At 36.5% G+C, this 72089-nt stretch overlaps 3 protein-coding genes and 1 long non-coding RNA gene across 5 annotated transcripts; 1 reads left to right on the top strand and 3 right to left on the bottom strand.

Annotated features, from left to right (window-relative positions):
• Positions 1 to 33713: 33713 nt before the first annotated feature.
• Positions 33714 to 34223, bottom strand: LOC131659666 (uncharacterized protein At4g02000-like). Its single transcript, XM_058928823.1, has one exon. It carries the CDS (start codon positions 34221 to 34223, stop codon positions 33714 to 33716), a length of 510 nt encoding a protein of 169 aa, XP_058784806.1.
• A 186-nt stretch (positions 34224 to 34409) lies between these two features.
• On the top strand, positions 34410 to 44701 carry LOC131593217 (F-box/WD-40 repeat-containing protein At3g52030-like). Of its 2 annotated transcripts, none has more exons than XM_058865497.1 (9): positions 34410 to 34834; positions 34923 to 35114; positions 38006 to 38060; positions 39393 to 39491; positions 42045 to 42148; positions 42583 to 42672; positions 42879 to 43018; positions 43933 to 44017; positions 44208 to 44701. In XM_058865497.1, exons 1-9 carry the CDS (start codon positions 34635 to 34637, stop codon positions 44590 to 44592), a joined length of 1350 nt encoding a protein of 449 aa, XP_058721480.1. In that variant the 5' UTR covers positions 34410 to 34634; the 3' UTR covers positions 44593 to 44701. The 2 variants fall into 2 exon arrangements, with proteins under 2 accessions (XP_058721480.1, XP_058721479.1); XM_058865496.1 differs by lacking the exons at positions 34410 to 34834; positions 34923 to 35114 and adding exons at positions 36527 to 36885; positions 36972 to 37163.
• On the bottom strand, positions 35244 to 35664 carry LOC131593218 (uncharacterized). Its single transcript, XR_009280782.1, has 3 exons — positions 35531 to 35664; positions 35410 to 35490; positions 35244 to 35289 (listed from the first exon to the last, which is right to left on the bottom strand). It is a non-coding gene; the product is annotated as an uncharacterized LOC131593218 (long non-coding RNA).
• Positions 44702 to 48879: 4178 nt separating the features above from the next.
• LOC131659667 (uncharacterized) lies at positions 48880 to 50118 on the bottom strand. Its single transcript, XM_058928824.1, has one exon. It carries the CDS (start codon positions 50116 to 50118, stop codon positions 48880 to 48882), a length of 1239 nt encoding a protein of 412 aa, XP_058784807.1.
• Positions 50119 to 72089: the final 21971 nt, after the last annotated feature.

Here is a 72089-nt window from a genome sequence, read left to right on the forward strand (position 1 = left end):
AGGCCTCATGATAATGGTGAGGGTTCCTCACAGACCCCTTCCGCCCACAAACATCATTGGGACAGTTCTTCTACTCATGTGCCTGTGCCAGTGACGGTCGATGCAGGATCTCCGATGCTACCTCCTGAGCTAAACAAGGATGGTGAGGTTTCAGAGCCTCTCTAGTATCCCCGGGGGCCTATAGATGCATCCCTATTGACAGGTATGTAGATCAGTCAGCCAGGTATATCTAGGACAGGGAGGTAAATTTTCTTTGATTTTTACTTTTTTACTTCAGTTTTTGATTAATTATTTGTAACTTTGCATATTATTAATAATCTTTTTTTTTTGGAAAATTTTAGGGTAAGGATACCCAAAAGTTCTACAACCATGGCCGGAAGATTGCTACTCTAGTGCAGCCTGACGAGCCGTAGTTCCATGATGTCCACTTAGCTTTTGGGCTGAAGGACCTCTGTCAGGTCGGGTTCCATACAATACATAATGGATGTTGATGGCCTTTGCAAAGAGGTGGCATACAGAAACTTCATCATTCTATCTTCCTCATGGTGAGGTGACCATCACTCTTTACGACGTCACATGCCTCCTGCATATATCTATCAAGGATATCCTCCTTGGTCAAAGTGGGCTGACGAAGGAGGAAGCGAGGGAGATGTTGATTGGGGAGCTCAGGGTTGATCCTGAGGACGCGCTTGAGGAGGTGGAGAAGACCCACGGAGTGCACGTGAGGATTCATTTCATGGGGCGACAGTATGAGGCCGAGCTCCTTGCGGCACAGGCTGCTGATGGTGACAAGGAAGAAGTGGATATACACAGGCAGCGGGTGTTAAGATGTTACTTCCTATACTTGTTAGGCACCCAGCTGTTTATGGACACGAGCTCATCATACACATACATCGTTTACCTGAGGTACTTATCGGATACCGCACATGTCCATGAGTACAACTAGGGAGCAGCTACACTGGCGTACATCTATCATAGACTCGGAGAGGGATCATTGTGGAAGGCTAGGACTGTGGCTGGCAGTTGTACCCTCTTAGTGGTAACAATCTTAAATCATTCTACTTTTTCTCAAAGTTTATTATATATTTGTGATAATATGTTTGATCCCCGTTCTTTTTTTTTCAAGGTTGGATATTACAACACTTCCTTGATATTATTAACGGGGAAAGGTGTCGGACTATACTGAGACCGTTCCACGTGCTAGAGCCTTCGTCCCCTCAGAGGAAACCAGGTGTCGGATCCTTACATGCGCTATCTTGACCACATGGTTGTAGAGGACGTCTAATACGACTGCTATGTTGCTCACTGATCGGGAAAATAGCAAGTGTACTATTTTTACGAAGTAGTAATAAAAGGGTAAAAACCAAGTATCGATCTTGAGGACTGCGTTGGAATATAAGTTTATAATTATTCAATTAAATAAAAAGACGACTGGGATTTTTGATTGAGTTATAATTTCTAAGAGTAAAATAAAAAGAGCGGAAAGTAAATTTAGGCTTTTTCACTAATATGAGTATATGCCAAGGCAAGGTGTATGATTTGCTCTGTAACAACCCTGAATCCTTATTTGAGATCTCTTCAACAAGTTCATTATATTCAATTACTAAATCTTTAGAGTGTTTGCCCCTAAATCCTTATTGGACAAACCTTTGGTTTTTCATCTATAAATCCTAAGTCCTTAGAGAAAACAGATAAAACCAAGCTTTTTTCTATCAAGAGTTCTTAGTTACCATAGGGTATCCCTAGTCCTAGGTGATATCTATTATGGTTCAATTGAATACAAACCTTAACAATTAAGGTCTGGCAAATTGTTAATCACATAACAATCTTTATTGGTCCGATAAAGAAAGCATTAAAAACGGTATAAAATTGAATTGAATAACATGAACATGGAATTGATCAAATTAAAATATCAAAGTCATTACAAACCAAATCAGAGACACCCCCTAGAATTGGGGGGTTTAGCTACTCATATTGTTCAAAATAAATTCAGAGATATAAAAGTTAAACATTACAGATAATTGAGGAATTTGTGATCTTTAAATTGCTCTTGCTCATGAATGATCTCCGTTCTTCAACAATCTCATACATTGCTCTCAATCAGATTTAATTTCTTCCTTGTGTAAAAGATGCCTCTTCTCTTCTCGATCCTTCACTATATATTGCAAACCCTTCTTTTTAAGTCGGAAAGTACCAAAAAGCCCTTCTGGATCACTTTTTGAGTAAAAAACATAAAAACATGAAAATCAGCGTAACAAGCCAACACGGGTCGTGTTAGGCAACACGGGTACTCCTGTTGGTCCTCTGGATCACTTGGTTTACTTTGCGCATCAAGTAGCAGCAACACGGGTCGTGTTGGGTAACACGGGTGCCCTTGTTGCACCACTGTTCCTTTATTTTTGTTTTCTTGATTGCCTGCCTAGCAACACGGGTCGTGTTTCTCAACACGGGCGCCCGTGTTGCACCACTGATTATTTATTTTCTTCATTCTTCTCGCTCCTTCCTTCTGACACCTCTTGCAATGTGTAGAATGAACCATCTCCTAGATCTGAGGCATCATTAAACAACCAAACCAAAGCATAAAATGGGAAAATAAACTCGAAAACTAATAAAAGGATAAAACTTGCAAACGCACACATAATTACTTAAACAGATTAAAAAAACTACACTATGACATTAAGCAGTGCAAAATACCTGGATTATCATCAAGAAAGTGACAAAAACATAGTGAGAATCGTGAGCGATCACTCACCGTGAGACGGTTCCGTTTGATGAGATTGCACTATATTATGGATGCTTGGCTTCCAGCTCGACCATCATTGTTCATTATCTTCCAAAGCGCGTCATGCGGCAGTTTGGCTACCAGCAGACGACACCTTGCCACCCGTCTGTCTCCGCTCCTATCACCATGATCTGTCGGCAGCTAGATGAGGTCTATGTAAACTGGGAGCATCACATGGTTCCTGCCGAGGCTCGAGCGACCACACCAGAGAGACTGGAGTTGCGTCGACTGGTATATCACATGGTACTACAGGTTGTCACATCCATATATGATCCCCACTGCACCAGGATCACCATCCAGACCAACCATGAGGAGATTTTGCAGACTCATCAGTCTCAGATGGACCACACTGACGATGTTCTTCCTTGGTGTCGTGAGATAGCTGACATGGCGCAGGAAGGCATTGCCGATGATTTCTTCCTTGAGGGGTCCGATGGCAGGAGTGTGGTGGATAGTATCATTAGGCTGACAGAGGAGACATTTTTGTACCGTAGAAACCGTGTCAGTACAGGTGGGACACTTGATGGTAGAGTTATAGTAGCCGGTAGAGGCGTAGAGACGGTGGCGGGGCCAGAGGCAGATGAGAGGTGCATGATGATGTCTGACACACACAGTAGTGATGCCTGTGATTTTTTTATATCTATATTTTGATTTCATTTATGTATGTTACTTTGATTATGTATTCAACAATTTATGTATTCAATATTATGCCCGACGATTTATACGATGTATTTTTTTGGTGTACTATTTACTATTGTCTTTAAATTGCATTACTTTAATTTACTATAATTTGATTTTTCATAGATGCTATAAAAATTGAGTTTTGGAGTGAAATGCATATGATTTAAAAATATAGGAGAATGTTCCGTAGGTACATCTATGGAATACTTTGTTTTTAACACGTTCCGTAGATTTACCTACGGAAAAATTGCCGAGCTAAAATAATTTGAATTTACCCAACATTTATTATGGTTTTAACGCTTCCGTAGATGTACCTATGGAAAAAATTAAATTTTTTTTATAAAAAAAGTTCTTCCAGAAATGCATTTATGAAAGTTGGGAATATTATTGAAATTTCACCAAATGTCTAAGATATACTAGGAATGTATTGAGATATTCTCTTAAAATATGTTTTGTATAATGTAACGGGTGAAATTACCGTGCATAGATAAAAATCTATGCACCGTGCATAGATTAATATGGACCCTTGGATCATTGGATCAAATTCTAAATATCAATTGTTATTACTCAATACTCACCACTCAATACTCAATACTTAATACTCAATACTCAATACTGGATTAAAAACATGATCCAATGGCTTAGATAGGCTTATGCATGGTGCATAGGAAAAGTTCTTATGCATATTAGCCAAAGCCTAATGTAACTAGTGGGAAACACGTGCGTCCGCACGGGTTCCGGGGTAGACCGCATATATGTCACCAGTTTATCATGAGAATTCAAACAAATTAGAAAATATCAAAATATTATTGAAAAAAATTGTAGAAGTTTTTAAAAAATTCTATTAGTTGAAAATCGGTAGAAAAATAATTTTATATAAAATTCCAAATGAGTATTAAAGAATTAAGTATAATGTTGTATTTATTAAATTTGGGGCTATGGTTTAAAATATAAAAAAAATGAAAACTCAGTAGTACAAAAATATAATAATTCGTGCGTTCGCAAATATTTTGGCATGATTATTCTTGCGTTCACATGGTACTGGTGTGTTACTTGTGCGTGTGCACGGATTTTGGTATAATTACATGTGCGTTCACATGGTAATGGTGTGTTACCGGTGCGTGCATTCGCACGGATTTTGGTATGATTGCTCGTGCGTTCACTGATACTGGTGGAGACTGTAGAATTGTCACCAGATTGATTTTGAAATTCAAATAAAATAGAAAATATTTAAATTTAATTGTAAAAATGGAAAAATTAAAATAGTAGTTAAAGATAAATATAAGAAAAAAAATTTAAACAACAATTTAACAACAAAAAAAAATAATTGTGCAAAATAGATTTAAAAAATGTATTTATTAACATTGGTTACCCGTTTAATCGCACAGTACTGGTGTGTTACTCGTACGATCACACGGTACTGGTGTGTTACCCGTGCGTTCACATGAATTTTGACCTGATTAGACGTTCGTTTATATAGGTACTGATATGGTACGCACATTTGTTTCCGCACTAATGTATGATTATGTTTTTAATTTATGTATCGATGATGGCTTGATTGATTAAGTATTAAATTAAGTTCTAATAGTAGTATCAAAATGGATTTTGGTTTATAAGATTTTCTAATGAACTCTTAATTTATTTATTTTATATTTGCGATTTTGATTGGTAAAATATTGTTTATCCATAACTTATTAATATCCTTGTTAAACTACAAATGCATGTCGCTTGAAAATAGATAATCAAATAGAGTAGAAAACAACTTCACTCTCCAGGATAAGTCATTATGATCTAAAAAAACATAGGGCAAAACAACTACAAATGCATGTTGTGTTTCTAAGACCCGACTGTCATTTTGATATAGCTTTTTTCCATCTAAAATTTTGGTGCAAGGGGATGGTGTACCCGTCCATGACAAGAAAAATAAAACATGAAGAAAAAATCACAATACAGCAAAAAATAAGTTGGCAAATATGGAGACTGCCTAACTTTTATGATTGATAAATTTGGATTTAGTTGCAACTATTACTTGCATAACACATTCTATAAGAAATAAATGAATATGATAATTGTTTAGGGTTGACCCACTTCATTGTTGTGAATCAAAGTAGAAAAAAAGAGTAAGCTGCACCAATTATCATCTTAACCTCCCTTCTGTGGGAAAATGCTTTATAGCTTCACGCTTAGTGGACTCGTGCTTCTTTGCTAATGTCAAGATGCAAGAGAATCTCAAATGATAACTTATATTAGTCATTTCCAAAAGCAAAACAAATTAACAAATAAACAAAATCAAAAACGAAATTCAGTGTTTAGAAGATTTTAGTAACGTTACGTTACTTGGCCACCAACGACGGCAACAGTGAAAGAAAGAAAACTAACAACATAGGTCTTCATCCTTTGAAAAATTGCTCTGCTGGTGAGCACTGCACTTATAATGACACTCAGACCAACAAATTGCCATGCTGTAACATGCTGTAACATGACGGAACTTCAACTTGCTATTCTGGTTAATAAGTCCAACAGAATCTCTCAACATCCACAACAAAGATAGGAATAAAAGTATAGGAAAAAAACTATGCCAAAATAACCAAACTAAAACATACAGTTCCCACCTACAACAGAGTAAGTTGTGTAGAGGGTGTAGTGGCTTCAGTTTGCAGTGTCTGAACCTTGTGTTGTAGCCATGAAATGTATCGCATCTTGCATTTTTTCGAACGCGCAGATGATTGCCTATTAGCCAAAATCCTGAAATAACCATAAACATAAATTCAAGTTAGATTAACAATCTTTTTATCATTATTAACCTCTTGGCACGCTTCAGATCATCCATTGCAATCTCTAGAAGCTTTTCATTCGTCATTGTTATCGTTTATTTTGTATCTAAATTATTAAAATCCCTAAGTATGATGAAACAGAAAACCATCACTACAAACAAAAGAACTTTTCGAAAATATATTACATAAATACAATTAATTTTGAAACCTTTTTCCACAGTTTGTACATAAATATTCCTGCATAGTGTTTTTGTTCTCCAATTTATGTCTAGCCTCAACAACTCTACAACAATATAGACATATGCTCGGTTAGCCTAGAGTATGTACAAAGACATTGAAATCAACATTCAAGGAACCCTAAAACAACGTAAACAGGGTATGTACAAAGAAACTAAAACAGCGTAAAAACGTATCCAAAAACTCATTCTCTTACCCACATATCAAAACCCCAAACTCTAACTACAAACCCTAACTACAAAATCTAACGCTAAAAAACAAGGAAAATGCTAACTACTGCGCTTTGGGCACTTTTTAAAGTGGTAAGTTTTTTTAAAAATGCGTGCATTCAATTTTCAATGCATTGAAAATTGAAATCATAACTTTAATAAAAAATATTTTATTTATTTAGTAAGCTTAAAGAGTGCTCTGAAGACACTCGTCAGCGAGAGAAAAAAAAAATTATGCTGTTAGCAGCCACATTTTTTTTGAATTTTTCTTTACCACATCCCTATGGGGGTCACCCCCAGCGAAATCCCCCATTTGCCCCTGCTTCGGAGATGCATCTCCAAAGTAATTTTTTTTCATATTTTTTTAGGTTTCAGAAATGCATTTCCGAATTCACCAAAAAATTGGTGTTTTCGGAGATGCATGAAAATTAAAAAAAAAACGTTATTTTTTACAATCAGGTAATATTTCGGAAGTTCATTTCCGAAAATAATTCTGCATATGCAATTTTCCCTCCTTCACTATTTCATCATTTTTCTCCCAAACTCCTCCAAACCCTCTCCAAAACTCAATCAATCCCAATCCATTTTTCGTCTCAAAATCAAGTTTCAAACTGTTGATCACGTTAAAGGGAGCATAGTAAGCTACAGTTTGAGGTAAACATCTCTCATTTCATCCCCTATTTAACTACATTGATTGAACAAATTTCTACTGAAAACTGCGATGGTTCGAAAGTACATTTCCGAAATAAGTTACCTAACAAATTTCGGAAATGTACTTCTGAAATAAGCCCTGGCAGTAAAAAAACATTTTTGGCCAATTTTGCTAATTTTTGCATATGTTAGGTATGGTGCATCCAGACAACATTGTCGACGATGACGTAGTAGTTCCGGAAGTTGTCAACGTCAATAACGATTCGGTTATCGACGTTAAATTTATGATCAATGCGGTTGATGTGCGACAATAATTTACAAATGATCGGAGCTTCGGTAGTCGTGAACAATTGCTTGATTGGGTTCGAAACGAAGCTAGTAAACTTGGATTCGGAATTGTTATTTTAAGGTCCGACAATGGAAATAGTAGACGGAAAGCTTTTGTCGTTTTGAATTGCGAGCGGGGTGGGAGTTATGTACAAACAAACCGGGTGTTAAAACACGAAGACACGGAATCGAGAAAGTGTGGGTGTCCGTTTAAGTTGCGCGCGACTCGGAGGGTTGTTGATTTGTGGCGTTTAACCGTAATTTATGGAATTCATAATCATGCCTTGGATGCCAAGTTACACGGACATCCAATGGCGTGTCGTTTGTCCCGCGAAGAGAAGAATGTGATTTCGGATTTAACGATAGTCAAAGTGGCGCCTCGCAACATACTTGCCAATTTGAAGCGTAAAAAACCTGATAGCGTGTCAAATATCAAGCAAGTTTACAATGAAAGACACAATCTTAAAGTCTTGAAAATAGGCCTCGGTCGGAAATGCAACAACTTTTGAAACTATTAGACGATAACCAATACGTGTCAAGCTTCCGTACGTCCGAGGACAAAGTTACGGTGCGTGACATTTTTTGGACTCATCCCGAAAGCATCAAATTGTTCAACACATTTCCAATCGTTCTTGTGATGGATTCGACTTACAAGACCAACAAGTATAGGCTTCCTCTTCTAGAGATTGTCGGTGTGACCTCGACGGACAAGACATATTCGATCGGGTTTGCTTTTTTGGAGTGTGAAAAAGAAGATAACTTTACATAGGCTTTAGGAATATGCAAGTCTTTGTTGGTTGATAAAAAGGTTATGCCAAATGTCATTGTTACCGACCGGGACCAAGCTTTGATGAATGCGGTCGATACCGTCTTCCCGACATCGACCATATTACTTTGCCAGTATCACATAACTTGCAACGTGAGAAGTAAGCTCAAACCCGCGGTTGGGACAAAAGATAGGCCAGATGAAAACGGTAAAGTTATCAAAGCCGGTGTTGTGGTGGATAGGATTATGGCCGCATGGAGGGAGATTTTGAAGGATAGAAAAACACTTAGAAAGGGGGGGTTTGAATAAGTGTAGTCTTAAAAACTTGAACGATAAAAATAAATTGCACAGTTATTTTTATCCTGGTTCGTTGTTAACTAAACTACTCCAGTCCACCCCCGCGGAGTGATTTACCTCACCTGAGGATTTAATCCACTAATCGTAACAGATTACAATGGTTTTCCACTTAGCCCACGACTAAGTCTTCTAGAGTATCCTGATCACAACCTGATCACTCTAGGAACAAATGCTTAGACACAAGCTAAGACTTTCTTAGAGTATCCTGACCACCACGTGATCACTCTAATTACAACTGCTTAGACACAAGCTAAGACTTCCTAGAGTATCCTGATCAACACTTGATCACTCTAGTTACTTACAAATTAATGTAATCAATTAAGAGTATTACAAATGCTTCTGAAAAGCTATAATCACAACAGTGATATTTATCTTAACGTTTAAGCTTAATCTCACTAATATATTACAACAGCAATGTAGTGAGCTTTGATGAAGATGAAGTTTCTGAGGTTTGAGTTTGAACAGCGTTTCAGCAAGTTAATTGTTAGCAAATCGTCAACCTTGCTTCTCATCAGAACTTCATATATATAGGCGTTTGAGAAGATGACCGTTGGGCGCATTTAATGCTTTGCGTATTCTGTACAGCATTGCATTTAATGTTTCACGCTTTTGTCAACTACCTCGAGCCTTGTTCACGCTGTGTCTACTGACGTTGCCTTTAATAGCTTCCAACGTTCCTTTTGTCAGTCAGCGTAGCCTGCCACCTGTAATTTCTTCTGATCTGATGTTTGTGAATAAAATATTTGAATATCATCAGAGTCAAACAGCTTGGTGCATAGCATCTTCTTGTCTTCTGACCTTGAAGTGCTTCTGAGCGTGATACCATGAGAACTTCAGTGCTTCTGCTTCTGATCTCAAGTTCTTCTGATGCTTCCATAGACCCATGTTCTGATTCTGCCTTGACCATCTTCTGATGTCTTGCCAGACCATGTTCTGATGTTGCATGCTGAACCTTCTGAGACAAAGCTTCTGAGCGCTGATTTGTGCATACTCTTTATATATTTCCTGAAATGGAAATTGCAATGTATTAGAGTACCACATTATCTCACACAAAATTCATATCCTTGTTATCATCAAAACTAAGAATATTGATCAGAACAAATCTTGTTCTAACAATCTCCCCCTTTTTGATGATGACAAAAACATATATAAATGATATGAATTTGCGATCAGAAAGAGCAGACGGCTAAAGACAAATTACACAGCTATAGCATAAGCATGTGAATATGTCTCCCCCTGATATTAACAATCTCCCCCTGAGATGAATAATCTCCCCCTGAAATTAATACTAGAAGAATTTTAATAATAAAAGACTTCCCTGATTATTTCGGTAGAGACGTTCACAGTGCTTGATCTTCAGAACATTCATGACTTCTGATTTCTGCTTCCATAGGACAGCTTCAGAACATTGAATTTCTTTAGATCCTCAGAACATTCACAGTTTCTGACTTCTGCTTCCATCGGACAGCTTCAGAACTTGAATTTCTTTGATCTTCAGAACATTCACAGCTTCTGACTTCTGCTTCCATCGGACAGCTTCAGAACTTGAATTTCTTTGATCTTCAGAACATTCACAGCTTCTGATTCATGCTTCCATTTAGGACAGCTTCAGAACTTGAGTTTTCTGGATCTTTTAGAACATTCACAGCTTCTGATTTCTGCTTCCCTCGGATAGCTTCAGAGCTTTGAATTTCTTCTTACATCACTTCATGCTAGATTGTATCAGAACATTGTTGAATGTACCAGAGCATCATCAGAGCATCTCTACATCCTGAAATGTTACAGAACAAAACTAAACGACAAAAGTCAGCATGAATGAGTTAGAACATAAAATGTGTATCAGAACACAAAATATGTATCAGAGCCATATAAGCCATATAGAATATATCAGATCCAATAGACAATGTATCAGAGCAAATAGACAATGATTTGGATCATATTCTATTATCAGAATTTCTGATCATTCTTCCTTCTTGCTTCTGATTCTGAAGCTTCCTAGCACTCAGCTTGCTTCAAGAATCCAAGAGCTATTTCTGATCATTCTTCCTTCTTGCTTCTGATTCTGAAGCTTCCTAGCACTCAGCTTGCTTCAAGAATCCAAGAGCTATTTCTGATCATTCTTCCTTCTTGCTTCTGATTCTGAAGCTTCCTAGTACTCAGCTTGCTTCAAGAATCCAAGAGCTTGATTCATTTTGTTGCTTCTTATGTTGATCTTGAATCTTTGATTCCTGCAACAACACAACTTAAAAACATAGAACTTTGCAAGTTCTGTTAGTAAATGTGGAGCCTTTTTACTCGGTAACTGATAATATTAATCAGATCATTTATCATATATTTTCTCCCCCTTTTTGTCATATCATCAAAAAACAGAAAAGATTCAGATACAAACAAAAAGAAACACACGGAGAAAAAAGGATGATTTCATTGAAGTTCAAACAACAGGTACAGAAGTACACGAAGAGAAGGAAGACAAGATGCACAAAAACAGGTGCAGCAAAAGCAAAAAAGCAAAAAACAACATAGACTCAATCTAAGACGGCCCTAGCCTTGACAGGATCTTAGCCAGCATCTCTTGAACCACATTGTTGTATCCATCTTGCCTCTCCATGAAAGCTCTAAACTCAGCATTGACTGAGCTTTGCTCATCCTATTTCTTCTGAATATCTTCCAGAGTCCTTGCAAGACGAGAAGATTCATCAGAAGAAGCTTCACCGCTTCTAACCACAGGAATAGCATTGTGATCTGTAGCTTCCATAGATAGATCATTTGCAGGGATTTCCTCAACAGGAACTGATTCAGCAACATGATCTTCTACATCTGCTTCTTGCATAGAAGCATCTCCATATTCTGCAGCAGGAATTTCCGAATCTCCATTCTCAAGTGCCTGAAGAATGGCAGCAAGATTCCTGGGAGCAGAAGGACCTTCAACTTCTGGTGGGTCAACAACTTCTGGAATGACCAAGCTTGGGTCTTTCTCAGAAGGGTTTTCCCTTAGAAAGTCAAAGAGGGTCTTGAAATCTCCAAGAAGAACAGGATAATCAGGAATCTAGATAACAATATCCCTGCATGGATTAGCTTCTAATGCAGCAGCCAGCCTTGCTTGTTCCAATTCATCCAAAAAGGGCTTCTCTTCCAAAAGATGTCTTCCTCTAAGACGAACAAACCAGAAGTCTTCATAGCTTCTCAGAATTCCACGAGGCCGTGGGGCAGCTTCTATACAGGTTTCCTGAAGTTCTAAAAACAGAGCATCTGATTCTCTGCGTAAGATCCTCCAGAAGTTCCGCATAGCAACATCATTCAAGCCATAACTTTCAGCAATTCTGAGAGTATCAAAGATACTTCTGAGATTCCTCTTTACTTTTTCAAAAATTTCACCAATAGGGTAGATGGGGTGGGATTTTAATTGGATTTTTGAAAAGGCAGGGTTGGGGATGAAGTACGGTTGAGGTTCTTTATTCAACCTATATAAGAAGATTCTGCTTCAGTATCAGAATCTAACACTACCACTTCAGCTTCAGGACGAGGCTTGGGAGTGTAGTTGCAATCACGGAGCAGCTGTTCATGTGATGCAGAGGTTGGAAGAATAGAGTCACTATGGTTATTTAGAGAGGTAGAAGGAATAGGTTCAAAGGTGGCATGGGGAGGAGGTTGAGAGATGGAGATATTTGTGTGTGGTGGAAAGAAAGTTTGAATTGGTGGTATATCTAGAACATGATCAACAGCAGCTTGGTCAGAAACAAAGTTAGTTGAGGCTGAAGGAGAAGGGATGGAGGCATCTGGAATTGGTGAAAGAGGAGGAGAATTTGGTTTGGTTGTGGGAGAAGATGGAGGTGTAAGAACACGGACAAATACAGGTGATTCTGATGTGGTTTTTTCTGGTTCAGGGGTAGGGGCAACCGCTATTGGTGTAACTTCTGAAAAATCAGCAGGAGCAGAATCAGGTTCAGAAATGCATATACCTTTGGATGCTCTCTGAAAAGCTTCGACCACAGCCTCAGTCCTCTTTTGTTTCTTATTCTTAGGCTCTTCAACAATCTTTGCTTTGCCTTTAGATATCTCTTTCCTTCTGACATTTGCCAGACTTTCTTGTTGATTCACAGCCTCTTGAGCAGCATTTTCTTCATCTGACTCTTGAAGAATCATCTTCCTTTTTCTGGTTTTCTTCTTCTCAACAGCTTCAACAATCTCAGCATTGTTGATTGACTTCTTCTTCTTTTTCTCAGCTTCCTTCCTTTTCTTCTCAAAATCAACAGACACAGCCTTAGCAACCTTTGCAATGACCTCTTCAGAAGGATGATCAAACTTTCTTTTAGTCCTTTCCTCCTTCTTGCGATTTACTATGATTGGAGCACCCTTCTCTTGATCTTTGAGACTTTTATTTTCTTCTTGAGACTTCAGATACCTAGTTCTGACTTCAGGTACCTCACTGTTGAAGAAGGTTTCAAATTCAGCTAGAACTGGTGCTCTCCTGATTCTTGTTCCCGCAAGAGGTTGGGGAGTCTTACTGATAGCCTTAATCACTTTCATCTTCTTTAAGGTGAAGGCATTCAGACAGGCCCCAGTTGTGACAACAAGGTTCTTGATAGTGCCTTCAGTTTCCAGTTGCTCAACAATCTTGGAATGAACCAGAAGATTGGTGATAATTCTGCCAAACGGAATGGTGGTACAATTTTTCTCTCTGAAGGCATTTCTGGACTCCTTCACAGCCTTCCACATGTGGTTGAAGATAATGTAAATGGCATCAACCTCCTTCTTGGTGACAATGCAATGCAGAATGTATCTGTTAATGCATTGTTAATGCTCTGTTCTGTATTATTGTCTTATTGGCATCCATGCTTGGCTAAAACATAATAGCAGCTGAATGTAATGTATTGTACTCTTGCAAATATTAAAAAGAACAAAACAGGTACTGAAACAAGATGTTACAAGGAATGTCATGACATTGGCCATGACATCGCGCCTGCAGAACTGAGGAAGGAAGATTCAGTTTTAATTTAAAAAATACAGAATATTATGTAATCCTATGTGGCGTAGCTTTAAAGGTCAAAGAATCAAGTCAGAATATTGAAGAATCAAATCTAAGATTGAAGTTTTCAGCAGTTACTAATTTAGGAGATAAATTAGGTAACTTATGATTATAAGGCCTTGTTTATAGCAGAAGAAAGCTGCTGATTTGTAACAGCATGGAGTGCTGCGATTTTAAGCCCAAGTCCAACTAGGATCAGGTTATATATAGGAATCTTTGTAGCCTTAAAAATCTAACGATCATAATGTAGTCATTAGGGTTTGTTGTTTAAGTGAACCACCCAGGTTGTGGGATGGTCACTGATTTGTGCCTCGAAGCCTGTAGGTAAGAGGTTTACTTTAGTCACTCAGAAGCTGTGAAGCAATGAGTGAAGATTGTGCTCTTGGAACTACTCCATTATGTATATTTAAATTGCTGGTGATTAAGCTGTCGATGCAGTGGCTGAATTGCTGACTGCTAGACATCATTGCTATGATTGGGAGTGGAATGGAGATATTCCATATCTAGGGAGAACCTAGGTAGAGGGGTCATTGGGTAGTGATTAAGTGAGGAGTTGTAAACTGGGAGTTTAGCTCTGAATTGATACTACTAATAGTGGACTTCATCCCTGGCTTGGTATGCCCCCAGAGTAGGTTGATTGAACCGAACTGGGTGAACAATCCTGTTGTGTTGTTTATGTTTCTGCATTGTTTATTTGTAAGTTCAGTTTGGATGTCATAACATCGTGCACGACATCCGTGTGTGACTTAATGACTGTGCTAACACAGAATCTCTGCTAAGCAGATTTGTTAATGTTAACTGAACTGATATGGGATCCCAACACTTCCAGACTTCTGGATGTTAGATGTAATAAATAATTGAGGGATCTGTATGTACTGCCTCAGCCAAGCTGATGACAGACCAGATGTCACAACATCGTATATGACATCTGGGGTCTGTCTTACCAGAATTTCAATTGGTATCAGAGCAGGCATCCTGTCTGTTTCCGGATGAGATCCATGGGAGATACTTTCTGGTTGTTGGAGGTAGTTGATTGTTTGAACATTCATGGTCATATTGAATGGTCCCTAGAAGTGGAGGATGGACCTATGTGTGGAAGACTGGACCAAACTGACCAAAACAGGTGTTGTCTCTTGGCAAGGGAAGATGGTGTTACTGGTTTCAAGGATATCCAAATGATTCATGCGGGAGTGAAGAATTTGGGGTGTTTTATTCAGCATATAGCAAGGTACAGAGAAGAAGATTGTCAAAACCTTCATGCGGGAGTGAAGTTAATGATAAGGTATTCTTTGTGCTTATCTGTTTCTTTCTGGTCAAAATATTGGTTAGGTCTTGTTGTGTTGCTTGAAGAAGAAGCAAGCATATTGTTGGATTGTTCAGCTGCAATTCTTGGATGTCATGCTTACAACTGGTTCTGGGAGTAAGCATTGTGTAATCTCTGTTGATATATGGCTATTTTCTGCTGCATAGCATCTGATGCATAATCCTATCTTTGAAAGAAGATCTCTAGGGTTATATGGTTTTCAACAGAATTTGTAGCAGATTGTTTTCAACTTTAGTACAAGTGTCAAAGATACTTGAGATTTTTTTTTCAAGTCCACTCATAAAGGCATGGTTATTGAGGTTGAAGAGGTTCATATGATCAGTGTTCCTCATGTTCATCTGCAAAGTTGTTTGATAATCCTCAAGATTGTCAAGAATTGTGTGTTCCAAGAAGAAGGAACTGATGGCATACTGGTATGCAGCTACCAGTTGAAGAACAGATGTTCTGGTGCTAAACTTATGTAGTGTGAGTACATTTGTTTGGAACCTACTCCTGATCTGGAAGAGGAGACATCTGCTTTTTGTGTTGATTGGTCAGAATACAATCAACTGAACCTTCCATCCCAAATGTCAGTTTATTTCAGGCATAAGCTTATGGGAGTTGGAAGTAGAGCTCAGTACAAGTGAAAGGATTCATTCAGGCTTTCTTTTCAAGACCTCTATGAAAATTCAAGATGAGCTTATATCTGGTATGTTCTTTTGGTCAAAGGAACCAGATGTGTGAATTGTTTTCTTAATCATAGAACAGTTAGTGGTGAAAACTGAATACTGTGTATTGTGCATAGTGAAATATGGTTTTGAATATTGTGTGATGATTCAAGGGAGTCAGATTACTGTGTGGAATCTGAGGTATTTTCAGGAGTTATGCCATAAGTGAATCTGTTCCAGAAACCTTGTTGAGCGAATCTCTTCATGGAGTACAGAATGTGGCATCCATTATCTCAAATTCAGAAGAGAAGTCTGAAGAAAAGTTTATTGAGATATGAGATATATTATCCCTTAATCATGACTGATGTGTAGCTAAGTTGATGGTGTTGGTCGTGCCTTCCTTGTCTTTCCCCAAGTGTCATACAGGAGATGTTGAAGGAGAAATCCAAAGAGTCTAAATGAATGATGTCATAACAGATGTTGTAACATCATTGTCAAGAAGAATGCTTTCATGTATGAAGAAGAGATCATTTAGAAGGACTTGGTGTGAGCAGCAAATTCTATCTAAGTGACTAATAGGTTCCTTGACGGGAGACTTAGTACTTATTGGATGTACAACCTGAATACAGATTCATATACTCTGTGGGGAGCTAAGTATGTGTATGATGTGTCCATGGTCTGATTTGAACTATGCATCAACCATAGTTCTGTGTTATCTTCAATTAAGCATTAAAGAAAGGCAATGGTTGGTTGGTGAGTTGATTCAAGAAGAAGAAGATGTATGTGATGCTTTGTTTTGTATGTTACATCACAACACTTGAAGACTCCAGGAAAGACTAGGTTCAGATCTATCTGTTAAAGACATGTTCAAGAGCTATTTAGATTTTTTTTCTATTTTCAAGGTACGTGAAGTAGCAGTCTGGATCCTGTGTAGCAAGCAAACAAAGGATTCCAAATTTGGAAAGTGTGGCAGTTCCAAATGAAGAATGCTTCAGGTTAAGGACAATTATTCAAAACATCCTTATGTTGTAATTCTCAGGGGAAGTATGAAGTATGACAAGACATCAATCAAAGTAGGTGATGGTAACATGTTCTGGCAATTCGTGCTTACTTTCATGATGAAGACTTCAGTAGTAAGTATGACTATGAAGACAGAAGTCTGGTGAGATGATCAACATAGCTGTAGATAACAAGGATTCTTCTTGGAGAGTATGTTAATCATTATGAGAAACATCATATCAAGGAAGATCTCAAATTATCTTGGCAGACCATGATCAGAGTGCAACTTGGTAGGATTATGATCAACAAGTGGAAGAAGTGACAGTTCTTTATGTTGAGTCTGTGGCAACCTTTCTATGGAAGCATCAAGTGTCAAAGAGTTATTTGTTGATTATTTCAGGTGGAGATAAGGTGGTAGACTTGAATCTGTTGAAGAAAGAGAAGTGGAATTAGTTGAATGCACTGAACTGTTCAACTGTATCTTAATGTTATACAAGATGTTATCACATCTGATGTGAGTTATTTTGTAATAGTGAAGTGTGTCAGATAGTTGTTGGGCATAGGGTGCGCTCGTGAAGATATGAAGATGAGTCTTATATTTTCCATTACAAGTTTTCCTGTATGAAGCACAAATTATCACAGATAGGGGGAGTGTCTTCTTATTTCAAGATATACTTCTAGAAAATTGTCTTGGTCTGTTTTACTCTATCATCATAATGAAGGTGGTCCAAGTTAGCAGGAGTTCTTTCAACTTAGTTAGAGGAAGTTTCTTGTGAAAAGGTTTAACAAGATGTATCATTACAGTCAGTGTTTCTGGGAATGGTTGAATCTAACCATGTGCTTCTGGTATCCACAAATCTTGATCTGGTCTAGTAGCTGCATGTCAACAAGTGTTAGAAGGGTCTTCACAGTTGCAGTATACAGTCTCAAGGAGATCAGAACAACAGAGGTCTATGACTAGTAGGTCAGTAAAGGAGTAGGAGGTCTATTATGTGGTCCATAGGATGCTGTGTTAATGTCTCTTAAAGAATCTTAAGCTATGTGCTTGTGAGGTGAAAGAGGGACAATGTCTGACCGGATGTCATGACATAGCTAAAGACATTGATTCTGCAGAGTCAAACAAGGAAAAACTGTTTTGGAAAGAGTAATTGCTTTGAGAACTGTTTCCTAATTAATAGCTTGACCATTGAACAAGACCAAAGACTATCGTTACTTCCTATGATCCTCCTATGGCTATAAATTAGCATCTTCACAGCAGGCTTCAGATGTCAAATTTCTTAAAGATGTGTTTCGTGTGTGTTTGTGTTGGGTGCGTCCAGATTTGGTATTGCGATGGGTTCCTCTACCAAAATCTGTTCAGAATAACACAGGGTGGGGAAATCATGGATCTCCACCAAAGGTGTTACAGAAATAACAATGAACATGCATCCTCTTGTTCAGTCTTCGAGAAGGGAGACGTTTTAGTTGTGATTTGTGATCTGAGTTATGAACACAATTGTGATTTGTGTTCTGAGTTACAAGGGCTAGTTCTTGAAGAACTACAGTGGCAAGAATTGGTTCCCGTATCTTCTTCCTCATGTGCAGGGGGAGTTACAGGTTCTTCCATTGCATATTATGACATTGGATACATCTTTGTCATATTATGGCTAAAAAGGGGGAGAGAGGCTGACGCTGATTTTGCTACTGTCAAAAGAAACAAAGGAAGATTTGAAGACAGAAGTAGAAGCAGACTGAAGATGTTATGATGTGGTTCAGCCTAGGTATCCTGAAAATTGAAGCAGCTGCTCTTGGAGTTAATTTTAATCTGTATTTTTTTATGTTTAGTTTTAGCCACAATAAGACAAAGGGGGAGATTGTTAATGCATTGTTAATGCTCTGTTCTGTATTATTGTCTTATTGGCATCCATGCTTGGCTAAAACATAATAGCAGCTGAATGTAATGTATTGTACTCTTGCAAATATTAAAAAGAACAAAACAGGTACTGAAACAAGATGTTACAAGGAATGTCATGACATTGGCCATGACATCGCGCCTGCAGAACTGAGGAAGGAAGATTCAATTTTAATTTAAAAAATACAGAATATTATGTAATCCTATGTGGCGTAGCTTTAAAGGTCAAAGAATCAAGTCAGAATATTGAAGAATCAAATCTAAGATTGAAGTTTTCAGCAGTTACTAATTTAGGAGATAAATTAGGTAACTTATGATTATAAGGCCTTGTTTATAGCAGAAGAAAGCTGCTGATTTGTAACAGCATGGAGTGCTGCGATTTTAAGCCCAAGTCCAACTAGGATCAGGTTATATATAGGAATCTTTGTAGCCTTAAAAATCTAACGATCATAATGTAGTCATTAGGGTTTGTTGTTTAAGTGAACCACCCAGGTTGTGGGATGGTCACTGATTTGTGCCTCGAAGCCTGTAGGTAAGAGGTTTACTTTAGTCACTCAGAAGCTGTGAAGCAATGAGTGAAGATTGTGCTCTTGGAACTACTCCATTATGTATATTTAAATTGCTGGTGATTAAGCTGTCGATGCAGTGGCTGAATTGCTGACTGCTAGACATCATTGCTATGATTGGGAGTGGAATGGAGATATTCCATATCTAAGGAGAACCTAGGTAGAGGGGTCATTGGGTAGTGATTAAGTGAGGAGTTGTAAACTGGGAGTTTAGCTCTGAATTGATACTACTAATAGTGGACTTCATCCCTGGCTTGGTATGCCCCCAGAGTAGGTTGATTGAACCGAACTGGGTGAACAATCCTGTTGTGTTGTTTATGTTTCTGCATTGTTTATTTGTAAGTTCAGTTTGGATGTCATAACATCGTGCACGACATCAGTGTGTGACTTAATGACTGTGCTAACACAGAATCTCTGCTAAGCAGATTTGTTAATGTTAACTGAACTGATATGGGATCCCAACACTTCCAGACTTCTGGATGTTAGATGTAATAAATAATTGAGGGATCTGTATGTACTGCCTCAGCCAAGCTGATGACAGACCAGATGTCACAACATCGTATATGACATCTGGGGTCTGTCTTACCAGAATTTCAGTATCTCTGCTCATTGTTGATGAAATCAGAGGCATGTGTCCCTTTCCTGTGATAGAAACACCCAAGAAGAATCTTGGTCCAGATTTTGAAGAGATCTCTCAAGTCCTTGACACTTTTTGTTTCATTAACGTCCGGATAGAGAGTAGACAAAACATCTCCCCAATTTGCCCTTTGATCAATTTCAAAAGCCCCTTCAGGGTTTTTCAGATCAAACATCACTCTTAAGATGTTTTCAGTTACAACCACAAACTTTCCATGGACGAAGGATAATATTGATTTTGGAGCAACCACTGCATGTATCCAGAATTCCTTGACAAGATCTGGGTAGACAGGACCACAGAACTCAGCAAACAACGAAGTTCATCCTTGAAAAATGATATCTTCTTTGAGGTGAAATTCATGTTCTTCAAGATTATCAAAATCAACCATAAGTTCACATAGAACTTCTAGTTTGTCTTTTGGAATGGAGCATGCAACAACAGGAGTGAGTTCCTGATTTACTTCATTTTGAATATGGAGAAGAGTAGATGAATCAACATTTTGTGAAGAAGAGCCAGCCATTTAAGCAGAATGAACAAATGTGATGAACAAGAAAAAAAAATGGGTTTTCGGTTAGGGTTCAAAAGAGAGTATGCAAGAAGAAAGAGAGACAGGGAGCGAAAAAGGATATATGATACGATTTGAAAAGAATATAGAGAGACGGATTTGAAATAGAGAATAAAAAAATGAACAGTTCCAGAATCAAAAGAAATCAATTTCATTAAATGATGAGAGACGTTAGGTGAGAGAACGTGGTAAACGAAATGATTTAATACAGTTACCTAGGTCGGCGTCTTTTCAACTGCACGCTTTGTACAAACCGTACAAACACGTGTTTACCATTAGATAATAGATGACAGCTGTAAAAAATTTGAATAGTCTTTACGCCTGCTGATTTTGATCACTGCTTCTGATTTGATCAACTTTCTCTTCTGGAATCACTTCTTCTAAAGTGTGCTAATGTAAATCTGAATGATCTTCTGATTCATTACTTCTGATATACACAACTTCTGGAGATTTGCTTCTCGGTTCTGCAGCTTCTGATAGGACAGACTTTATCTGCAAAGCTCTTAAGCTGCTTTGGTTCTTCAGAACCAAGTTTATCATCAAATCAGGTATTGATTGATTCTTCTACAATCAATGTTTCAATATTGTATATTCTGTAGTTTTTAGAGCATTCAGAATAACCAAGAATGAAACACTATTGCTTTAGAAACAACCTAAATAGATGGTTCCAAAACTAACAAACTTGCTCTTCTGAACTCCTTCAACCTTAACTTCTCCAGAAGATTTAAGTAGCAGGACTTGAAAAGCAGTCCTTCTTCCCTTCAAGTGTTGAGAACATCTTGAGTCCAGATGACATGACATGTTGAATGTTGTCTTCTTTGTCACCAAGAGAATCTGCAATAGAAATAGTCTTTTCTTTTGGTACCCACATTTTCTTGGGTCCTTTCTTGTTAGTTCTCCTCAAGTTCTGATTGAACTTGGGTTTAGCAAAATATTTAGCAGGAGGAACAGTATGATACTTCTTATTCTTAGTTCCATGATATTTCTTAGGTTGTGTCACATGCTTCTTGGTGTGTGTTATGTGAAAACTTTGTGCATGTGATGTGTGCTTAATATCATGGGAGTGGCCAAATTTAAATTGGTTATACAGAGGCTTGTATGATATTTTCATATCATCCACAGATTCAAGCTTGTATGGGATTTCACCCTCATAACCAATGCCAACTCTCTTATTCCCAGACACAGCATATATCATAGAAGCTAGCTGACTTCTGCCAATACTTCTAGATAAGAACTTCCTGAAACTTAAATCATATTCTTTCAGAATATGATTCAGACTGGGAGTGGATTTTTATGAATCAGAAGGAGATCCAACATTATTGGATAATTTTAAAACTTTTTCTTTTAATTCAGAATTTTCCAACTCAAGCTTCTTAGTTTCAAATTCAAATTGCTTTTTCAGCTTTTTGTATTTGATACTAAGATGAGCTTTTAATTCAAGAAGCTCTGTTAGACTGGAAACTAACTCTTCTCTAGATAGTTCAGAAAATACCTCTTCAGAATCTGATTCTGATGTAGATTCTGATCCATCATCTTCTGTCGCCATCAGCGCAAAGTTTGCCTGCTCTCCTTCAGAGTCTGATCCTGATTCTGATTCAGAATCATCCCATGTTGCCATAAGACCTTTCTTCTTATGAAACTTCTTCTTGGGATTCTCCTTCTGAAGTTTCGGACACTCATTCTTGTAATGTCCAGGCTCATTGCACTCATAGCAGACAGCCTTCTTCTTGTCAGATCTTCTGTCACCAGAAGATTCTCCTCGTTCAAATTTCTTTGAACTTCTGAAGCCTCTGAACTTCCTTTGCTTGCTCTTCCAGAGTTGGTTTACCCTTCTGGAGATCATGGACAATTCATCTTCTTCTTCAGATTCTGATTCTTCAGGATCTTCTTCTCTAGCCTGAAAAGCGTTAGTGCATTTTTTAACATTAGATTTTAAAGCAATAGACTTACCTTTCTTCTGAGGTTCATTAGCGTCAAGTTCAATCTCATGACTCCTCAGGGCACTGATCAGCTCTTCCAAAGAAACTTCATTCAGATTCTTCGCAATCTTGAATGCAGTCACCATTGGGCCCCATCTTCTGGGCAAACTTCTGATGATCTTCTTTACATGATCAGCCTTGGTGTAGCCTTTGTCGAGAACTCTCAATCCAGCAGTCAGAGTTTGAAATCTTGAAAACATCTTTTCAATGTCTTCATCATCCTCCATCTTGAAGGCTTCATACTTCTGGATTAGTGCAAGAGCTTTGGTCTCCTTGACTTGAGCATTTCCTTCATGAGTCATCTTCAAGGACTCATATATGTCATGGGCCGTTTCCCTGTTAGATATCTTCTCATACTCAGCATGAGAGATAGCATTCAGCAAAATAGTCCTGCATTTGTGATGATTCTTGAAATCTTTCTTTTGATCATCATTCATTTCGCTTCTCGTGAGCCTTACACCAGTAACTTTAACAGGATGTTTGTAACCATCCAACAGAAGATCCCATAGATCAGCATCCAGACCAAGAAAGTAACTTTCTAATTTATCTTTCCAATACTCAAAGTTTTCACCATCGAATATTGGTGGTCTGGTGTAACCATTGTTACCATTACCATTGTAGTATTGCTCAGCTGAGCCAGATGTAGATGTTTGAGTTTCACCAGCCATCTTTTACTGAAGCGTTTTTCTCTTCCTGAATCTTTTCTAAACACGGTTAATTGCTTGCACCTTAGAACCGGCGCTCTGATGCCAATTAAAGGATTGAAAAACACTTAGAAAGGGGGGGTTTGAATAAGTGTAGTCTTAAAAACTTGAACGATAAAAATAAATTGCACAGTTATTTTTATCCTGGTTCGTTGTTAACTAAACTACTCCAGTCCACCCCCGCGGAGTGATTTACCTCACCTGAGGATTTAATCCACTAATCGTAACAGATTACAATGGTTTTCCACTTAGCCCACGACTAAGTCTTCTAGAGTATCCTGATCACAATCTGATCACTCTAGGAACAAATGCTTAGACACAAGCTAAGACTTTCTTAGAGTATCCTGACCACCACGTGATCACTCTAATTACAACTGCTTAGACACAAGCTAAGACTTCCTAGAGTATCCTGATCAACACTTGATCACTCTAGTTACTTACAAATTAATATAATCAATTAAGAGTATTACAAATGCTTCTGAAAAGCTATAATCACAACAGTGATATTTCTCTTAACGTTTAAGCTTAATCTCACTAATATATTACAACAACAATGTAGTGAGCTTTGATGAAGATGAAGTTTCTGAGCTTTGAGTTTGAACAGCGTTTCAGCAAGTTAATTGTTAGCAAATCGTCAACCTTGCTTCTCATCAGAACTTCATATATATAGGCGTTTGAGAAGATGACCGTTGGGCGCATTTAATGCTTTGCGTATTCCGTACAGCATTGCATTTAATGTTTCACGCTTTTGTCAACTACCTCGAGCCTTGTTCACGCTGTGTCTACTGACGTTGCCTTTAATAGCTTCCAACGTTCCTTTTGTCAGTCAGCGTAGCCTGCCACCTGTACTTTCTTCTGATCTGATGTTTGTGAATAAAATATTTGAATATCATCAGAGTCAAACAGCTTGGTGCATAACATCTTCTTGTCTTCTGACCTTGAAGTGCTTCTGAGCGTGATACCATGAGAACTTCAGTGCTTCTGCTTCTGATCTCAAGTTCTTCTGATGCTTCCATAGACCCATGTTCTGATTCTGCCTTGACCATCTTCTGATGTCTTGCCAGACCATGTTCTGATGTTGCATGCTGAACCTTCTGAGACAAAGCTTCTGAGCGCTGATTTGTGCATACTCTTTATATATTTCCTGAAATGGAAATTGCAATGTATTAGAGTACCACATTATCTCACACAAAATTCATATCCTTGTTATCATCAAAACTAAGAATATTGATCAGAACAGATCTTGTTCTAACAGATTTTAGATGCACACTCCGAAAAGGTGTATACCGAGAAAGTAGTACACTTTAGGTCTCTGTGCGTTTCCATTAAGACTTTTTGTCATTATGTCGAATCCACCATCCTTGACAAAGTAAAGGAAAAAGTTGTATGTGCTTGGACAGATAGAGTAAGACATCTTGGTTGCACCACGACTAACCGAGTTGAATCCGCACATGCGGTCTTGAAGAGGTGGTTAGGTGATAGCAAGGGAGATTTGTGTCGGGGATGGGACACCGTAAACCAAAATGCTCCAAAATCAACACAATGAAATTCAAACATCGTTCGGTCGAAGCAAGACAGTTATGGAACATCGGTTTAAGGGCCAAATTCTATTCTCCCAATTGATTTACAACATATCCCGTTCGGGTTTGAATTTTATGTTTCATGAAGCGAAGCGGGCGGAGACAACGGGTCCGGATAGTTCCAAATGTGGGTGCACCATTAGAAAGACATACGGCCTTCCATGTGCTTGTATACTTTAAAAAAAAATGAAGTTGAATTCACCGATACGCATGGATGAGGTAATTGACCATTGGAAGAAGCTTCGTTTTGATGATTTTGACCCGCCGAAAGAAAATGATTCCAAAATCACCATCTCTGACGAGTTGGAAGTGATAATGGATAAGTTTGCTAAAGCGGACGACACAATGAAAATGCACATAAAGGAACAATTACGAAAAATTGCATTTCCGGAGACCACCAATTTGAAACCGCCATCTCAACCGGTTAAAACGAAAGGTGCACCGAAAAAGTCCAAAAATACACAAGAAGACACATCAACAAAACGATCTCCTTCCTACTTTGAACATGTTGATGCATCATTCCCGAATTCACCGACACCAAAGTCCAAGTGTAGTGGTAACAAAGGCGACCGTATTTCGAAGCCACCTCACACACCGCCGATCAAAAAATCACCCATTATCTACATTGATGAGATGCCACTTTTTATGCACAAATATATCGAGAACATAGTTGATGTTGGAGGCGACGATAATTGTGGATATCGGCCGTTGCGGGTTTGCTCGGTAAAGGGGAAGATAATCACACTTTAATTTGACGGGAACTTCTTTCAGAGTTGACTTCGGATCGGGACATCTACGCCCGACTATATGAAAATCAAGAAAACTTTGAGAAAGTTCATGATTCACTTGTTACATCACTTACCGGTATCGCTCCGGTTTCGAAGTGGATGTCATTCCCCGATATGGGCCATTTAATAGCAAGTGCATATGATCGGGTGTGTGTCGATTTGACGAGATTTGGACTATGTGAGACATTCTTTCCACTTCATAGTCGACCGCCATTGGATGCGTCGAGCCGCATCATATGCATCGGGTATCTAAGATCGCGGCACTTCGTGCAAGTCTTTTTGAAACCAGGGTGTCCTATACCAGCTACTTCTTGTCAATAGACGGCACATCATTCAAATGAGGCGGAGACTTGGCCGGATCCCTTCGTTTCAAGAATGGCGGAGTTTGAAGAAATGATGAGCCAAGAGCGTGCGCAAAATAGAGAGCGGTCGAAGAACATACCTATTTTAGATTTAGGCGCCACCGATTGGTTCGGCGAATTTTAGTTTTTACCGGGCCGTTTTTTGTTTGTAATGACCGGTGCGTGTCTTTTTTGTATGTATTGTCGTTTACCATGTAAAATAGGACCGATTCAATACATATATAATATACGTATTGTTCTGGACCAGCCCAATACAATTAATTGGGCCATTCCCGCCTTTGGCCCAACACACTTCAGATCACGCGTGGAGGTTTCCATTCGATCAGACCGGGCAAACTTGCCAAGTAACTGACCACGAGGACCACTCGTGCTCGGCAAACAATCAGTCCATGCGTCTCCTAAATATCCGCCCCAGAAGGAGGAGTCCAATCCGCTCAAAAACACCTTATAAATAGCCTTCTACATACAAAGCGAAAGGTAACCTTTTTCTTACCCCCAAAAACTCTCTTATTTTGTTGTACCCTGTGGAATACATACTTACTTTGGCATCAGAGTGCCTTGCAGGTACAACACCTTTTTCCCTCTCAACTGCTCGGAACTTCAAGCCTTCATCGTTGTCGGCCATCTGATCTGCTCGGTAAGATCAAGTATGTTTTATGTTGTCATTGCCTATTTTATGCCTATTTTGATGCTATTGGTATTGTTAACACAAAACAGAATGCAATGCACAAAATGCAAAATTCATCTCTGTTTCTGCATAATTCGAAAATGAATTTCCGAAATATACATGTTTTCAGACCAGTTTCGGAAGTTCATTTTCGAAACTTCTACTGAATGCAGGATAAGGTTTATTGGGCCATTATGGCTCCAATAAGTCTATAAATACAACACACTCTTCTTCATACTCTTCACACCACAAAACACAAATGACACAAACCTACCCCCACCTAGCATTCGTCTACTTCACTAGCGGCTACCCGATGCCGTTTCAATTCCGCTTCTCGCGCGACACGCCGTTTGCGGACTTGATAACGTGTCTCAACACGCTATTGCAATATCCGGAAAATCGAAAGGTTGTCAAGTTCGAGTACCGTTCGCCATCGCTTAACGACGACGAAGACGTTGAGTTCACACCTTTTGAGACCAAGAACGACAAAGATTTAGCGGTTTTGTGGACAACTTTCGATCGATTTTCTTCAAAGGGTTCGATCGAGTTGGATGCGAAACTTCAAAGATCGGGGGCCGACGTTATCAAAATGTTGACTCATCCTCACCTACCCGTGTTTAACAATATGTAACTTTAATCTTATGTAACGTAATCGATGTAATCTTCAACCGTTAAATAAATCGAATCATTGTTGTTTGTTATTTTTTTCTGTCCAGACCTTATTTCGGAAGTACATTTCCGAATTCTTCCAAGGGGGGTGCATTCGGAGATGTACTTCCGAATTCACTCATTTTCTGGAAAAAAAACATTATTTTGGATGTACATTTTCGAAATCAGTTTATTTCATTAAAAAAATATGTTTTCGGAAATACATTTCTGAAACCGAGAGTACTTTGAAGATTTCACCAGAGGTGACCAAGAAAATAAGGAGGTGGGTAAAGAATTTCTTTTTCTTATGCAAAGCGGCCACATATTTTAGTTGCATTTTTTTTTACAGCAACAAACTTAACGACTTTCATTCCTTAAACAATGATCAATACAAAGAGGTACCATATTAAAGAAACTACGCCTAGACCAAGAATTGGCCGCCTTAGCTAAAGTATGGGCAACCGAATTCGCTTGGCGCTTAATGAACTTTACCTCAAAGTTCGGAAAAAGAAGCAACAAGTTCTGAATAGATCTAATAATAAGGCTAAATTCAGAGTTACCTACAGTTGTAGTATGAACAGCCTTAGTTACAATTTGACAATCACTTTCAAAAATAACATGGGATAAATGAAGGGAGATGGCATTCTGAACGGCTTCCTTCAAAGCGGTGGCTTCGGCTTCAATGACGGAAAGAGAACCCATATCCCAAGCCACCCCTCCTGTGATAAATCTCCCCAAATGGTCCCTAAAGCACCAACCTCTATTGGTAGAACCACAAACCTTATTGAAAGCTGCGTCAACATTGCACTTCACTTGATTAACCGTAGGCGGAATCCAACCCTCTGAACTATTAGTAGTAACGATAGGCTCATGCTTCTCTCTGGCTAGAAACCAATCGTACCAATTGTGATAGGCTTGTAAACCAATCCGCATAGCATCTTCACGAGTATCTTGCCACACCACATTATTCCTACTTCTCCAAAGAGTCTCAAGCAAAACCGCAAATCTACCTGCATCCCTACGGTCCTCACGACTACAAACATCCAAAATAAGGGATTTAGCATCATGAAAAGTATGTAAACGGGGTTCAATTAAGGATGAAAAACCTGCTGCCCGCCAACTTTGACTAGTAGAAAAGCACCCGAAAAAAACATGCCATTCATCTTCATCTTCTAATTCACACCAAGGGCACAAGATCGGGCATTGGACATGATGTTGTTGGAGTTTTGAACGGGTCGGGAGGCAATCCCTACATATCCTCCATAACAAATGCTTAGCTCTAGGTGGTGCTAAAATACTCCAAAGATGGTTCCAATTACCTTCAATACCATAGTGAGTATTGTTTTGCATCCTTCGCCATAATCTATATCCTGATTTCACACTATATTCACCATTTTTCTCCTCTTGCCAAATCATCCTATCTACTTCCACATCCTCCACCAAAGGAGTTCTAAGAATAGTTTCGGCATCCCTCCTATCGAAAACTTGATACACCTTCCCCACATCCCATTGTTTTTCTTCGGGTCGCATAAGATCTTTGACAAAAAGATCATACACATCTTGCTTCTGGGGACCATTAAACCACCAACTTCCCTTCTCTCGGAGCCACGGTTCCTGCATAACCTTAATGCTACTCCCATCTCCAATACTCCACCTACTACCCAACTTAAGCACATCCTTTGCCTTCCACAAACTCCTCCACACATAACTTGGATTATTTCCAATCTTGGAATCAAGAAAAGAGGATCGAGGGAAGTACCTTGCTTTGAAGATTCTAGCCACAAGAGAGGTAGGTCTCGTCACGAAATTCCACCCTTGTTTTGCAATCATAGCCATATTAAACGCTTTGAAATCCCTAAATCCCATACCTCCTTCACTCTTTAAGCAGGTCATCCTCTCCCATGACATCCACCTGATACCTTTGTTATTACGACCACCCCCGGCCCCCACCAAAAAGAATTCAGCATTTTTTTCAATATCTTTCACTACGCCATCTGGGATCAAATAAAGACTCATCATGTAGGCCGGGATCGATCGAAGTACTGATTTAATCATAATTTCCTTCCCTGCTTTAGATAACGATCTACCACTCCAAGAATTAATTCTTTTCCAAACCCTGTCTTTGAGAAAAGAGAACGTCGCCTTCTTACTTCTACCAATCATAGACGGTAAGCCTAAGTAGGTTCCTGTGCCCAACACGTGCCTCACCCCCATTACTTTGGCCAAATCCTCCTGTGCTGGTACACTAATGTTACGGCTAAAGTAAACTTCAGACTTTGAAAGATTAATCTCCTAACAAGACGCCGCTGCATAAGTATTAAGGATCTCCATAAGATTAGTAACCTCCACAAGATTTGCCATGCAAAATAAAAAACAGTCGTCAGCAAAAAGAAAGTGGGACACACTTGGTGCCCCCCTGCAGATATGTGCCCCATGAATATCACCACGCGAGACGGCTCCTCTAATAAGAGCAGAAAGCCCTTCAGAGACGAGAATGAAAAGATAAGGCGACAAGGGATCTCCTTGTTGTTAGAACAAGATTTGTTCTGATCAATATTCTTAGTTTTGATGATAACAAGGATATGAATTTTGTGTGAGATAATGTGGTACTCTAATACATTGCAATTTCCCTTTCAGGAAATATATAAAGAGTATGCACAAATCAGCGCTCAGAAGCTTTGTCTCAGAAGGTTCAGCATGCAACATCAGAACATGGTCTGGCAAGACATCAGAAGATGGTTAAGGCAGAATCAGAACATGGGTCTATGGAAGCATCAGAAGAACTTGAGATTAGAAGCAGAAGCACTGAAGTTCTCATGGTATCACGCTCAGAAGCACTTCAAGGTCAGAAGACAAGAAGATGCTATGCACCAAGCTGTTCGACTCTGATGATATTCAAACGTTGTATACATAAACATCAGATCAGAAGAAAGTACAGGTGGCAGGCTACGCTGACTGACAAAAGGAATGTTGGAAGCTATTAAAGGCAACGTCAGTAGACACAGCGTGAACAAGGCTCGAGGTAGTTGACAAAAGCGTGAAACATTAAATGCAATGCTGTACAGAATACGCAAAGCATTAAATGCTCCCAACGGTCATCTTCTCAAGTGCCTATAAATATGAAGTTCTGATGAGAAGCAAGGTTACCAACTCTTAACCAAATCTGCTGATAATTAACTTGCTGAAACGCTGTTCAAATCAAAGCTCAGAAACTTCATCTTCATCAAAGCTCACTACATTGCTGTTGTAATATATTAGTGAGATTAAGCTTAAACTTTAAGAGAAATATCACTGTTGTGATTATAGCTTTTCAGAAGCATTTGTAATACTCTTAGAATTGATTACATTAATTTGTAAGTAACTAGAGTGATCAAGTGTTGATCAGGATACTCTAGGAAGTCTTAGCTTGTGTCTAAGCAGTTGTATTTAGAGTGATCACGTGGTGGTCAGGATACTCTAAGAAAGTCTTAGCTTGTGTCTAAGCATTTGTTCCTGGAGTGATCAAGTTGTGATCAGGATACTCTAGAAGACTTAGTCGTGGGCTAAGTGGAAAACCATTGTAATCTGTTGCGATTAGTGGATTAAATCCTCAGGTGAGGTAAATCACTCCGTGGGGGTGGACTGGAGTAGTTTAGTTAACAACGAACCAGGATAAAAATAACTGTGCAAATTGTTTTTATCGTTTGAGTTTTTAAGACTACACTTATTCAAACCCCCCCTTTCTAAGTGTTTTTCTATCCTTCACTTGTCTCAGTCCTCTTCCTGGAATAATGGGTCCAACTCTATCAGAGTTAACAAGAACAGAATAATGAACCGAAGTCACACACATCATTAACCAATGAATCCATTTCTCATGAAATCCCATACAGAGAAGGATGCCTCGAAGAAAGCCCCAATCAACTCTATCATATGCTTTACTGATATCAATTTTTAGAGCTAAATGAGCTATGTTACCACTGGTCTTCTTCTTAAGAGCATGGATGATTTCTGTAGCCACCATAGCGTTGTCCAGGATAGATCGCCCTTCGACAAAAGCCGATTGTTCCTCCGACACACACTTGTCTAAAACGAGTTTCAAACGGTTTGCCAAAACTTTAGCAACTATCTTGTAGACTACGCTGCAGAGAGAGATGGGACGGAGTTCCTTCATGTCTTTAGGCTTTGCATATTTGGGAATAAGACAAATATTCGTTTCATTTAGCTCCGCCGGGAAAAAACCCCTATCCAACCAATTGACTGCTGCCAGCAAGATGTCATCACCACATAAATCCCAAAAATTCTGATAGAAAGCTGGATTGAAACCATCAGGACCTGGAGATTTATTTGGATGCATTTGTAGGAGAGCCTCATACAATTCTTCTTTGGAAATTTGGGATATCAATCTGTTATTATCACCCTGCGATATTACCGGTTGTATACAATTCAACACCGGATCATAAATTCCATGCTTGACTTCAAACAACTTCTCAAAGTAAGACTTGGCAACTTGACATAATCCATCCTGTCCATTAATCTCATTACCAACATCATCTAATAACATGTCAATATTCTTGAACTTCTTTCGCACCGTGGCGGACCTGTGAAAAAATTTTGAGTTCGAATCGTCGTGCCGTAACCAATGCATTTTAGAACGTTGCTTCCAAAAAATGTCCTCCCGAATCAGAATCTTATTATACTCCCGTTGTGCATCGAGAAAAGCTCTTGCGGTTGCTGTATCATTAACCAGACGGGCAACTTCCATGGCTGCCATGAACACTGTTAGATTCTTGTGTTTCTGCATATAAGTAACTTTGTTCCATTGCGAAAGTTCCGTTGCACAGTTGCGTATACGCTGCAGTACTCCCCCATTTTCATCCAAGTTCCAACCTTTCCTCACCACTCCCCCCAATTCCTCCTCTTCTAACCAAGCATTTTCAAATTTGAAAGAGTAGCTAGAACGCCGACTCCGTCGAACCGACTCACATTGCAGAATGATGGGACTGTGGTCAGAATGAGAAGTTAATAAATTCGTAAGTTTGGCATCCGGACAAGTGTCCAGCCACTCCTGAGTTGCGAGTGCACGACCCAACCGTTCTTCAATCACACGCTCGGTACCTCGACTCTTGATCCAGGTGAACGGGTGCCCCTCCAGAGGAATATCCTTAAGGTTGCAGTCACTAATCGCTTCACGAAAGCCCGCACATAACCAATTCGGATGTTGATGAATGCCTACTTTATCTTCTTGAGAAAGTAAATCATTGAAATCACTAATTACACACCAAGGACCATTTGACATACGGCTGAGCTCACGTAACATATTCCATGCTTCTCTTCTACGACTACGCTCCGGATAACCATAGTAACAAGTAAGTCTCCATTCGCCTTTCGAATCGTCTTGGATCACTAAGTTAACAAAATTCCTAGAAAAGTTCATAACACTTGCATTCTTCCATAACACCGCCACACCTCCGCTCCTTCCGATAACATCAATAGCTAAACAAGAGTCAAAGTTCAAGAGCACACGAACACTCTCAAGCTTCTGTTTTTTCGACAATGTTTCGGAGAGAAACAAGACATCTGGATAATGCTTTTGAGCTAGTTGTCGCAGATTCGGAACTGCTCTCGGGTTGCTCAGGCCCCGGCAATTCCAGCTGAGGATCTTCATTGGTCCCGGCAGTCCTGACCGCCAGGACCTGCCGATAAAAAAGACTGTGTTGCTACTGCGATACCTTCATCAATACCGGCAACTATTTCCCTTCGCCTTTTGCGCTCAATTTGTCCTTCAAAACATTCATCCGTAGCTTCTCCAGAGTGGGGCTGTTTGGTATTATTGTGTTTTGGAACTGTTGGGAGTCTTGAGTTAAGAGAATTTTTCTGGTTTTTTTGGCTACTGGTAGCATGGGTGAAACTGGTGTGAGTTTTAAATTTGTGGGGTCTGGGGGTTAAAGACCCAGTTTTAATTTTTTCTGCTTTTGGCTGGGTTTCACGCAAACAGGGTTGGGTGAAGATAGGAGTATGGTTTTGCATGTTAAGTAAAAGTGGGCTTGTGATTGGTTGGGCTAGGGTATTATTATTTGACTTGTTTTGTTGCAAAAGTGGGTTCTGGTGGGCCAGCCAAGCTGGTACGACGGGGTCAAGTGTAGGTAGTTTAGAGACATCAACATTAAACTCTAATGATTGACTTGCTTTTTTGTCTCCACAGATTCCTTCCATAATAAATGGCGCTTTTGACTGGCTGGGCAAATCCACATAAATGCTATTGATTGGCAATGATTGGGAGGTGAGATTATGTGCCAAATTGACTATCATGTCCCTTTTGCCAAGATCCGCACAGCCACTCACAGCAAGCTCACGTGGGCCCTCTTCTGTGACATTAACTCCTCCACCTTCCACAGTCTGCGCCTGAGGCTCACTCTCCGTAGCACTGTTTGGAGAATTCTGTATGCCATCACCACTATCTCCTTCCTCTTTCAGCCACCTTGAGCTTGAGTTACTAGCATATCTCCTATTATCCACTCTAATCTCATTAGACCATCCCTTAACACCATTATCATCCTCCATTGCAAATCAGACTTCACACCTCTGTTCCGAATGTCCCAATATTCCACAAACAAAGCAGAACAGACTCAGATTTTCATATTTAAAAATAACTGTGCACCACTCGCCGCCTTTGTTTTTCACCCTAGTATTTTTCTTTAAAGGTTGTCGGATATCAAATTTGACTCTCAGTCGCATATACTGCCTCCAGAAGCTCGAATTATTGTTCTTGTCATACTCCACAAATGTACCGATGTAGTTTGCTATTGTTTTCCCGACTTTCTCCAACATCAAACCCGCCAGAAGATTATGGATCTGTACCCAAAATTTGACATGAAAAAGCGGGATATTCTCAAGTTGTACTTCGATTTGCACTCTCTCAATAATCAGTAAGTGATTACCGAAAGACCACGGACCTCCCTTCAATGCTACCTCCATATCTAACCTATGAGAGAATTGAAACAAAAATAGCCCTTCCAGTGCTTTCTTGATGGTGACCCCCTTGACTGAGCGCCACATATCTGCCACTCTCTTCTTCATCGACATAACATGGATCGGTTTATCATATAAGAACCTTCCTACAAGACATAGCCGTAAATCACTCGCGGCTTCCCCATCTTCCGTCACATCGAAGCAAAACCCTCCTTCATCATCATCCTCTTACAAGGATAAATTGTTAAAATTGGGACTTTCCATACTCTGTAGTTAACGATAGATTGGACCAAAATTCCAGGAAAAGTAAGAGATCAAGACTTTCCATACTCTGTACTTAAAATCAGCCACATAATTTTCTTGACTAAATTATGTAATATTATTAGAACTGATTGTACACCCAATATGTTGCTGGAGTAAGAGTAATTGCCGTGGGGTGGGGCCACTCCGAAATCCAGAACCTTCCAACAGCCGCCAGTCGCGGCGGTGGCTGGCTACTCTCAGTTAACTCCAAAAACAATGACTAAACCGCAACCAATCTTCACGGTGGAGACAGGAAACACACCTCCTACTCCGGCCATTACTTCCACCGACCAAAGAAAAAAACATCGCGAAACTTCAACCACAATCCTTTCCCTCGACGGCGACATCCTCTGTACCATCTTCGCTTTCCTCAACATGTTCGACCTCGTTCGCTGCTCTCTCGTTTGCAAATTCTGGTATATTTCCCCTTTCGTTTTCTCTTCTGTTTGCAATTTGAACAGAACAATCCCTAATTGCTGAAACTCAGTTTTTTTTTTGGTGAAGGAATGCAATCCTTGAGTCTCGATCGCTGCGAGAGTTTTATGAGAAGAAGTTGCTGAAGGATTCTTCGAGTTCATCTGGATTTACTAAAAAGTCCCTGAGAGTGATTTTAGGGGAAGTAGCAATGGAGCAGCATAGGTTGGCGCTTCAGTGTGGTGCATTTCATGTTGATCAGTGGAAGGGTCATTCAACCGCGTAATTAACTCTTTTAATTCAGTAATAACATTGTTTTCATCTGCAAATCCTAATTCAACTGACAAAAATCGATATTGTTAAGTTGAACGTCATCACCAGAGTTCGATCCCTGATACTCACAGATGTGTGTTTGAGTTTGGCTGAAATCACCTAATGTAGAAAGGAATTCATGTGCCTTCATTTTAAACACATCAGGTCTGTTAGTAGAAAGCCTGAAACAGCAATAGAATAAAAAATTAATGACAAGTTCTAAACTGTAGATGTTACAACACAAAGGATGTGGAACACAAATAACCTGACAAACATCTTCAGCATGCCTAGTATATGACAATGATAGAAAATCAATTTTGTTTTTTACTCCCCAAGTGCTTATAACCTGCAACGGAAAAAATATGCAAGTGAAAAGTAGAAATTACCTCCTTGTCTTTCTCAGTGAGGGTAGGAAAATCAATATGAATTTGAGATGCATGCAAGGTAAAGAATGCCCCAGCTAATGTTGCTGAATTTTTAATGGTACAAACAACATCCTGCCCTGTAACTTCAGCTACCTGCATAGTGGTTTCAAGTAGAACTTGTCAGGCATGAAGAACTTGTCAGAGAGTAAAAACTTAATTTTAAATCAGTATTATTCAGATCTACAGAGTAAAAACATAATTTCTTAGCAAACCCTAAATTGTTTGTTCAAAAACTCAAAAACAAATCACTGATATGTGAAGAAGACAACAAATCCTAAAACCAAAACATCAAAAGATACATACAATCATCGAAGAAAATGAATTCTAGAACCGAAACATCAAAAGATACAAGAACTCCTTAAATTTCTGATAAAAGAGAAAGATAAAGACTTAAGGGGAAAAGAGAGAGCTACCATTGATTGCCACCGCCAGAGGAGATTGAAAGAGTGAAAACGGTGACGGAAGAATGAAGATGGATAGAGATCCACAGTCTCTCTCTTTCTACAACGTGAATGTGATGAAGGAAGAAGGAAGAAGAGTGTGGAGGTTACCAGATCTGATGAGAGTGGGAAAGTATTGGATTTTCTAGGGTTGAGGGAGAGAAAGGGAAACGGGAAGAGAGGAAGAGAGAGACAAGTACGGTGCTTTCAAAATTCAAAATGAATGGAGGAAATTGTTTGTCCGGTTAAAAGCCTAAAATGTGAAATCCAATGGATATTAAGAAACAACCAATGTGAATATGAAAAGGGGTGCCACTTGGAGGAATGGATAAATGTGATTGGTGGGAATAAAACTTTGATTTAGCACATTACAATAAAGGGCTGTAATTAATTTTTTCATTAAGGGTAATTTAGAGTATTTGGTGGTATGTTTTATTCTTAGTTAGGTAGTTGATGCGGCCACATATTTAAAAAATCAATTATTCACTAAAAAAACAATTAAAATCAGCTACATAATTTTCTTGACTAACTTATGTAATATTATTAGAACTGATTGTACACCCGGTATGTCGCCGGAGTAGAAAGTACTCGCCGTGGGGTGGGGCCACTCCGAAATCCAGAACCTTCCAACAGCTGCCTCACAGTCCCGCCGGTGCTACTCCGTTAACTCCAAACAATGACCAAACCGCAACCAAACTTCACGGCGGCGACAGGAAACACACCTCCTACTCCGGCCATTACTTCCACCGACCAAAGAAAAAAACGCCGCGAAACTCAAACCACAATACTTTCCCTCGACGGCGACATCCTCTGTACCATCTTCGCTTTCCTCAACATGTTCGACCTCGTTCGCTGCTCTCTCGTTTGCAAATTCTGGTATATTTCCCCTTTCGTTTTCTCTTCTGTTTGCAATTTGAATAAAACAATCCCTAATTGCTGAAACTCAGTTTTTTTTTTTGAAGGAATGCAATCCTTGAGTCTCGATCGTTGCGAGAGTTTTACGAGAAGAAGTTGCTGAAGGATTCTTCGAGTTCATCTGGATTTACTAAAAAGTCCTTGAGAGTGATTTTAGGGGAGGTGGCTATGGAGCAGCATAGATTGGCGCTTCAGTGTGGTGCATTTCATGTTGATCAGTGGAAGGGTCATTCAACCGCGTAATTAACTCTTTTAATTCAGTAATAACATTGTTTTCATCTGCAAATCCTAACTCAACTGACAAAAATCGATATTGTTAAGTTGAACGTCATCACCAAAGTTTGATCCCTGATACTCACAGATGTTTGTTTGAGTTTCCAGTTGTTATTACCAGTGGAAAAAAAAACATTGGTTTTCAACCATCACTTGCTTTACTTTAGAATGAGTGGTGTCTGTTACTAAAAGAATTATGTATATGTGTGCCCGTAGCCGTATGTATATGTGTCTGGTTAGGAAGATAGATAAATAGACAGACAGATAGATAAATGCTTTGAGCATTTAGACAGAAGACCTATAGATTATGTAGTGAGGAGAGTAGACCGAATGGAGAGACGGCAAATAATTCGAGGAACGGGAAGACCTAGAAATAGAAAGATTATTAGAGAATTTATTAAGAAAGATCTCGAGATTAATGATTTGGATAGAAACATGGTCCTTGATAGAACATTATGGCGAGAGTTGATCCATGTAACCGACACAGACCTGTGTCCTAGGAATTGTTGGTTTTATTGTGTGGAAATGTGGATGTCAAATTTTGAAGCTATGATGAGTGTCGTCTCATGTTCATCTCAGATCATTTTTGAAGTTTTAATGAAATGACTGTTACTAGATTATATATGTAAAAACTGTAATGTGTTAGCACTCTGATGTATGAAATAATGCTGGATCTATAGTTCAATACTCTGATTGTTTTATCACTTGCTCATTTTTTTTTGTACTTATGTGTGATAACAGATAAGTATAGACCTTATAAACATTTTGGGGTTGTATATTGATGTTCCACCTTTGCCTTTCAATTTAGGGTTTCTCAATGCCGAATGAAAATGGGTACGGTTGTTACTGGTGTGGGAGATAAGGTGTGTACAGTAATCTTATATCTACTTTATTTTTAATTTCTCATTCTTAGAGACATCCTTACATGAGCAGCTGGCATAAACAAGATGTTAGTTTTATTGTCAATCAAATCTATATGGTAGATTAGGAAATGCTTTGTGGTTCTCTGGCTAAATTTGAATGATCTATTTTCAACTCTCACTCAAAGACATGCTTATCATGTACCGAGTATGATTAATAAGTTTATGACTTGGTAGTCGTGAAGCATAAACAACACATCTTTATGCATATACTGTACTCCTCTTCACAAGACGATATTTAGTGATCTTGCAGTGTCTGAGTAATCTGTATTCTGTAGGAAGCAGTAAATTAAGAATTGTATATGTTTAAACAAAAATACAACCTTAGAGAGTAATCAAAATAGTTAATTATTCACCAATTCCATATAGGAATCTGACAATTTTGAAGTATCTAGTTTTTTGTTGTTGTAAGTATTACAAAAGATAAGATATGATTGAACTTTAAATTCATTTGAACTATTGGGATTCTTTCTACATGTTGATTTGAGTGGATTCATTGCTAATAGTTAAAATGATGAAGATGCATTGTTACAGGAATAAAGAATTTAACAAATATAGTTTATAACATCATTGAGTGGATTGGGGTCATGTTTAGCTCCTTCTTGAGTCCTATTAGTTTAGATTATGATGGAATGTTGGATAGCTGGAAGGAAGTTTCTCATTCAGAGAGACCGCATCAATCTGGTTAAGGCTTGTTTTTCTGGTATTTGAATGCACTGTCTTTCCCTGTGTATGATTATTATAAGAGCGGTTCATCAAATTTGAAAGATCACTTGACATATCTTGTTGTTGGGAATTGCTGCAGTCTAGGAGGGATTCTTTGGTTAGATAGCTTAACTTTAAGTTTAAGCTTAGAAAGAAGGGAGAATCAGCTTTATCTGACATTAATCGTTGGGATCTTGCAACTATTTATTTTGGTTGAACATAGAAAGGAAAAATGATTCACAGGGTCAAAACCTCATTGCTAAGGATTTAAAGCACTTTCTTGCAGTTCTTGTTTCTATTGCTTTTTCTTTGGAGGCAGCAGAAAACTTCATCAATAGATTCTTTAAATATCTAATATGGATTTTTATTCTGTTTTTGGAAGTGTGCCCGTTCTCTATATATTAATATTTCTAAATAGAGCATTTTTGTCATTGAAAACAGTGTGAATTCCTGATATATTGTTATCATATCTACCTTTTATTGCTCTTTTATTTATATTGTTTTTCATGCGGCATTGTTTCTAACTTGATTAGCTGTGTTGTACTAACTATTGCCTTGGCATTATGGTAGGTTATTCGTCTCTGGTCATTAGATTGCTATAAATGTGAAGAAGAATACTTTGTACCTGATACGCTACCTCTAGTTGACTTTGATTTTGACGAGAGCAAGGTTAGTGACTGAATGAATGTTTTATGGATTTAATCTTGTCCAGTAAAAGTATAAGGAATTTGACAATTGACACTATAGTAAACTGTAAGATACCTCCTATTTAAAATATAGTGAAAAGCTTTTATTAGGAATGAAAAACCTTAAATAGTTTGATTAATTAATTCACATTCTAAAAAAAGTTAATAAGTGGAAGTGTAAAAGTTTGGCTCTTGGTTTCAATTGATGATATCCCTAGCAGTTAAGGTCAAATGTCCTCCATATAAACACGCCACTGTGGCCTATGGCGGTCATTCCTTCACGAAGTGGCTATGGAAGTTGTAAAAAAATTTGCCACCCCATTCCACCATTTAACAACGCTTATCCCTAGAGATACCTCATACGTAGACACACGTATGTATGTATCAGGTGTCAAGTGTAACACCCTTCTAATACCCCGCATAAATATTAAACAATAATCAGAGTGAAACATGAAAAGGGCATTACAACTTCCATATAATTAAAATATTACTTATGTCATGCCATAAAAAGGAACGTTAAACACAAATATCATTCAGATTGTCATGTCAACACAGCGGAATTATATTAAACATCTGAACAATGCAACATCCAAAGTCATAGGCTTAAAACACCACCATAATAAAATACTGAAGTAAAAAGAGTTCCACAAATAACTCTAAACAACGCCCCCAGTGTTACACGACCAGAGCATGACACAGACCCAACTGACTCTAACGAACTACTTGACGAGCTAATCCTCACCAAGTACAAGAGCTACTCCTCAATCTGAAAAATAACAACAGTAAGGGTGAGTCTCATTCACATTTAACTAATGTTATAAGATATAGATAATAAAATATCATTTCACAAGCCATTCACCCAATCACGGTTACGATCAGATTCAAACCATACAATCAATAAGCAAACAACCAATCAACACATATTATAACATTGGACAATCTTCCATTCATGTTATAATAGCACAACAGCCTAATGCAATGCAACTACATGCATGTGGTACCAAATCTGGGATAACCCACTCACCGATCCACCATCATCAAGGATACGGTAACACCCACTCACTAATTCCGCACAATGGGAATTAGCTACCACTGATCCACCATCGTCAAGGACCAGCCACATAATGATTATGAATGCATGCATCAACCATAACATGCTCATCACCCACATAAATCGACTAAATGTCACAATCATCAATTACTATAATAAATAGCCACACATAATCATGCTATTCTTCAACCATAATAAAACACGTATTTTATACCAACAATACATGTATAACAAACATCGGTTACAACCACAACAACATACAGGTAAAACATTCGTTAGCGTACCTATAAGCGTAAGCCACCACAACCAATTAAAATCGAGTCACAACTCAAAACACCATTTTATTATATAAATTATTTGATTAGCTTTACCGTGCTCAAAACGGCACTAAAATCCGACTTACGGTTTGAAAGATATGGGTTTTAGAAAATAAAATAATTTTTCAAAAAGCTTCAGTGGTAACCGGTTACTGAAACCAGGGTAACCGGTTACTGACTTTCAAAAACGACCATCACGCTGTTTTTTGTATGGGTAATCGGTTACTGCCCTTTCGGTAACCGATTACCGACTCCCAAAATGTCATCCCTGCTGTTTTTTACTATGAGTAATCGATTACCCACCCTTTGGTAACCGATCACTTCGAGTCTGCAACCCAAAATCACCATTTTACAGCACCTGTACCAATTCCAAACCACACCAAAACGCACCATAATGTATTGCAACATCAAACAGCATCAACAAACACAATTTGGCATGTTTATAACTCATTTCAAACACCCAAACACTACCATACAACATCAATACAAACAATTCAACAAATCTTCCAAAACCTAACATCCTAAAACCTAACCATAACCCAATTGAATCCAACAACATGTTCAATCTATCCTACTATCTATAATCCCATAAAAGAAGTTAAACGGAAGAGTCCCCCCTTACCTGAAGGATGATTCTTCGTTCTTCCTCGCGTCGCACTTCTTCACTTCTCTGCTCTTTCACGTTCAAACTTCTCTTCTCCCTTTTGGTTCTCTTCTCCCAATTCCTTCTTTTTTTCTTATTTTATGAAATAAACTTATCATTAGTAATGGGCTTCACAACTGACACCCCCCCCCCCCCCCCCCCCTTCTGCTAAAAGCGACACTGGCCCATTAGCCTCATTATTCCATTTTTCTCAGTTACTCAAATAATTTCTAATATTTAATCCAAAATTAATTAAATTAAATAAAGAATTCTATGGGGTGTTACATCAAGCTTAACATACTTACACTTTCAACAACTTGTTGTAAAATGAAAAGTTAATTTTGTATAAATATGGAATCTAACTGTGTTGTTAATCAGCTGTAGGCTGATGTTAATCTGGTGTATGTTTTCATCTGTGCTGTCAATTCCGTAGGAATTGTTGTCAGTTCAAGTTTGTTAAAGTTCCTAACTTGCTGAAGTTTTGCATGCTTTATGGTTTAAATCTCTTTAAATATTCATTTGCAGATTGTTGGTCTAATTGGAAGTCGTTTGTGCATATGGAGGCGGAATGGGAAAAGAAGTGTATTTCCTTCTCTTGAAGGAAAATTCATAACAGGTTCATGCATGCGGTAAACTAAAACAATGCTCTTTCTTCGGGTTTATTTCACATTCTGTTTCATTAGGAAGTCAGAATCTTGTATACTTAGCTGGCATGAAGTTAAAAGTTTATCTATATTGAGTTTCATAAGGCAGTCTATTGCTCTGAACTTCACTTGTGAAATACAGCCTTCTTGATTTTTCTGTTCTGTTCTATTCGTGTTACTTTTCTATAATTACTATTAAAAAGATTAATATTTGCAATAACTACAACACAAATGTCTAAATTCTTACTTGAATTTTAGTGATACTATTACATTATAGCACTAATATTTTAATAATTTTTGTAAGATCACATGACCTGTGTGAAGATCGTGTATTTTACAATCTTACACTCCACTCCTACTCCTACATAGGATCTTGATTTTGACCTGACTTTTATTTTCTCCATTTTATGCGCTGGCAGTTACTTTGATCCAGAAGCTATGGTTGGATGTGATGATGGGGCTGTTCGTGTTTTTGACATGTACAGTAGGAGATGTTCTCAAATAATAAGGTATCTCTCCGTTTTTTCTGTTTTATTTAGGTTAAAAAGTGATCTCCTGTAACTAGGCATTAGGTTTATTATGAAAAAAAAAACACAAATCGCATATTGTGTAAATCATTAATCTCATTTTTATTGGTGGATTCATTTGTATTGCTTGAGGAATAACTGAAACATGTCGTCCAACATTTATAATGGTTAAAAAATGTTATCTGCAGAATGCATTCTGCACCTATAACTTGTTTATGTTTAAGTGAAGATCAACTGATACTAAGTGGCTCCACTTCAGGGAATATAACAATATCAGATCCTTCTTCTGTTCAGAAAGTAGCAAGACTTAGATCAAGTGATTTTAGAGGTAATGGTTTATCCCTTTTAGTTGATAGCGTGGTTAGCATGATTGCATTCAAGATATCCGACATAATCATAGGAATAAAATTAAATATCCTTTTTTTTTTTCATTAGCATCACCCATTCCTTTCTGCTTAACATGCACGACCCTTGCTTTGTTTTTGTTGCTTTAGTGTTTTCTGCCCCTCTTTCATTATTAATATATGTAATTATTTATTGCTTTTTGGACATGAACGGGTTTTTGGTTTGCGAAAAATAGTGTTTCTCAAATCTCCATCTTCTAATCACCTGGAGTGAAAAGATCTATGTTCTGAACCATGTTTTGGAGGAGTTTATTTGAGAGGGAATTTTGTTTGTGAAGAAGAGAGAAGATTCAATTCTCAGTTTTGATAGAAATCCGTCTTGGTTTTCTATGTGAGTTTGGTTTGGTTAGTTTGTGATCTGAATCACTTTTCTTTAGCAGTCAATCAAACTAGAACTTATAATAACACACCAGTTTAATATGATAGTTCAAATATTGTTCTAAATGGTTTGGTAAAGTGTGATTCAGTTTGGTTTAAAACGGTTTGTTAATCACCCCTAATGATGAGAACTACGCAAACTGTTACAGGTTTGACCACACGGGGTAATGTTTGTGTAGTCAAACCTGAGATGCTTTATTATAATGGAGCCATGTTTATACTGGCTCAAATTCGAAGTTAGTTTATAATTTCACCAGTGCTAGGTTAATCAGTGTGAAGTTCATACGCCTATATTTTCTTTGGTGTACTGTTTGATTAAGTAATATTTATTGCATGTTTGAAATATTATTTTGGCATGATATATAGTTCCATTATCAGTTTGACGAATACAGGAAATTAAGCACTACAGATTCTGATACAGCAAGTAAAAATCTTTTTTAATGTTTTGTTTTCCTTACAGGGATAAAGACGTTGTGTTTAAAACCCTCGTCTCAACTACTGTTTGCCGGATCAGCTGTTGGATATACGTATTGTTGGGACATGAGGTATGCTTGCAATAATGTATTAAAGGCTATTGCTTGGGTGCATCAACATTAGGAATTTATAAACAAATTAAGAATGTAATAAAGCATGTCGACTGCTATTGATATTACAAATTCTCGATGTTGCAAAGAATTGCTGTCGACTGCAATTGATGCGGCCACACCTAATCTTGCTTTTTTTTTAATCATGCAGGACAAGGAAACTGTTGTGGGAGAAACGAGTGAGTCCTAATGTCGTTTACTCTCTACAGCACATGCAAAATGACAAATCAACATTGGCTGTTGGAGGAATAGATGGTATCTTAAGATTTGTAAATCAAAATGATGGCAATATTGTTTCCAGTTGTATTATGGAGAATAAATTGTGTGCAACATATCAAAGTCATTCGGGCAGTATCCGAAGAGCGAGGGGAAAGAGGTTGCCTGAGGACACCTACTTAAATATTGATGCCATTCCGACGAATTCTCGGCCTTCGATTACATGCCTTGCTGTTGGAATGAAGAAGATTGTTACCACACATAATGCCAGAGACATCAGATTGTGGAAATTGAAAGACAAAAATATCTGTACACTGTAAAATTAAGAATTTATGAGCTACTATTTATTTGTTTACTCTTTGTGTGGGATTATCTACATTGTAACAAAAACAGCCACTCTTATATAAATCAGTATATGCATTTTTGTTAGTTTATAACTGTTGTTTAGAGTCAAGTTTAGTAGCGTAAATCAATAAAATAAAATAAAATTGAACTCTGCACAAATTCTAATATTTTTTGATTTGGATATATGTGAAAACCATTCGGATTAGATTTCCATAATTGACTGTGACCACATACATAAATTTTGCATGTTGTAATTTTGCATTTTGGCGTTGTTTTCCTTGGTAGCTGTTTGAGTGGATTCATCTTATTGTTTTTATATATTTATTAGCCTTCTAAAAAGAAATGTAATAAATACTGTTGCTATATGATATACTTTTTGTCGTATTACTCTTGTTGTTTCATTATACTATTGATTGATATGTAGGTTTAATATTAGACTCTTTTTCCATTATTTCTATTGGCTACTCTCTTTACTTCAAGTAGTTACTTTTGCATATATAATAAAAAAAAATATCTGGTAAGTGGCTTTAGGTGATTTAGTGTTTGTGTCAGATTAGTAACAAACTCGTGCGTCCGCACGGGTTCTGGTACAGGACACGCATTTGTTTTAGATGTATATTTTTTAATAGAAAAATGTCTGGTACCCGTTAAAAAATAATAATTGAATGTATAGAAAAATATCTTGTACCCGTGAAAAAATAATAAATGAATGTATAGAAAAGTATCTGGTACCCGTGAAAAAATAATAATTGAATGTATAGAAAAATGTCTAGTACCTGTAAAAAAAAATTAATTGAATGTATAGAAAAATATCTGGTACCCGTAAAAACATTTAGATCAATAAATTTTTTTAATACAAAATATAATTTTATTATAAAATATGTTAATAATAGAAGATAAAAAAATTAATTAAAAAATAGAAGTTAAAAAAATTATGAATGAAAAAATATGAGAAAAATTAAAGAAAAACCTTATGAATATAAAAAAGAAAATAATATTTAAAAATAAGAATAAAAGATAGGAAGATATATTAACTCATTAGTTAGGAGTAGAAGAATATTATTTGAATTTGAAATTTATGAAGAAAGAGAAAATTGAGATAAAATATTTGTGTTTCCAAGGAAAGATTTAAAATATTGGATACTATATTATAGGAACAAATCTGTGCGTTCGCACGGGTTCCGGTACGGGGCGCGCATTTGTTTTAGATATATATTTTTTAATAGGAAAGTATCTGGTTATCCGTGAAAAAGTATTAATTAAATATATAATTAATAAAAAAATATTTTGATCAGTAACTTCATGTCCCGTTAATAATCAATATTTTGATAAATAATTTCATGTTCCCATCTAAAAATATTATTTTGATCAATAACTTCATGTCCTTGTGTACCTTAAAAAATGTTTTGATCAGTAACTTCATGTCCTGTGTTAATAATCAATATTTTGATCAGTAATTTCATGTCCCGTTAATAATCAATATTTTGATCAATAACTTCATGTTTCCGTGTACAAAAGATTTAGTAAAATATAATCTTATTTTTTAATCACATTTTATACACTAAAACAAACTTAAAATATATTATTAATTTCATCTTAGAAGCATAAATTTTCTTATATATTATTTTCTTTTTAAAATTTAAAATTGTAAAAAATATTTATTAAAAATGGTCTCTTATAAAATCATTTACTTAAATGAGAATGTTAGCTAAGTTTATCATGTCACAAAAGTTATTGACCTTAAAATCACTTTCTACCAAACTCATTAAATGACTATTATGTTAGTGAAAGATAATTTTTTTTTAAATAATCAAATTGATCAAATTAATTGATATTTATTAACTGCTATAAAATAATAAAACATATAATTTGTTATATAATTATGAATAATAATTACAAATTTCAAAACATAGAAAATTGTAACACATTTTAATAAGTATAAATTTTTCCCTATCTTATCAGTTATAACTTTGTGTGAGATAATTTAAAAGAAGAAAGAGTCTTATTTTTGTTGGTCTTACGCAACATTATTTCTTTTTACAATTTCAAACAATAAATATTTAATCTAAAAAAAAAGAAAAAAATATTTAATATAAATTAATAACTACTATTTTGAAAAACTATTTTTGCTTTAAAATTGTTATTGTATATGTTTTTCTATAAAATAATAATTTTGCTTTAACTTTGAAAGTTGATTTTTTTTACAAATACTTCATATCTAAAAACATTGAGAAACCTGAATTCAAAATAAACAATGAGAGAGATGGTTGAAAAAAAATTGACATGACAAAAGAAGAGTTGCTGGAAAGCATTTCTTTTATGGAAGCAGTGTTTTTTACTATATTTACTGACACACGTAAAGAAAGTATAAATAGTAAAAGCTTTATGTTTAGAACAATGCATTTGTTATAAAAAGCATAAAAACTCTACGTTCCGTTTGAAACAATGTGTTTTGTTATAAAAAGCATAAAAACTCTTTGGTTGAAATAGAGCCAAATGTGTGGATTGGTTGTGACATAGTTTAGTTGGTCTTTGGTTGAAATAGAATCAAATGTGTGGATTGGTTGGGACATAGTTTAGTTGGACAAAATTTTCCCTCAATTCATTCATATGCAGACATATAAGCAAAGTTATTTTAGTGATTCTCTGATAATTGAATTTTCTTATATTAGGAGATGCCTAATATGTGGTATGATTACAAATTATTACTATATTTTAATGATTCTTAAATATTAGATATTAGATGTACATTTTTTAATATATTTTTTTAATTAAAATTAATAATCATTATTTGAGAAATAAATAATCGACATTAAAATGTATCAAAAAAACTCAGAAACAAATTTGAAAGCGCAAAAAAAAAAATTAAATATGTTGCAACTTTCAATAGATTTATTACATAACACAACAGAGGGAAAAAAGATGAAGCATAAGCTATTGTAAGGTGAATAGGATAAGTAGTTTTTGTATTATATCTACAATACTATGAACATACATAAGATGGGCAAAGTAAGACTGAAATGAATTTATGAACCAAATATCCAAAACAACTACACATACATATAACATAATATCTTTAAGAAATTTATTACATATATTAAAATATTATTATGAAGATAAAAAATTTAAAGATATGATATAAAAGCTATATTATAGACTTTCGTTGCTATAAGTAGGTTTAAGAAGATTATGGAGTCTCATGAAGAAATTAATGATAGAAGAAGGGTATTTGAATTTGTTTGCAGAATAATTAAAGGGTAGGAGAGAGAAGAGGATAAATGAAATAATCAAAATCAAAATTTTCAAACCATTTAAAAAACAACAACAAAAAAATATTATTTTAGAAAGAAAAAAAGTTTAAAAAATAAATAAAAATGAAATCTAAAAAATTGAAATTTTTTAACCAATAAAAAATAGGATGAAATCTAAAACCAATGTCATGATTACCTATTATTACATATTTATCCTACACTTTCTATCCAACAATTTACCAAATTATTTATTAACCAATATCATTATTATCTTTTATTTATAACAAAAACAATTATGTATACATTTGTCTTATAATATTTAATATTTCTATTAAAAAAATTTATGTAAGTAAAAAACACAATATTTTTTGTTTGTAACTTAAGTAGAAGATTTTTTTATATATTAAAATATTTAAATCAGTCATAATAATTGTTTATTATTTAATAATATATGATATTTTATTCATCAATAATCAAATCACAAAATTTTATTAGTTAATTGAAAACAATAGTCCACCATAAATCTCCATAAAGAGTAGTGAACAATAGTAATAAATAATGAACAACACAATTAATAATAATAATAATGAACAATGGAATAATTAATGTAATATTTAATTGATTCAAAACGTAAAATATATAAATTATATGTAGTACTTTAATTTTTTAAAAATATAATATATGAAAAGGTATCTTTATTATATATAATTCATAAGTAGTTTTCTCCCTTTTTGAAATTGTAAATATTTGTTGTAAACATATAATTATTATTAAATTTATCTTTTAATTATATGAATATGTTGTATTTGTCCCTTTAAGCCATCAAATAAAGAAAATGAAATGATCATAATTAAGTGACCATTAAAAGAATAAATCAAGTTAGATATTAGGAAGAAGATTATGGAGTCTCATGAAGAAATTTTTTTTTGGAAATGAAAGGATATTTTATTGCCAAAAAACAGTTACATACACGCCGATCTCAACGATCCAAGCCACCAATCAACTAGCACCTTAAACTATGCTAAGAGTCTTGACATTTACATGTCCCCCTAGCTTCCGTGTCATAGTACAACGCCCCACAGCATTTGTTTTGATCATCTCCATAAGATTATCATTGGAACTATTAGAGAAAATAATTTCGTTTCTCCTTCGCCATATCTCGTATACCGTTTCAGCTATTAGTATCTTTAGAATTTGGTTTCTCCATCCTTTCTTTTTTGTTTCAGTGATGAGCCAATCTTTTTCACTCCTCCAACCAGCTGGTTGTCTATAGATTCCCAGCCAAGCTAAAAGCTCCCTCCAGATTCTTACAGTGGTATCACATGCAAAAAATAAGTGTTCAAGGGTCTCATTTTCCTTGCACCAGCAACAGCATTTATCATCCACCTTAATACTAAATCTTACCAGTCTATCCTTGGTTGCAATTCTTCCATGGAGTGTCATCCGTAACATAAACCGTGCCCGGGGTCTAGCTCCATTATGATACAAAACATTCTTCCAGTTTACATCAGTTTGACAGCCACGCAATTCACAATACATTCTGGCTGTAATGTACTTCTTGTCTTGCACTGCAGTGGTCCAATACGCCGTCTGACACACTTTGTCTCGACATTGCATAAGCTTTTTAAGCATCCAAGAACAACTCGGTTTTACCTGCCAGTTATATACCGATTGCCCCTTAATGTAGTAAGCATTCATCCATTTAATCCACATCTTATCCTCTTTTGCTTGAATGTTCCACAACAATTTACTAATCGTTGCTACATTCCATTCTACTAAGGATGTGGTGTTCATTCCGCCAGCCGCTTTAGAGTAACAGATAGTGTCCCATGCAATAGGTGATTTTCTGTTAATATTGTCAGTTCCAGACCACAGGAAGGTGCGGCAGATAGCTTCAATTCTATGGAGTACTTTCTTTGGAATCGGGAAAACATGCATCCAATATGCTGTGATTGCAAATAACACACTCTTTATTAATTGCAGTCTTCCAGCAGAGCTAAGCAGTCTCGCTGTCCAATGACGGATCCTTCCCAAAATTTTCTCTATAAGCGGTTCATATTGGAAAGCAGCTAGTTTACGACTAGTCATCGGGACCCCTAGATACTTGAAAGGGAGGTTGCCTTCAGAAAACTTTGTGATCTCAAGTATTTGTTGCTGTACGTTAATAGGTACTCCTCCAAAGTAGACTTTACATTTGGTGGGATTGGCTCTCAGTCCCGTTCCTGCAGAAAAATTATGAAATTTTGTCATCATGCTTTGTATAGATGTCTTGTCTCCCCGAGCAAACAGAATTAAGTCGTCTGCGAAACAGATGTTGGTAATATTCAGTTTTTTGCACTTTGGGTGGTATTTGAACCCGGGCTGTTGTTGTAGCTTAGCCAAACAACGGTGTGTGAATACAAGATTACACTCAAAGATGTTTTTGACTCATGGCAAACTCAATAAGCATTCAAACAACAAAGCGGGAGTAGAAAACTCAAAGAAAAGCAAGCATTGATCACTCATGATAGAACAGGTTGATCTATTATGCATATAGGTCGACTCAACACAAGCAAAACAAGAAGAATGCAGAAAAGCAGCAGCTAGGTCGACCTACCATCAACCCAGGTCAACCTAAAATGGAGAAAAATCCATATACTTCTGCTAGGTCGACTCACACATCATCTAGGTCGACCTAAATTGATGAAATTCACATATCAGTCTGCTAGGTCGACCTACACAACAACTAGGTCGACCTAATCTGAGAAAATGTCCCCAGAATGCATTTGAAGAGGATTCTGGTCGACCTACTCCTTTAACAGGTCGACCTAACTGGGAGCAAAATTCTGCAAGTTCTGCTAGGTCGACCTAAGCACTAAAAGAGGTCGACCTAACTGATCAAGAAAGTCAAAAATTCTGTTTCTCTCATCCCCAACTGTTAAGCTATCATATATATTGTCCAAGGTTCATTATTACAAAGCAACACCAACGACTGAAAGATACACAAAGGCTTCTCATCTTCGTTCTTCGTCATCTCCAACACAATTACACATAATCATTCTTGCGTTGAGGGTTAGTGATCGAGTTCGATAACGTCCATGGAACGGAATTGAAGATTCCTAGTGGGTGAAGATTTGTGGGGTTTTTGGTGAATAAAATCTGCGGGTTTTGTCCTCCAAGATAGGTGTTTCTTGGGGGTTTTTATCAAGAGGTTTCATCGAGGATCCGGCTGAGTGTGAATATTGAAGAACAAGGGTTCGAGGGAATTGAAGACACTGCAGAAAGGGATCAAAGTGAAGCTCTTGGATAACCTTGATCTGACTCAAGATTAAGGGGGAAGAAGATTCAAAGGATCGACATAATTGGTTTATGGTTTATCGCTTTGTTATCTTCTTTGTATATACTACTTTCAACATTAATGAAAGATTACCCAATTTCAGTTTGGAATTGGGGGCAGACGTAGTCGTAGCGAGGACGATCGACGAACTGCCTAAACAAATATCGTGTTCTTGTCGCTTTTACTTTTTCATTTACGTTCTGTTCATATTTGGTTATAATAGCAAATTGATCAACGATTCGAGTGTTAAGATTGTGAATTAAGAACTTATATAAACATCACAATCCATCACATATTGAATCACCGTCAATTTGATCATTATCACCAAGTGTTTGTATATTTGTTTCTATCACTTTTACTGCATTGCAAACATTGTCCATCATACAAGAAGTTAATCTGATTTTCAATAAGAGCAACGCTTTGATTCTGCAACGTATACTCTTATCACTTACATCAAGTTTTTGACTGGTTTTAAACACATATACAATCGTTTCGATAGTGGTTCGGAATAGACGCGAGTCGATTCAGAATCACTTCCGCTGAAAAGTCGTTTAACTCCGTAAAACTGTGAACGATCTATTCACCCCCTCTAGATCCTAAAGCCAGCGTCTAACAAGTGGCATCAAGAGCTCTGGTTTATTCCGTGCTACGTGAAACACTTATTGGAAAGATGGCTTCCGGACCTAAAGGGGCTCACAATAGAGCTCCAGTTTTCAACGGTGAAAACTATGGCTATTGGAAGGATTGTATGTGTGTCCATATCAATGCAATTGATAGGAACATCTGGACAGCTATTGTCAATGGTCCCTTTCAGATCACCATGACAAATGCAGCTGGTGCAGTTGTTCCAAAACCAGAAAATACTTGGGATGCTGAAGATGAAAAGAGATATGCATACGATTGGAAAGCGAGAAACATTCTAATCTCAGCTCTAGGAGTTGATGAATACTATCGCGTTTCCCATTGTAGATCAGCTAAAGCTATGTGGGACACATTGCAAGTTGCCCACGAGGGAACGGATGATGTCAAACTAGCTAGGATCAATACGTTAACTCAAGAGTTCGAACTCTTCCACATGGAAGATGGTGAATCCATCGAAAACATGCAGAAGAGATTCGTTCACCTGAAAAATCGGTTAAACTCTCTTGATAGACCTGTTTCCAATGCAGTTGCTACTAACAAAATCTTAAGATGCTTGAACAGGGAATGGCAACCCAAGGTTACAGCAATAAAGGAAGCAAATGATCTAAACACCTTAGACATTACCACTCTCTTTGGCAAACTAGAGGAACATGAACAACACCTTAAATGCCTTAACATGCATGAGAAAAGGGCAAAGAAAGAAAAGAACATGGAGAAAGAGGTAGAGAAGAAGTCAATAGCTCTAAAAGCTTCAAGCTCCAAGACCTCAAGACAAGAGCCAAAGGATAGTGATACAAGTGATGACGAAGACTCCGATGATGAGGAAATGGGACTGTTTGTGCGAAGATACAATAAATATCTAAAGAAAAATGGAGCAAAACATTCTGACAAAGGCTTGATCAACTATAGAAAGCAATCAAACAAGTTCAAACAAGATGACGACAACAAAGGAAAAATCAAAGGCCTTTGCTTCAATTGTGGGAAAGCCGGTCACTACAAACCGGATTGTCCATACCTTAAGAAAGAAAAGGACAAGAACCAAAGCAAAGGTCATAACAAATCTAAAAGAGCCTACATAGCATGGGAAAGTGATTCATCTAGTGAAAGCTCATCAAGCGATGAAGAAGAATCAGCAAACCTATGTTTCATGGCTCATCAACACAAGAAAAAGAAAGCTGTAAGTCATCTTAAACCTGAACTCGTAGATAAGGTATCTCATTCTCAACTAAAACTTGCTTTTGAAGAATTACATAGAGATGCAATTAAAGCTTTCAAACTTTTGGCCTCAAATAAGAAAATATTTTCATATCTTGAATCAAAAGTTGAGAAAACCGAAAAGGATATGGAAGCTTTAAAACAATCTATGCTAGACATTCAAAAGGATAAAGTTGAAATAGATCCTACATCATGGTTTGGTTGTGAGACATGTCACATTTGGCAAAAAGAAGTAAGAGATCTAAAAGCCAAGTTAGACAAGGCTCTACAACCAAAAGTGACTTTTGCCGTTGATCCAAATAAGTTCAAAAGATCGTATACTCCTTTATATAGCAAATATACTTTTGTACCAAAAGTATCAACTAGCAAAACAGCATATTCTCATCATATTACCTGTCATTATTGTTGCAAAAAAGGTCATACCATTGAAAAATGCAAATTTAGGAGAATTTTAGTTCCTAAAGGAGTATTTCAATGGTTGCCTAAGTGCAACAATGTCTGTACTCACCATCTAGGACCCAATGAAGATTGGGGACCTTCCATTCTAAACTAATTTTTGCAGGAAAAGTGTCTTGACATCGCCGAAAGGTGGTGGTTCCTTGACAGCTGGTGCTCAAGACACATAAAGGAAGACATATCACTCTTAGTATGTCATCTATAAAGACAGATTGAAGAACCATACTTGGCAAAGGAAATGTAGGTGACCTGGCCATCACAAATGTATAGGATACATCACAAATACAAGTTAATCCGAAAAACACATAGGACGCATTACTTGATGAGCAATTGGCAAATTGCTTTGCAAGAAAATTAAACCTATTCTAAGCAGAATAATGTTTGAGACTCTGTCTCACATCCGGGAGTACATCAAGTAATCAAGACTAGATGAGTTTTTCGCAAAAATCAAGCAATCATGTTATGAAACATTCTATCAAGACAATTCATCATCAAATCTAGGAGTATGACACACTAACAAGAGGACTCTACACAATGATGACAAAACACCTACATATTGAGAAAGCGGTAACATGTTTATTGTTCACTTCCAAAAAAATTATTGATGCTATAATATGCTATCAATTAACGTGCTTATAGTGACTTCATATATGTTTATCTATATATCTCAATTACATATGTGTTTATCATCTCCACTCATAACATATCATAATTTGGGCATACAAGCAAGCAACTAAAGCATAAATCCATCATACAGCAACATCTTTAAGTCATTTCAAACATTTTGAAGCAATTTAGGTCGACCTACCCTGTATCTGAGTCGACCTACAGAAGAAAAATTTCAGCAGAAACTAAAAGTGTCCAGTTATGTCGACCTACCCACTCTTTAGGTCGACCTAAATTGGTTATTTTTTTCTCACTACTTCTGTTAGGTCGACCCAGCCTTCATGTAGGTCGACCCACTGCTGAAAAGTTCCCAAATTGGGTCTGTTAGGTCGACCCGACCCATCCCCATACATAACCATTCTTCATTCTTTCCATCTTCATTCATTCTCACTTCATTGTGTACGGCCAACCCTAATTCCTCAAAGTTCAAAAAGTGTCAAAAATCATCTCTCTCACAAATCATCAACAACCATGCCTCCAAAATCAAGAAAGGGAAAGGAAGTTGCGTCTGGATCATCCTCACAACCGGTAAGTGCTGTAGCCCTTGTTCACCCTGATTGCAGAGAAAATTTTGAAAAATGGCAAATGAAAAGGAAGGTAGTGAAACAATATATCTTTAATCAACATGTTGCTAAGAATATGCATATTCCTGATGTTGTTAGTCTTATTAAGCATCAGAACGTTCACCCCCTTTTGGAATGTGCCACACCGTACTGTGAGAACACTGTTAGGGCCTTCTATGCAGGGTTCACAAGAGAGGAAGGCTGTAATTTTAGGTTTAAGATGGGGTCAAGATCTCATATTGTTGACAAACGTGCATGGATTAGTATCTTTGGTCTTACACTCTTGGGAGACGAAGTTCGTATAGAAGACGGTGACCTTACATTCTATTTTTTATTTTAATTTCTTTGTTAAATTAATTAAAATAGTTTTTAAAAATCCAAAAAATACACAAAAAATATTTTTAGACTTCTAAAATAATATATTATTTTCTGAAATAAAAATATTTTATTTTTCTTCAAAATCTCAATATTTTGCATAATTAATTAGTATATATTTATATATTTGCTTTTTAATTATTCTAACCAATCAAAAAATCCTAAAAAAAATTGTTCTTTGTGTTAAATATTGTTTATATATTATAAACTAATTTTGTACATATTTTGAATAATTTTCTCTTTAAGTTTTAATTATTGGTATAATTACTTGTATAATTATGTTTTAATTAGCTTAAATCAATTTCAAATCAATTCCAAAAATTCCAAAAAAAATTAGTTTTGTTTTAAAATTAATTAACAAATATTTTGTACATATTTTAAACTTAATTTCTAGGTTTAAATCTATTTTCATCTTTTTTTCTTCATTTTAATTTAATTAATCATGCATTAATTATAATTAAAATCAATCATAAAAAAATCCAAAAAACATGCCTTTTATTTTCCTTGCAATTTAAATTCCTAGATAAATGTATAGGATGTCAAATTCATGTAAATAGGCTAGTTTACATTTCCTGCACAATCGATGTAATAGCGTAGATTTACTTTCCGCATTTTAATTTCCAGCAAATATAAACTGCGTGTATGTCAAAGATAAAATTGAACCGTTAGATCACTAACTTCAAAGATAAAATATCTGAATCCAATCACAATCACACTTGCACCTTTTAAGGTAATCCCTTCTCATTCTTTTCAAAATCAAAGTCAAAATCCTACTGTTTTGAGTACAAAATCGAACCTTGCGTTTATATCCGGTGAAAGGATAGATTTTTAAAGGAAAAAGGATAAAGACCTTACAACTCAGGGTAGACCTCCTAGTTTGCTTGCTCAAATCAAAACAAACAAAATTCTCATACACTGTTGTTTTTCAAAACAAAACTTTCAAAAAAGACAATACTTTGTATACATCCAAACACGGATTATTACAAAGTTAACGTTCTTTTCAAAACATCTTTCGAAAGATAAACAAGCATTTTGTATACATCCACACACGGATCATTACAAAATTCAATTTACAAAAGTATTTGAAACCACATATGAGCATTCTAAAGCAATTGACAAGTGATCGAAAAACAAGTGAGCTAAGCAAACTTAAGAGCCCATGGATAACCATGGATACAAAGGGTGCTAACACCTTCCCTTTGTATAACCTACCCCCTTACCCAGAATTTCTTAAAGGTCTTTTTTCTGTTTCTTTTATAAACCTTTCCTTAATTGGATAAAATAAAAGGTCGGTGGCGACTCTGTGAATTTTCAAAAATGCGAAAGCATTAAGCGATAAAAAAGAGTCAGTTCACGTATCTCTCCAGAACAGAGGTATGGCCCGAATTAAAAAACGGAGGTCCACAGCACTGCTTGAACTTGCTGCACTCAATCGCTGACTTAGGTTTCCCAATTGAGCTTTAGACGATGGCGTTCTCACTAGCGTCATTGTCGGAGGTGTAGTAGTCACCACTTTTTTTGGCCGACCACGTCCACGTCCCATTTGCCTTAGCAACGAATTAAGGTTCAACTTGTTGAATCTCCCCCAAATTGGTCTAGGACCAACTTAGTACAAGATTCGATGCTGAACCACCGTCGCTGAAAACGTAAATGAAACCACTCTCAGTCGCCGGAAATCGCCAGAGAGAGAGAGTCTTAATCCTACGTAATTGATGATAGAAGAAGGGTATTTGAATTTGTTTGCAGAATAATTAAAGGGTGGGAGAGAGAAGAGGATAAATGAAATGATTTGATAGCAGAAGAGTGGTTGAAAGTCACAGTATGACATTGGGAAGGAGAAAAGAAAAGATGATGAAAATCTATAGGTGATTAGACAAATGAATAGATTTAAAAAGATTTGATCTGTAGAAAACAAAAATAGAAATAATATAATAAAAATAAAGGCAATAAATATGGTAAATAAAAACTAATCAAAATCAAAATTTTCAAACCATTTTAAAAACAACAACAAAAAAATATTATTTTAGAAAGAAAAAAGTTTTAAAAATAATTAAAAAATGAAATTTAAAAAATTGAAATTTTTTAACCAATATTTTGGAAGAAATCTAAAACCAAAAAATTTAAAATATTCTCATCCAAGATCTCTCTGACAACCCAAATTTCTTGCTAATACACACATAAACTAATCATGTATTTTCCACAAAAAAAAAAACTAATCTATATATCCCATTGTAATATTGTTATAAAAAATAAAATATTATCAATAAGAACAGACTAATGATCTTTTCTGGCATTACTTCGTTATTTCACCTCCCCATAACTAAGTCTCAAAATCCTCCTTGAGACGTTCCTCATCCGTGTCCCACGATATTCCTCCCATGAAGAGCTTGCCGAGATCCGATTCCTTCTGTTCAATTACCAATCACAACCAACCATCAATCACTAAATTCAATATCAAGATTCAACAAACACTCACTTTAACTCATAATTCTCATTCAGTTTAAACACTCACATTGTAATTCTGTTAAAACAATTCATGGTTACTACACATAGTGTGTCAGTCTTATCAAGTATAGAGGTAAGCCTAACATAACTCATGATATAGAGTCATATACTGAAATCATAATGGAGTTGTTTCTCTACCAATAATAGCTTTGGTAAGCTTATTTTTCAAAAGAAAAACTGACAAACATGTGACTGATATATATTCTTAGTAAATTTGATAGAGAAAACCTTACCGTTTTAAGAGTGGAGCAATCTGTCTACAGTGTGCAAGTACTTCCTCAAAACCATGACATACTTTATTTTTATGATAAAAACTGAAATCAACAAAACATAAAACATATCAATATTACAGAGTTAGAAAAAGATACTCATTATCACCAAACACAAAACATGGTATCAAATTATCTTCATCAAAAGGAGATGGTGCACGACAGAAGTCTACAATCTGGTCATAAGTAACTATCTCCATTCATGTAATCCAAATTACACACTATTTATTTTATCTGATAGATCGGAACATTCACAGCCAAAAAAATGAAACAACCATAAAAACGAAAACTGGAAAAGCAATTCAAATCTGATAGATCAGAACATTCCGTTTAGAAACCCAGAGATCAAAACTAAAGAACCTGTAAAACAAAACAAAAAAGTGAAGTTAAAAATCAAATCGATCTTCTTTGATATCACAGATCTGAAAAACATCACTGATCTTTTTCACATATAGATCAAAACATTCACTAATCAATAAACACCATAACTATAAAAAACCAGTAAAAATCACATCTTTCTCATGGAAGTAACACTATTTATTTTATCTGATAGATTGGAACATTCACAGCCAAAAAAATGAAACAACCATAAAAACGAAAACTGGAAAAGCAATTCAAATCTGATAGATCGAAACATTCCTTTTAGAAACCCAGAGATCAAAACTAAAGAACCTGTAAAACAAAACAAAAAAGTGAAGTTAAAAATCAAATCGATCTTCTTTGATATCACAGATCTGAAAAACATCACTGATCTTTTTCACATATAGATCGAAATATTCACTAATCAATAAACACCATAACTATAAAAAACCAGTAAAAATCACATCTTTCTCATGGAAGTAACACTAATAGATTGGAACATTTGTGCCGTTGATGTCGCAATCTTGAACCGCCACCTTCCACAACTCCGTTGATGTCGCAAACTCGCTCGAAAGGTCTGGCCATGAGAGAGACGGATGAAGATTTTTTGTGGAAGTAAAAAAATGAGCTGATTTGAAAAGGGTTTAGTTTGAGGAAGGAAAAGAAAAGGAGTTAGGCTGGAAGAAAAAATAAGAAATGAGTTCTGTTTGAAAAAAAACAGAGCGGATTTAGGGTTTAGTTTGAAAAGGGTTCTGTGTAAGAAAGAATAAGAAATAAGAAAGAATAAGAATGTAGGAAGAAATAAGAAAACTGAATTTTGGAAGCTGAGACGTGAGGCAGGCCACGTGGATAGGCTAAATGGCAAGAAGGGCATATTTGGTATTTCCAGACCATTTAACTTTCTTACATTGTAGATTACGGAGAATTTATTGCCACGTCATTCAAGAAGGCGGTTCTACCGAATTATATCCGTAAAATACTGAATTTTTTTTGAAATTTTCAATATCATATCGGAAATTTCATATAAATATTAGTAATTTTATTGGATTTACTAATTTATCGTGCTTGATGCTACATATCGAAAATTTAAAATTTTTGGTACTGGATATTTCAAATTTCTGGTGTAAAGCAGCATTTAAAATTAATACCAGAAATTTGAATTATCCGGTGTATGAAAAATAACGGATAGGTATATGAAAAAATACCGGATATTTCAAATTTTTGGTGTGATTTCTGTTCGTGAAATTTCAGGGACGGGGATATTTCAAATTTTCGACATTGGTTTTCTACCGGAAGTTCGTGAAATTTCTGGGACGGAGAAATGAATTTTGTAAAATTACCAGAATTTTAAAAATCTCCGGTAAATCGCACCGGAAATTTTGAAATTTCAGGTAAATGGATACAGGAATTTTGTAAAATTAAAAAAATTCCGGTATTGGCCAAAAAAAGGTATCAGAAAATTAATTTTTGATGATTTTCGTAACAATAAATTTTTTTAGAAAAGGTAAATTTTTTGAGTAAATAGCATCGGGGACATTTTGAAAATAATGTAAAATGAGGGGTGGCTTCAGGCTTGTATAACTTGGGGGTTGACAAGATAAATTCTCGAGATTATGTTAACTTACGGAGAAATCAACCTGCCCCCCTAAAATTAAATCTGGCATTCCTCATTTTTTTTCTTCGTATTGACAAAATTATCTGTGTTAATATTTACCGTTAATATTTATCTTAAAAAATTTACATTTGTTAATTTGTTTTTACAAAGAACATGCACTAAAAACGAAATTTCCAGTATTCGTTTCACGTTCATACCGGAAATTGTGTAAATTTCCAAATTCGGTATTGTGTTGAAAATTAAAGAAACATACTAACAATTTTTGAAATTTCCGAATAGTAACAAAATATACCGGAAATTTCAGAATTTTTTGGTATACCGAAAATTTTACAAATACTAAAAATTTCTGATATTGCTGTGGATAAAGTTCTATTTAGAGGATTCCTTGTGTGGATAAAGTTTTATTTAGAGGATTCCTTGAACCAACTGTCATTCAAAAGATTATTTCAACGCTTATAAAATCCCGTCGTTGAAGTAGATTGTGATGTCCTTGGCGTTGGATACTCGTAGTACACACATGACATTAGGGTTCAAAACCTTTTATCGTTCACTGCTCTAGTTTGTTCTTTCTCTATAAAATACCTAAGGAAGATGTCGTTTAGTGTGAATAAAATAAAAAAGCTTGGGAGAAGTTTTCATAGGTCAAAATATAAAATCAGCTTTTTAAAATTTGACTAAAAAGGTAAAATCGGGTCAAAGAGTAAAATCTAACGATTTTACATGATTTCACTAATTTTAGAGAGATTTAAATTGTTTTAAATCATCCAAGGATACGATTTTACATACAAATGTTTTTACTTGCGATTTAACATGAAATTCCTCCTAAAAACGTGAAATCTATAGAGTTTAGATTTTAAATCGAGATTTTAACAACCTTGGATGCTAATGTTCTAGAATGAACACCGGGATAATCATCGATGTTGGTGATGCCGACTTCAAGTCTTGGAGTGCCCCTTCTCTAAATAGTGAATGCTGGTGATGCGGACTACAAACCTTGTGTCGTAAACTAATTTTGTCCGAAAATTTTCATTTTTTTCAACCAGTTTTACTTTCTTTTGTCTAGAATAACGATACAGTTTAACAGACACACAGGTTGAAGCTGTAACACCCTTCTAAACCCCGCGGAAATTAACATTAAAATCAGAGTAAAACATGAAGAAGAGTATTACAACGCCAACAAAATAAACAATATTCATGTCATGCCACAAAGGAACGATAAACCAAAAATTATTCAGGTAGCATGTTAACACAGCGGAATATTCTTAACAACTGAATAATCAAACATCTGGAGTCGAAGACTCATAATTCAACCATAAACCATAACCAAAACAGAAGTTTATCAGCCAATTCTAAAATAACGTTCCCGGTGTTACACGACCAGAGCATGACACTGACCCAACTGACTCTAACGAACTACTTGACGAGCTAATCCTCACCAAGTACACAAGCTACTCCTCAATCTGAAAAATAACAACAGTAAGGGTGAGTTTCATTCGCATTAACAAATGTTATAGGTATATAAACAATACAACTTCATCCATACATTATTCACCCAAATCAATTATATTCAGATAATATAGCAACATTCATACCAAAATACACACAAATCATAACATTGGACAACTTCCATTCATGTTACAATTATACACAACAGCCTAATGCAATGCAACTAAATGCATGTGGTACCAAACATGGGATAACCCATCTCACCGATCCACCACCATAAAGATTCGGCTACTTCTCTCACCAATTCCACACAATGGGAATTAGCTACCGCTGTCCCACCACCATAAGGGATACAACCCACAACATGATTATGAAATGCATGCATCACATACCGCATGCTAATCATCAATACCAAACAACTGAACAGTCATAATCATCAACCAATGCAATAACAATATAATCCACCACAACCAATTAAATCAAGTGTTTAAATTAAATTCGAGTCACAACTCAAACACTGTTTTATTGCATATCTCACTGAATTAGTCTCACTATGTTCGAAACGGCACGTCAAACAGACTAACAGTTAAAAAGTTATACACCGTTAAACTTTAACAAAAATCCCAAACAGCACAGCACGCGGCGCCAACATCCACACGCGGCGCGAAACGAGGAAAAAGTTACGCCTTCGCGGCGCCAACACCTACACGCGGCGCGACGCGAGGAAAAAGTTACGCCTTCGCGGCGCCAACACAGGTACGCGGCGCGACCTGTGCGTATCAACACATCCTGACATTCTGCCCACCTGTTCGCGGCGCCACCCTGTGCACGCGGCGCGAACCGGTGATTTCAGAAACCCCAACCTGCAGAAAACAGTATTCTATGCCTCCCAAATACTCTCAATCATACCAGTACGAATTTCAGAAAAATAAACCACACATACGACATAAATTGCGCGTTTACACATACTTCTAATCATGTTTAACATCATTATTCATCCCCAATCATCATTCACAACCTAAATTGAATCAAGGTTCTATAAACCCCAAAACCCCAAACCCGACATATAATCCAATTCGAAATCCTAACATACAAATTCCATCGAATCATTCATACAACCCATAATAGAGGTTAATGAGAAGAATCCCCCCTTACCTCGATGTCGAATTCTTGGATGCTCTTTCTCTTCGCACTTGCTCTTCTCCCAATTTCACGTTCAATCTTCTCTTCTCCCTTTTGGTTCTTTTTCACCAAAATACTCCTCTTTTCCATTTTTTATGAAAATATAACTTTATTTTAGAAAAAGGGCTTTGCAACTGATACACCCCCCCAACTGCTACTTACAACACTGGCCCATTAGCCTTATTTCACCCCTATTCTCAAATAATTCCATTTAATTCTAATATTTAATAAAAAAATTAATTAAATTAAATAAAGAATTTTATGGGGTGTTACAACCCTCCCCCACTAGAAAAGTTTTCGTCCTCGAAAACATACCTTAGGCAAAGAGTTCTGGGTAGGAGTCCTTCATCTGGCTCTCCAATTCCCATGTAACATTTCCACCGGCTGGTCCTCCCCAAGCTACTCTGACCAACGCTATCTCCTTGCCACGCAATTGTTTCACCTTCCGATCTTCAATCCTCGTAGGCAAAGCTTCAACTGTCAGATTATCCTTTACCTGTACATCATCCACTTGGATAACATGTGACGGATCAGCAATGTACTTCCTCAACTGCGACACATGGAATACATCATGCAGATTCGCAAGTGTCGGTGGTAACGCAATGCGATACGCCACCTCTCCCACTCTTTCTGAAATCTGAAACGGACCAATAAAACGCGGAGTTAATTTCCTTGACTTTAGAGCTCGTCCGATACCAGTCATAGGTGTAACTCTCATAAACACGTGATCTCCTTCTTGAAACTCAAGAGTTCTCCGTCTCTTGTCATGATAACTCTTCTGACGACTCTGAGAAGCCTTCATCTTCTCCTGAATCATCTTAATCTTTTCTGTCGTTTCTTGAACAATCTCTGGTCCAATCACCGCACTTTCGCCAGATTCATACCAACATAAAGGCGTTCTACATCTCCGACCATACAAAGCTTCAAACGGAGCCATACCAATGCTCGAGTGAAAACTATTATTGTAGGTAAATTCGATCAAGGGTAGATAACTATCCCAAGTACCACCTCTTTCCAACACACAAGCACGCAATAAATCCTCTAGCGATTGGATAGTTCTTTCTGTCTGTCCGTTCGTCTGCGGATGATAAGCAGAACTCAATCTCAGCTTAGTACCCAAAGCCTTCTGCAACCCTTCCCAAAATTTGGATGTAAACCTTGGATCTCTATCTGACACGATACTCGAAGGAATACCATGTAAACTCACTATCTTCTCAATGTACAATTGAGCCAGCTTCTCCATTGAGTAATCCATTCTCATCGGTATAAAGTGAGCAGACTTAGTCAACCTATCCACTATGACCCAAATGGCTTCATAGTTCTTCACCGTTCTCGGCAATCCAGAAACAAAATCCATAGATATACTATCCCACTTCCATTCCGGAATAAATAACGGTTGCATAGCTCCATATGGTTTCTGATGCTCAACCTTCGACTTCTGACAAGTTAAACAAGCATAGACGAATTCAGCTATTTCTTTCTTCATTCCAGGCCACCAAAACAGCTTCTTCAAATCATGATACATCTTGGTCGCACCAGGATGTATACTCAATCCACTACGATGTCCTTCTTCGAGAATACTCTTCCTCAATTCAGAAACATTAGGAACACAAACACGATTACCAAACCTTATAATACCATTCTCGTCGATTCTGAATTCACCTCCCTTGCCTTGGTTAATTAGAGTCAATTTATCCACTAACTCTACATCAACCTTCTGACCCTCTCGAATCTCTTCCAGAATGCCACTAGTCAACTTCAGCATGCCCAACTTAACACTGACAGGAGTGTCTTCGCATACTAAACTCTAATCTCGTAATTGTTCAATTAAATCCAATTCTCTCGCCATAAGCATAGACATATGCAAGGACTTCCTACTCAAAGCATCGGCAACCACGTTTGCTTTACCCGGATGGTAATTCAGCCCAAAATCATAATCCTTGAGGAACTCTAACCATCTCCTTTACCTCATATTCAGCTCTTTTTGATCAAATAGATACTTCAGGCTCTTGTGGTCACTAAACACTTCAAACCTCGAACCATACAGATAGTGTCTCCACAATTTCAACACAAATACCACTGCTGCCAACTCTAAGTCATGAGTCGGATAGTTTCTCTCATGTACTTTGAGTTGCCTCGACGCATACGCGACTACCTGTTGATTCTGCATTAGTACACCTCCTAATCCCAACAATGAAGCATCGCAATATACAACAAAAGATTCCGCCGGATTCGGCAAAATCAAGATCGGTGCACTAGTCAATCTCCTTTTCAATTCTTGAAATCCTTCTTCACATTTCGAATCCCAGATGAATGCTTGACCCTTCCTAGTCAACTTAGTTAACGGTAACGCTAACTTCGAGAAACCTTCAATGAACTTTCTATAGTAACCCGCAAGACCAAGGAAACTACGGATTTCGGAAACTGACTTCGGAGCTTCCCATTGAGACACTGCTTCTACTTTCGTTGGGTCATCGGCAATACCATCTTTAGAAATTACATGCCCAAGAAAGCTTACTTCACTTAGCCAGAACTCACACTTTGACAGTTTCGCATAAAGTTTCTTTTCCTTCAGTAGTTCTAATACCACTCTCAGATGCTCTGCATGTTCTTCTTCACTCTTAGAATATATTAGAATGTCATCGATAAATACCACCACAAACTGATCCAAATAAGGATGGAAGATCCTATTCATATATTCCATGAAAACCCCCGGCGCATTAGTTACTCCAAATGGCATCACTGTATACTCGTAATGACCATACCTTGTTCTAAATGCTGTTTTCTGAATATCGTCCGTCTTTACCCGAATCTGATGATATCCCGACCTCAAGTCAATTTTGCTAAACACACTCGCACCAACCAGTTGATCCATTAAATCATCAATCCTCGGTAATGGATACCGATTCTTGATAGTAACTTTATTCAGTTGTCTATAATCCACACACAGTCTCATAGAGCCTTCTTTCTTCTTTACCAACAACACCGGCGCACCCCACGGCGACACACTAGGACGAATGAATTCTTTTTCCAGTAACTCTTCCAGTTGACTCTTCAATTCTGCTAATTCAGATGCCGACATACGATACGGCGCCATCGACACAGGACTAGTCCCAGGGACTAACTCAATAGCAAATTCTACCTCCCTCTCTGGCGGTAACTCTCTTACATCTTCTGGAAAAACTTCTGGAATTCACATACTACTGGTAAATCACTACTCACCGCTTTCTTCTTCACTTCCATGGATGCAATCAACATAAACACGGCGGCCCCGTCCTTCATGGCTTCATCCACTTGTCTAGCAGTCATTGCTAAATCCTCGACACTGACATCTTCAGGAAAAATAACTGTCTTCGTGAAACAGTTGATATGAACCCGATTAAATTGCAACCAATTCATACCCAGGATGACATCAAGTTGTTCCAACGGAAGGCATACTAAGTCCATTCCGAACTCTCTACCAAAAATATCAATTGGACAGTTCAAACAGGCAAACGAAGTAGTCACTGAACCCGACGCAGGAGTGTCAATGATCATACTTCCATGAATATCAGATATTTCCAAGTTCAGACGTTTAGCACAATCCAATGAAATAAACGAGTGAGTTGCTCCAGTATCTATTATTGCAATTAAAGGAGTGCCATGGATAAAACACGTACCTTTAATCAATCGATCTTCCGGAGTAGTCTCTGAACCTGATAAAGCGAAAACTTTACCCCCAGTTTGATTCTTCTTTGGCTTAGGACACTGTGGACTGATATGGCCCTCTTCACCACAGTTATAACAAGTCACAGTCCTTCCCTTGCAGTCAACAGCAATGTGGCCTGCTTTACCACACCGGTAGCACTTCTTCTCTTCACTTTTGCACTCGTGAACACGATGTCCAGGCTCCCCACACTTAAAGCACTTAACAGGAGCACTAGAGTCTCCCCCACTAGGCTTCTTCCAACTTCCAGCTTTATAATTACCTCTACCATATGGTTTACCACGGTCCATAGGCTTCTTCCCTTTCTTGTCAACTAACTCACGGGAGTGAGATGACTTCAGCTTCAGGTTGTCCTCTTCGTAGATTCTACTACAATCTACCAAATCAGCAAACCGACGAATCCTTTGGTACCTGATTCCCTGCTTAATTTCATCACGGAGACCATTCTCGAACTTAACACACTTCGAAAATTCGCTCGCTTCATCATTGTTATAGTGAACATAGTATTTGGCCAGCTCAACAAATTTTGAAGCATATTCCGGTACCGTCATATTACCTTGTGTCAGCTCCAAAAACTCAACTTCTTTCCTGCCCCGAATATCCTCAGGAAAGTACCTCCTCAGGAATTCTCGCCTGAATACCGCCCAAGTGATCGCTACACCTGCAGATTCAAGTTCATCTCTACTAGCCATCCACCAATCATCAGCTTCTTCAGACAGCATGTGAGTCCCATATCTCACCTTCAGATTTTCGTCACAATCGATCACCCTGAAGATCCTTTCGATTTCCTTCAGCCACCTCTGAGCACCTTCGGGATCGTGCGTGCCTTTGAACAAAGGAGGATTGTTCCTCTGAAAGCTATTCAGCTGCCTGTCAGCACCAATACCAGCTCCATTGGCATTCCCTCCCAACACACCAGCAATCATGCCCAGAGCCTCAGCGATCGCGTCGTCATTTCTTCCCCCTCTTCCGGCCATTGTTCTGCTAAATATCAGACAATATTCATTAGAACAAGAAGTATCGACAGTGTCAACTTTACACTAATCGTATACGAAGGATTAACCGACACTAAGACTCTGACTCAAACGACCGACTATGCTCTGATACCACTATTGTAACACCCTTCTAAACCCCGCGGAAATTAACATTAAAATCAGAGTAAAACATGAAGAAGAGTATTACAACGCCAACAAAATAAACAATATTCATGTCATGCCACAAAGGAACGATAAACCAAAAATTATTCAGGTAGCATGTTAACACAGCGGAATATTCTTAACAACTGAATAATCAAACATCTGGAGTCGAAGACTCATAATTCAACCATAAACCATAACCAAAACAGAAGTTTATCAGCCAATTCTAAAATAACGTTCCCGGTGTTACACGACCAGAGCATGACACTGACCCAACTGACTCTAACGAACTACTTGACGAGCTAATCCTCACCAAGTACACAAGCTACTCCTCAATCTGAAAAATAACAACAGTAAGGGTGAGTTTCATTCGCATTAACAAATGTTATAGGTATATAAACAATACAACTTCATCCATACATTATTCACCCAAATCAATTATATTCAGATAATATAGCAACATTCATACCAAAATACACACAAATCATAACATTGGACAACTTCCATTCATGTTACAATTATACACAACAGCCTAATGCAATGCAACTAAATGCATGTGGTACCAAACATGGGATAACCCATCTCACCGATCCACCACCATAAAGATTCGGCTACTTCTCTCACCAATTCCACACAATGGGAATTAGCTACCGCTGTCCCACCACCATAAGGGATACAGCCCACAACATGATTATGAAATGCATGCATCACATACCGCATGCTAATCATCAATACCAAACAACTGAACAGTCATAATCATCAACCAATGCAATAACAATATAATCCACCACAACCAATTAAATCAAGTGTTTAAATTAAATTCGAGTCACAACTCAAACACTGTTTTATTGCATATCTCACTGAATTAGTCTCACTATGTTCGAAACGGCACGTCAAACAGACTAACAGTTAAAAAGTTATACACCGTTAAACTTTAACAAAAATCCCAAACAGCACAGCACGCGGCGCCAACATCCACACGCGGCGCGAAACGAGGAAAAAGTTACGCCTTCGCGGCGCCAACACCTACACGCGGCGCGACGCGAGGAAAAAGTTACGCCTTCGCGGCGCCAACACAGGTACGCGGCGCGACCTGTGCGTATCAACACATCCTGACATTCTGCCCACCTGTTCGCGGCGCCACCCTGTGCACGCGGCGCGAACCGGTGATTTCAGAAACCCCAACCTGCAGAAAACAGTATTCTATGCCTCCCAAATACTCTCAATCATACCAGTACGAATTTCAGAAAAATAAACCACACATACGACATAAATTGCGCGTTTACACATACTTCTAATCATGTTTAACATCATTATTCATCCCCAATCATCATTCACAACCTAAATTGAATCAAGGTTCTATAAACCCCAAAACCCCAAACCCGACATATAATCCAATTCGAAATCCTAACATACAAATTCCATCGAATCATTCATACAACCCATAATAGAGGTTAATGAGAAGAATCCCCCCTTACCTCGATGTCGAATTCTTGGATGCTCTTTCTCTTCGCACTTGCTCTTCTCCCAATTTCACGTTCAATCTTCTCTTCTCCCTTTTGGTTCTTTTTCACCAAAATACTCCTCTTTTCCATTTTTTATGAAAATATAACTTTATTTTAGAAAAAGGGCTTTGCAACTGATACACCCCCCCAACTGCTACTTACAACACTGGCCCATTAGCCTTATTTCACCCCTATTCTCAAATAATTCCATTTAATTCTAATATTTAATAAAAAAATTAATTAAATTAAATAAAGAATTTTATGGGGTGTTACAGAAGCAATTTACAATCGTGCGTAAAATCAACGAGTAAAAAGTTTTAAGTTCGTGGCCGCGATTATTTGTTTTATTGAATAATATTACACGTAGGTTAGTCTGATGCACTCATTTAATTTTTTTCCATTCACGCATGACTGCGTTTCAGTTAATTTGGGTCTTTTATCATGGTATTTTTAGATGCAATAAACAATGTACGACTATTTGCTTTACTGAACGATATTGCACATAGGTAGGGGTGCTCATGGACGGTTATTATCCATAACCAGTCCATATCCATATATTATCCATTTAACATAACCGGATTTTAAAACCAATTGTCATAACCGGATTTATTTTTTCAAAACCGGTTATAAACCGGTTATATCCATAACCAGATTTAATAACCGGTTTTAAATTTAAAATTTCATTTTAAAAATTTAATTTAAAATGAAGTTATTAAAATAATTTTTTTTTTGGAAAATCGACTTTTCATATTTTTTAAAGACACGATTTTTCAAAAAAACTCAAATTTTTCGTTTTTTCAAAATACTCGATTTTTTGTTTTTACGGAAAAAAAAACTCGAATTTTTTTCGTGTTTCCGAAAAAAAACTCAATTTTTTTGTGTTTCCGAAAAAACTAGATTTTTTTGATTTTTCAAAAAAAACTCGATTATTTCGTTTTTTCAAAAAAAACTCGATTTTTCATTTTTTCAAAAAAAAACTCGTTCTTTCATATTTCTGAAAAACTCAATTATTCGTGTTTCCGAAAACTCAATTTTTCATTTTTTTCGAAAAAACTCGATTTATCATCTATTTTAGAAAAACTCAATTTTTTCGTATTTCCAAAAAACTGAATTTATTCGTATTTCCGAAAAAATCGATTTTTTCGTATTTTAAAAAAAATTGATTTTTCAATTTTTCAAAAAAACTCGATTTTTCAATTTTTCAAAAAAACTCGATTTTTCGTATTTCCGAAAAACTCATTTTTTTGGTATTTTCAGAAAATTCGATTTTTTCGAACTTTTGAAAAACTCGATTTTTCATTTTTATGTTTTTTTTTCTTTCTGCAAAATATTTTAAAAATTTATATTTTTTTGTGATTTAAAAATAATAGACCAATTAAATTTTTATGTTGGATATGGTTATCCAAAATATGGATTTGGTTAAAACCATATTAATAATATATCCAAAATATGGATTTGGTTAAAACCTTATTGATAATTAACCGGTTTTTAATAACCGGTTATGGATATGGATAAATCCAATAACCGGTTTATTTGAACATCCCTACACATAGGTAGGTTTAACGAGCTTTTTGTTCCCGCATTTCTTACATTCACACGTTTTATTTATTTTGAATCCTTTTATCTAGATACTTAGTTTCAGTCGCAATAATTAAATAAAATTTGATAAAAAATAATAGTGCACTTCTTCATTTTTAGTTTAAAAGCCTTGAATCTGGCTATGTTTGAATAAATTGTTTAATTTGAATTGTTTGGGAACATTTATTTGCGTGCAAAGTTGTTAAATACCGCGATTTGGTTTCCAGAATTTATAGGTAATTAAAGATTGAGAATTTCTTTATGTATCATATGAAAATCTCAAAATACTCTTATATTTTAGATGTATTTTTTAAAGTTCTTTTTTAAAGGAAAAAAGAAAAGTGGTTTCAGATATACATATCCAAAGACAGTTTATTTTTTAAATGTGACTTCGGATATGCATATCCGAAGTCATATTTCTTGTTTTTTAAAAAAGGGGTGTCTTTAAAGATGCATATCCAAAGTATTTCAATTTTTGATGTTGAATTTTTTCGGATAAACATATTTGAAATAATTCAATATTTATTAAAAAATTAAAATTAAGGTGAATCAATATAACTAAAAGTATAATATATTGTATTAATCAAAATATATTATTAAATATATACTATTATAATCAAGGTATAATAATAATAATATTAGCCTAATAAGTATTTTAAAAATATTTAAATCAACCCATTATTTTTTTATAAAATTAATTAAAGAAAATTTTTACAAAATTAAAATTTATAATTAATTCAAGAAAATTATTGAAAAAATAAATTATTTGGGATTTCTATTTATTTTCTCAATAAATGTCCTAAGTTAAGTTATTAATTCTCGAACTTTTAAATGAAAACCATTTAATTAAAACGGACAAAGATAGTATATATTATGACAACAATTTTAGATAATAATTAAAGCAGACAAAATTAAAATTTATTAAATTAATTAAAAATATATATATAATTTAAAGAATAAATATTTAAATCAACACATTATTATATTATTTTAATAATTTGACAAATAAATTAAAGTTATTCCGTATTTATAAATTAAAATTTATAACAATTTTTATTTAAGTTATTTGTTATTAATAATAACTCACTTTGATTATATTATAACTATATTATAAATAAATATTTTTTTAAAAATAAATTTAAAAAATTTAGGATTTTGATTAATTTGAATATGCATATCCAAATTAACCAATATCCTAAATTTTTATTGAAGTGAATTTGGATACGCAGATCCGAATTAACTAAAATCTTTATTTTTTTTAATTGCTTTCGGATATGGATATCCGAAAAGTATTTTGAGGTTTTCAGAAATATTTTTCAGATGTATAAAGAAATTTTCTTAAAATTTTCATTTCATATTTATAGCGATAGATATTTTAGGTTTATTTGTCCTAACAATAAAACCTATTATTTTCTTTCGATGCTTTAATTTATTGATCACAACCATTAAAATAAACAAGCAATCATAATTAAAATTGTATTGAATTCTTTTATTATTCACCAAAAGACAAAAGCCACAAAAATGCAAAATATATCACCTCTCTCACTAGGAAAATGCTTATTAGTAAGAAATTGGAAAAATAAGAAATGCAAAAATAAATCCAACCAGCTATTATTACTACAACCCCATGATCCCTATTAAAAAGGAAGTTAAATTTAAAATTAATTTAAAATTCACCACTAAAAT

Source organism: Vicia villosa, linkage group LG3 (genome assembly GCF_029867415.1).
Source record: "Vicia villosa cultivar HV-30 ecotype Madison, WI linkage group LG3, Vvil1.0, whole genome shotgun sequence".
NCBI lineage: Eukaryota > Viridiplantae > Streptophyta > Magnoliopsida > Fabales > Fabaceae > Vicia > Vicia villosa.

Bases quoted from the DNA above. Each gene is read 5' to 3' on its own strand.
- LOC131659667 (XM_058928824.1), bottom strand. From the start codon at position 50,118: ATGACAAAATTTCATAATTTTTCTGCAGGAACGGGACTGAGAGCCAAT.
- LOC131659666 (XM_058928823.1), bottom strand. From the start codon at position 34,223: ATGAAGAAGAGAGTGGCAGATATGTGGCGCTCAGTCAAGGGGGTCACC.
- LOC131593217 (XM_058865497.1), top strand. From the start codon at position 34,635: ATGACTAAACCGCAACCAATCTTCACGGTGGAGACAGGAAACACACCT. The intron at 34,835-34,922 runs GTATATTTCCCC...TTTTTGGTGAAG, and splicing joins TCTCTCGTTTGCAAATTCTG to GAATGCAATCCTTGAGTCTC. The intron at 42,149-42,582 runs GTAAACTAAAAC...ATGCGCTGGCAG, and splicing joins ATAACAGGTTCATGCATGCG to TTACTTTGATCCAGAAGCTA.